Source organism: Zingiber officinale, chromosome 11B (assembly GCF_018446385.1).
Source record: "Zingiber officinale cultivar Zhangliang chromosome 11B, Zo_v1.1, whole genome shotgun sequence".
Classification (NCBI taxonomy): Eukaryota; Viridiplantae; Streptophyta; class Magnoliopsida; order Zingiberales; family Zingiberaceae; genus Zingiber; species Zingiber officinale.
This window is the reverse complement of record NC_056007.1, coordinates 2,181,035-2,252,237: the sequence shown is the minus strand read 5'-3', so window position 1 is coordinate 2,252,237 and position 71,203 is coordinate 2,181,035. Positions and strand designations below refer to the sequence as shown.

The 71,203-nt window shown below is 38.3% G+C and overlaps 6 protein-coding genes and 1 pseudogene across 6 annotated transcripts; 3 read left to right on the top strand and 4 right to left on the bottom strand.

Moving 5' to 3' along the window:
- Positions 1–1,045: 1,045 nt before the first annotated feature.
- Positions 1,046–6,055, bottom strand: LOC122034471 (protein adenylyltransferase SelO-like). The gene is made up of 8 exons (XM_042593735.1): positions 5,648–6,055; positions 4,306–4,415; positions 3,785–3,841; positions 3,404–3,703; positions 2,589–2,839; positions 2,188–2,494; positions 1,764–2,037; positions 1,046–1,494 (listed from the first exon to the last, which is right to left on the bottom strand). The coding sequence occupies exons 1-8, from the start codon at positions 5,993–5,995 to the stop codon at positions 1,240–1,242; spliced, it is 1,902 nt and encodes a 633-aa protein (XP_042449669.1). The 5' UTR covers positions 5,996–6,055; the 3' UTR covers positions 1,046–1,239.
- A 467-nt stretch (positions 6,056–6,522) lies between these two features.
- LOC122035281 (zinc finger CCCH domain-containing protein 14-like) lies at positions 6,523–8,109 on the top strand. Its single transcript, XM_042594697.1, has 2 exons — positions 6,523–6,649; positions 7,358–8,109. The coding sequence occupies exons 1-2, from the start codon at positions 6,523–6,525 to the stop codon at positions 7,924–7,926; spliced, it is 696 nt and encodes a 231-aa protein (XP_042450631.1). The 3' UTR covers positions 7,927–8,109.
- Positions 8,110–18,412: 10,303 nt separating this feature from the next.
- Positions 18,413–21,821, top strand: LOC122034637 (GTP 3',8-cyclase, mitochondrial-like). Its single transcript, XM_042593957.1, has 7 exons — positions 18,413–18,564; positions 18,694–18,765; positions 19,410–19,982; positions 20,080–20,247; positions 20,329–20,520; positions 21,124–21,192; positions 21,553–21,821. The coding sequence occupies exons 2-7, from the start codon at positions 18,700–18,702 to the stop codon at positions 21,634–21,636; spliced, it is 1,152 nt and encodes a 383-aa protein (XP_042449891.1). The 5' UTR covers positions 18,413–18,564; positions 18,694–18,699; the 3' UTR covers positions 21,637–21,821.
- A 2,861-nt stretch (positions 21,822–24,682) lies between these two features.
- On the bottom strand, positions 24,683–25,996 carry LOC122035280 (annotated as a pseudogene).
- Positions 25,997–26,383: 387 nt separating this feature from the next.
- LOC122035279 (glutathione S-transferase T3-like) lies at positions 26,384–27,391 on the bottom strand. Its single transcript, XM_042594696.1, has one exon. The coding sequence runs from the start codon at positions 27,389–27,391 to the stop codon at positions 26,384–26,386; it is 1,008 nt and encodes a 335-aa protein (XP_042450630.1).
- A 2,740-nt stretch (positions 27,392–30,131) lies between these two features.
- Positions 30,132–37,973, top strand: LOC122034324 (citrate synthase, mitochondrial-like). Its single transcript, XM_042593524.1, has 20 exons — positions 30,132–30,271; positions 30,357–30,430; positions 30,535–30,597; positions 31,848–31,889; positions 32,480–32,545; positions 32,657–32,722; positions 32,844–32,957; positions 33,658–33,721; positions 34,349–34,431; positions 35,290–35,339; positions 35,427–35,504; positions 35,984–36,112; positions 36,201–36,243; positions 36,373–36,459; positions 36,680–36,781; positions 36,948–37,055; positions 37,147–37,197; positions 37,269–37,342; positions 37,516–37,567; positions 37,651–37,973. Exons 2-20 carry the CDS (start codon positions 30,380–30,382, stop codon positions 37,741–37,743), a joined length of 1,416 nt encoding a protein of 471 aa, XP_042449458.1. The 5' UTR covers positions 30,132–30,271; positions 30,357–30,379; the 3' UTR covers positions 37,744–37,973.
- A 5,232-nt stretch (positions 37,974–43,205) lies between these two features.
- On the bottom strand, positions 43,206–47,083 carry LOC122033554 (putative wall-associated receptor kinase-like 16). The gene is made up of 3 exons (XM_042592596.1): positions 46,066–47,083; positions 44,620–44,787; positions 43,206–44,443 (listed from the first exon to the last, which is right to left on the bottom strand). Exons 1-3 carry the CDS (start codon positions 47,033–47,035, stop codon positions 43,260–43,262), a joined length of 2,322 nt encoding a protein of 773 aa, XP_042448530.1. The 5' UTR covers positions 47,036–47,083; the 3' UTR covers positions 43,206–43,259.
- Positions 47,084–71,203: the final 24,120 nt, after the last annotated feature.

Here is a 71,203-nt window from a genome sequence, read left to right as displayed (position 1 = left end):
TCCTTCATGTTTTTTACTCTAATCATTTTAGTTATATTTAAGGTAGTTCCAAAATGATTTCAGTTGCAAAAAAATAATAATAATAATAATAATAATTAAGGAGATTTTTTGCTTGACCGATTTCTACTGCATGTTAGTAAAATATTACACACAGCCCGGAAACTCTCCCTAGTCAATTCAATTGTGTTGTGCTGTTTCGCAATTCAAATGATTAAAATCGACCACTCTGAAGCAGCACTTTGCCAAAGATGAGAGATGCCACGATAATCCGAGTTGGCAAGTGATGATTTCTTTACCACATGAGAACATGAGATTGAACTGTGAGATTATTGAGGCGTAAATCTCTGGACTTTATGCATCTCACCCCATCCACTACTTGCCTGTTCGACTATCGTGATTTACCTCCTTCGTGATGACTAAAGATCGGGTGCGACGGGAGCACAGGGGACGAGCAATTTTGTCTTTTGTCATTTTGCCAAACATGAGAGCTCAAGGATCCTTGCAACACAATCCGACAGGGCATGACCCAAATTACAATGGGAAAGCTTGGTTCACTTGAGTGATGCAAATTGTCATGCCCAGCCAAGCACGCTCATCGGTCTGTAGGGTCAAGAACCTCGGGCCCATGCTAGAACAAGCCTAACTCAAGCTGAGCCAAGCACAGTCCGGATGTCTGACACAACTCAAACTAGCCAACCAAACCAGCTTCCTGTTCAGGTGAAGGCTAATGTTTTGAGGTTGGTTCAGAAAAAAAATCAGTAACAATATTAAATAGACAATTTGATGGGTTGAATCAATTGACTCATCCAATCCACCCGTTCTACTCCCTGTTCGCTTGGTCTACCTCATCCCGTCGCTCAAACCACCCACCCTATTCATTCGGCCATATAATCTGATCAGCCGAACCAGCTCATCCAATCTGTTCCAAAATCATCCCACAGTAGTCCTAAGTTTCTATCACTTTATTTAAACTGATTTGACTGTATTCAAAATGAATGAAACGAAACACAATCCCAGGTGAGATAGGGCAACCCAAAGGCAAGAGTAAATTTAAATTAACCCTTTTTCTGATAACTCTTAGTTAAATACAAGTTTAAGGGGTCCCTAGTACAATAGAGAAACTACAAAGCACAAGTGAAAGTAAACAATACTACAAAAGAGAAGCTATACTTTTTTTTTTATCATCAAGAAAAAAAAAATAACCCTTTTAAAACTATATATACAAACTTACCACCACCCTCAAGATGAGCATGACAGCATGCAAACACCAGGCCGGTAAGCCCATGCCGGAGGCAGCCGGGCATACTTCACCATTCCCGGTTGTTCATCATACGGGTGCTCGATCAGTTTCAGCAGTCTCTGAACCTCTCCGTAGTCACCTTGCTCAGCGGCATCAATAGCACTTTGGCATAGGTAGTTGCGGAGGATGTATTTCGGGTTGACGGAGTTCATTGTGACCTTGCGCTCATCGTCAGAGACACCACTTGAAACCAACTTTAGAAAGAAAGCAGCAGTAAGGAAAGAGTTTTACAAGGTAATCAAATAACCAAAGAAACATAGGGACTAGGTAAGCAAGCCACATTCTCGACCCCTTAATCAACATGAGGACTAGTTACCGGTTCAATCAAGGTATCAAACTCAATAATTTACTCTTATAACAATTTCTATTAGACCTAATCTGTTCAAATAGAAATGGAATGGCTGCAGAGTATGGATGTTGGAAATGCCACAAGTAGTGAAAAGGTGTGACACAAAAACAATACCTCCTCAATATAGGTTTGCACCCAAGTGGTCCATGCCTCCTTCCTCTCAGGGCCAATGTCCAGTAAAGCAGCTTTAAGAGGAACAAGGAGCTCATTTTTTGAAATGGTAGTGTCTGCTTTGACATTTGATAGCAACCGGAAGAAGTTTGTGTAATCAACTTTGTCGACGGCCATGTTATTAAGGAGGGTGCTTATGAGTTGCTTGTTATACTTGGATAGACCTAGTTTATTGGTCATTATGGACTGGTATTCATCCATGAATTTATCTCCATACCTGCAAGAAAAGAGCAATTATGTCAACAAGGATCAGATTTATACGGCTACTCGAAATTCAAGTTAGTCAGGCAGGACAAACAAGACTCGATGGTGATGATGGAATAAGCACATCATCACAAATATAATCTTCTAGTAAAAGAAAAACCACCTTTCCATGGCATAGTTGGCCTCCTCTTTGTTGATCAACTTTGCAGATGATAAAGTAGCTGTGAATTGTGCGATGTTCCACAAGCCGATATCAGGCTGATTTGCGAAACAATACCTCCTCCCAGGAAGATCTGTAGTATTCGGAGTATAACTTGGATCAAAAGCATCTAAGAAACCGAAGGGCCCATAATCAATTGTAAGACCCAACACACTCATGTTATCAGTGTTTAAAACACCATGAGTGAAGCCAACTCCCTGCCAACTTGCAACCAAAGAAGCAGTACGCTCAGCAACCTCAACTGACCAAGCTGATATCGAACCATTTAACACAAAGCTAATGAATTTTTAGGTACAAATAAACGAAATAAATAACTACGACAAATTTGGATTGAAGATTAGTACCTGCATACTTGTTGGATGTCAAATCTACCACCGACGACGATCCCTCACCACCGACCTCAAAAGACAAATCATCACTTTTGTTCATTTTATCAATGTGAGGAAAATGGTGGTGGATTGTGTAATCTGCCAAAGTGCGAACAAGTTCAAGGTCTTCTTTTCCCCTGGATGCATGAATCTGATAAGAACCAAAACGCAGGAAGGACTGAGCGACACGACAAACAACCGCACCAGGTTCATCCTTAGTATTGCCACTGCAACATCCACAGCATAAGTGAATATGATATAATAACAAAAGGTCACAATCTGTCAATAAAGTGTTGCTATTCCAATTTCCTTAGCATATACATGCAAAGTAATTTCAGGTCCAGGTCAAGTAGGAACACTAAGTACAGCTGAGGATTTTAAGTATTTTAGTTATCAAGATCCAATCATTTGACGGTATAGCACTCATAGGTATAGAGCTATTGTATGACTAATCAATCATGTGCTATCACTCTTACCTCAATTACAAAGCTGAATGGCAAAAGCACTCGATAAGTGGTATATGTCTAAATATATATATCAATAGATTCCTTTAGAAGTTGAATGTAGCAAATTCAATTAAATGGATGATTCTAATGAGATATATCAATGTTTATGATATTTGCTACCTCGAAGTGCATGATCATAATCATATAATGTAGGTTGCTATCAACACAATCAAATCAACTATGTTAATGTCTACCTACAAAATGTATGATACTACAAATTCTTAATAATGATCAAATGTCAGAGCTAAGAGAAAACAAATGTAAATATTTGCAGCAGTGACATACTCATAAAACATATCTCTACTGACAAGCTTGCCGGTAGTAACAAGGCAGAGTGCACGAGTAGTTGGGATTCCAAGTCCATGCATAGCCTCACTACAAAGAAATTCACGGATGCTACTTCTAAGTACTGCCAGACCATCTGCAAATCTACTGTAAGGAGTCTTCCCTGCACCCTTGAGCTGCAACTCCCATCTTTCACCATGAGAATTTAGGAGCTCTCCGAGAGTAATAGCACGTCCATCCCCTAGCTGACCAGCCCACACCCCAAATTGGTGACCCCCATAGCACTGTGCATAAGGTAGCCTACAAAAGATAAACTTAATATCATCTTCATTAGCTGAAGCATGAGAGGTGCTCAATTAAAGTGTATAGTTCACAACTAACCCTCCCTTCAAAGGTGATGCTCCAGAGAATATTAATGGGACATCAGGCCGCTCGAACCTAGCAACCAGATAGAGGATGGAATCACGATGAAAAGAACAAATCAAATGTCAAGTCATACAATATGCAAACTAGAAGACAAGCCCCATCTAAATCGCTAAAAGAATAAGACTATAGGGTTCCCATGTATCTTTTGAAGACTGAAAGAAAACATAAGCATATGCTAGCCATAATATTCTTAGACAGGCAGTTGATGCAGAAACTACAGTGGAGCACAGGATCCAATGTCCAGGTGGAAGAAAGTCTTGAGACATAGCATCAGTACTGACCAGAAAGAAGGGGGCACATGGTGGGGTTTAATTTTGGAATAGGAATCAGGAAAAGAAATTTGGATCTACAGAACCAGTCAAATGCAAAAGTGAATGCATGAATTTTTTTTTTAAAAAAAATCCAACTTTATGAATCAGAAAGAACAGCATCTTATGCAACTTAAACATCAAAGGTAATTCAATAAAGATGCCTACTCTTTTGGGTCTAAATCAAGCAACTCTGCAGTTCTTTCTGACCAAGCTACAAGTTCCGGATTTTCAACTTCAGCAGATGGAGATACTTTTGTGTAACATGCATGAAGCACCTGAAAACATTTGGAGAAGGGATTAGCTAATAGAATTTGCTATGATGAACAGGTGATATACATTGTAGTGTTTTTTTAATAAGTGTGATTGACAACTAATTTTGCTGAACAATGTCACTATGAAAGTGTTCTTGAATCCTAAATCTAAAAAACATTAAGCCGTTTCTTCATCTAAAAACAACAAATTACTAACTCCACCTTTGTGGCTTGTTTCAAGTCATCTACAATGTCATTCAAAGTCACTGTAAGATAATGGCTACTCAGGCTATGTTTACTTGGAGAGGGAAATTGAAAGGGTGGGGGAAAGATGAACGAGAGTGGAATGGCAAGGGGAGGAGTGAGAGGATAGAGATGAACCACTTGGTTGTTCACTAAAAAAAGGGGAATGGTGGAAGTAAAAAAGGAAAAAGGCATCCATTGTGGAGGAAAGGGAGGGAAGAGGATCCTCTCATCCCATTCATGTCTCACCTTTTCTATTAAAAAGGAGGGAAAGTTTCTTCTTTTTTCCTCACTCCCTACTCCCCAGTCCTCTATCTCCCTCCTCCACTTTCTCCTATTCCCTCCAAGTAATCATACCCTTACAGCTACAACAACCTTAAGTCATTCCCTAAAAGCCTCAAGTTGAAAAATAAAACATAGTTAAACTAACATAAATAACTTTTTAATAATATGCCTCACATATTGAGGCATAAATTTGAGATATTTTATCTTATGGCCTCATAAATAAGACGCTCTTTCAGACTAAGGAATCTGTAACAACCTTAAACTCGATCATTAAACAAACTGCACTACGCAAGTGTTCATGCAGCAAAGACCCAACTTTGCAGAGAATTAATAACGGAAATGGCCATGACAATTACCACCGCATATTTTTGATCCAGAAAACCCCCTCCTTCACTCTCCTGCTCAATGGGGACATCCAAGTGCGAATTTCTTGAAAGAAACTAGGAAATGAACAAACTTCCTACTTTGAACATGAATTGGAAACATACATAATTTAGACACGCGATTCCTTCAAGCAGATGTCAGGAAACTACTAATTCAAGATCATCTCCAGCCATCTATACACCAAATCTACCATGATCAAGTAATATTATAACCTCCCAAAACGATTTTTTTTTCCCCAAGTTGACATCCAAAACAATCTCTCCGAAACCCGGATTCGAGTGGGGGAAGAACATGACAGAGAAACCATGCACAAGTAAATCCGTGGAAGGCGAAGGGGACTTCACCTGGCGGGGGATCGTGTCAGTTCTGGGATCCCCAGGCAGCTCCCTCACGAAGGAGTGGTCCCAATTCAACTCCTCGAGTTTCAACCGCGCGCGGACGCTACCACCATCAGAAACCACGGCGGACGGATCCCTCGCTTCGGTGGCGGACTCCATCGATCCAACAACCACGTAACTTCGCCTCGGCGGTACTGCTCCGAATCCGATCTGGCGATCGGGTCGCCGGCTCCGAGCGAGAGAGGAACCGAGTCCGACCGCTGGCCGAGGGGGGACGCCAACGGACCGGGGGATCTGGGAGGGGAAGAGGGAGGCGAGAGGGGAAGAGAGGTGGAGGCGATAACGCAGCAGCATCTCCTTGCGGTGAAAGGAGAGCTTCCCCTTTTGTAGGAGTTGGTCTCGAACGGTGCGTATGGAGAAGAAGCTCACGCAGTCAAAGAAAGCGGTCCTGCTGAACCAGGGTTCGAAGTTAGAATCGAACGGTTAATTTCCGGTTCAGCTGAAATTGTAGGAAATAGATCGGGCGCTTTTGGGTGATCACTGATCACAACCTGAACCGGACACAGGAGTCTATTGGGTCGGTCAGTTTTACGGTTCTTTTGAAATCATTGCGCTGCACGCGACACCCCCTATTTACCTCACGTGATTGCACGTGCCGCCCAAACCTGAATCCGAATGTTCTTTTGCTTCATTTGAAATCTGTGCTATAAATACCAGTCTCTGCACCGGCCTCTCCTCCGCTCTCACCGACGCGGCCCCGTCGTCGCCTTCCCCTTCTCACGCTGTTGCTCCGCCGTCCAGATCCCCCCAAGCCCTAGCTAGGGTTTCCAACGATTCTTTCGTCGCTTCCTCTCCTTGATCCAGATCCGGTCGTCGCCGCCATGGATGCGACTCGCAAGAAAGAGAGGCCGGATTCCGCCGACGGAAATGCTGATGATTCGAATCAGAGAAAAGGTGAACAGTCTTTTCTTCTCGCCTTCCGTCTATTTGTTTACTCGCAGCGAAATGGTTAATAGACCACATTTGGCGATGCCCTTTCTTTGCTTTGAGTTCCGTCTTCTAGGGTTCTTTTCACTCTCAATCAGTGTTAGTCATATGATTAGGAAATCTGGCTTGCATTATCTGTGCAAAGGCATTTTCCCCCTCTTTCGATCTTGGAGTACAAGAATAGGAAGACTTCAAATTGTTTCATCCCGGCGTCTCTCGTCCTCTGTGATGGTCTATGTTGTCTCTCGCATCTCCGTTTTAACGCCCGTCTTTAGTTTGCTATTTTTCCCGTGATGTTCAATAACGCTTCTTTTTGGTCAGTTGAGAAATCGACAAACATGCAATTGTTACTTCTTGATAATGTTCTTCTTGCCATTTCATCGAATATACATTTTTGAATTCTTCAACTGAAGAAGGAAATGAAGGATCAGTTTCTTCTAGCAATGCCTTGCACGAGATGGGTTTAAATGTAGTTCTTTGCCCTAAATCCTAATTGGTAAATCCTAAATTAACCACAAATTCGATGAGCTTTCTGCTTTACTTGATCACTACTTTCTACATTTTTGAAAATCTAATTGCCTCAACGACTGCCCAGAACGCTATTTTTTTCCTAATATATATTTAATTTGCCATTGCCGAAATTTCAATCTTATATGATATCCATGTTTTCCTTAATTTACAGTCGATGTTATTCCAAATAGTTTCTTACACTGAATTGCTATTTTGCAGCGCCTCTGGGCGGCCTTCAACAGACGGCTGCCGAAAGCCCTGTCCGTAAGTTTCTTGTATGCAATAAATACAACACGGCGGAAGGCTGCATGTTTGGGGAGAGATGTTTCTTCGCCCACGGTCAACAAGAGCTTGGCATGCCAGTCGCATCACCCGACCACCTCCATTGTGTGGATCCAACCCCCACCTTAAAGATAAGTGTCGCTGCATCGCTTGCGGGACTCGTCTTGGGTAAGGGTGTTGTCAATGCCAAGAACATATGTGAACTGACAGGAGCAAGTCTAACAATACTGGACCATGAGTCGGATCTGAAACTCAAAAGCATCGAGTTGGAGGGAACTCATGACCAGATCGACCTGGCTAGTCGGATGGTAAGAGATCTCATCGACAACATCGCTGCCAGCACTGATAAACTGCAAATCGGGAATCCTGCTCCGCATATAAGCAAATTCAAGACCAAAATTTGTGATAATTTTAGGGTCAAGGGTTTCTGCAGCTATGGCAATCGTTGTCATTTCGCTCACGGGGAGAGCGAGCTGCGGAAGGGTCCTTCATGGTATTACCCGTGAGTTTCGACTATTGTCTGCAAATTTCGAGGAGCTGCGGGGAGATTGAAACCATTTTCGAGGCTGAGTGTCCATACAATCAGAAACGTTTTAGGGAAGATTCAATCAGAACTGCGTAAATCTTTGTGTACATTGACACTGATTACTGTGATCGAGTTCGAGAATGGGCAAGGGAAGATTCGTGAACACTACTGGTGGACTGTCAGTTTTGTTTTTTTTTTATTTGTGACATGTAATATTTTTGATTTTCTTTTCATCAACATTTGTGTAGGATTCTTTTAATCTTTATTGAGAAATGAAGCTAGAATATCTGAATCATGTGACAAAAGTCGATTCGCTCGTCCGAGCACCCCCATCAACCCGTCTCTAGGTTAACACAGAGGAGGTAAATCACGGGTAGCTACTAGCCATTAGTGCAAATGGCAAAAACATGGGGGAGATTATGCTTGGTCACGTCGAGTTTCGACCCCAAGACCTCATGTGGCAATACCCCATGCCTTAACCATCGCACTGCCCCGAGGGAACTAGAATATCTAAATCATGGAATCATGATTCATGAATTATCATGGTAGTTGTTTTTTATTAATAGAATAATTATCAAGGTGAAGTAGAGTTGGACGTAAAATTATTACGGTAAGATTTTTGGGCTGATCCTGTCTGAAAATTATAGAGATGGCTAGCAAGGGATGCAGCCTCTAGGTTGATTGGATATAGACTCCCCTCCGCGCTATAACACAGGAAACATCAGTGCCGAGTCAGGGAGAAGGTCCTCGGCGTTAACCCTCCGATGCTCAAGTCAGTCACAGGAAAGATGGAATGAAGTAGAGCAACAGTAACACAGGCATGAATAGTGAATAGCGTGTGCGTACCTCTGTCGGTGTATGGATCCCCCTTTATATAGTGCCCTGGTGGGTGACATGCCTGCTTCCCAAGGCGTAGACATGCTTCCCCAATCATCCTATGACAAGACATGTTAGAAAAGTATCTCTGACATCATACCTTAACAATGTGTGCAAATCTCTGATGAGACAGTGGAAGCTTCGATCGTACGATCCGCCTATTGACCATGTCTTATGTTGAAGATACTATCTGGACAAGCGATCCGGTTTGCTTAACATTCCGCCGATCCACACTGAGCGCCCGACAATCTTGATGTAGTGTTCCTAGCCAGCCAGCGTTATGCTTGAACAGGTCATCTTCCAATCGGGCATCGCAATTTCCGGTCGGCAACTACAGTCGCCTTCCGCTCGGCCACCCGAGGGCGAGTCTGTTGACACCTTGACATTGAACACTTTCACTTTGACCTTCACGTTGATAGTTAACCCCGCTTTTGATCCGAACTGAGTAGGCCCCTTTACCACCGCATCAGCGGAATTTCTGTGTCATTCACTTCTTCTTTTTTACTTTATAGAAGGCATTTTAAATGCTGGTTTATTATGTTCACTATGTAAGGAACTAGGGTACTAAACACGCAAAAGCGCAACGGAAAATATCTAATTCCTTCAGAAGATCCATGCGAAGGAAAACCACATACTAAGTTTTTACATGAGAGAGAGTTATACCTTTGTTGTGTGCCCTTCACAATCCTGACAGCAATGTTTCTTTATATGCGGATCTTAGTGCAATCAAGTGGTCGCACCTCTATGATATTCACATGAACAAGCCTCGTTTGTCTCACAAACTCACAAAGTGGAGAATGAAATAACCAAAGGTTGTGCTAGCAACCCTTCTTGGAAGTTTCGGCTAAGTGAAGAGAGGAGGAGGAGGAAGAAGAGCAAGAACACCAAAAACTCATCATCAAAAATGAATCCAAAAACTCCTTTTATAGATTCATGAAATTGTCTTATGCCTTAATGTCCATTGCCTTAATTGACATTAATATTTGTTTTCATCCAATGAATCCAATGCATCCAATGCATTAGCAATTCAAATGGTTCACTCTTCATCCAATGAATCCAATACATCCAATGCATGAGCAATTCAAATGGTTCACTCTTCATCTAATGAATCCAATGCGTCTAATACATGAGCAATTTAAATTGTTCACTCTTCATCCAATGCATCCAATACATTAGTAATTCAAGCTGTACACTCCTCTTTCTTCATGAATTCAAATTCATGAAATCACTTAATGAGTCCAACTCATTAATCATCAATCAAATTGATTTAATGAGTCTAATTCAAATTGGACTCAATCCAATAGTTGTATTCAATTGAGTCTAACTCAATGAGTCTAATTTAAATTAGATTTAATCCAAATCCAATGATCGATCATATGAATCTATCTCCATTGACTTGTTCTTTGTATGTAACCCAATATGTTCTCATAACGTTGGCAATGTATCCAAATCAACATTTAAATACATAAACAATGAGTGACATCTAGCAAAGAATCATTGCTACCCAAGTGACAAGAATGTTGAGATCCGACTTAACTTTTCCATGGCTATTATCTTGTATGACTCAATCTTTCTATCCTTGATATCTAAATTAATCAATGAGGCATAGACCGTGTCATCCTCTTATCAATCTTTATGTTTCTTGATCTCTAAGTAGACACACTCGATTAAATAAGCTCAATATCGCATATTAACTCATTTAAGCATGACCATGTATTCTTATGTCCTACTAATCAAGGGGCTCGTAGATATCGCTTCCGTCATATGGAAGGGATAGATCTCATCTCCATCACTCACATCCCTCCGCATAACTTATTGCATACCCAGTGATCGACTTTATGGTCCATCCTGTTACGGATGACGTTTGTCGATACCAAAGTATACAACTCCTTATGTAGGGAACTGTAATGACTTCAGGTCTAAGGATTATTCATACTAATAAACACTCATATAACGATCCATGAAACATTCTCATGGCGGGTCATTCAATATATATTCTCTAATATATACTCATGTGTAAACCTAATATCTTATATTCATGATTTGTGAGATTAAGTTATTCGTTGACCTACATGCTAGTCTCAACGCATTAATATTGTCCTTGCATATTAATGTTTGACTAAGAATAGTTAAAAGTAGTGATCTATGTATATCTATAATATCTCACTATCAATTCAACTAATTGATATGTTGTAGATTAGAACCTCCTATTCTAAGATATTATTATACCTATTCATTTGGCATTGAATTGAAGTAAATATAATAACCAATTTTATTTTTATTAATAATAAATATAATATAAAAGAAACCTTTTACAATACTAGGATTAATACTAACATTGTGTAGTAATTTTAAAGATTTAGAGGGTCCTTACATTTTCTTACTAAGTATCATTGATTACGACACTCAGGGTCGTATACAATAGCAAAACTTGCATCGAGAATTTGATCTTAAATCTTAGTTGTAGCTTCTTAATGTAGACACAATAAACTTGTGTTCAAACTTTGTTAATTCAAAAATCTAGTATATATCTACTTATGAATTATCTTGTTTTATTTCTTCATTTTCCCTGCTAGTGTTTTTTCCCTTTCTACTAGTTTTCAATAGTAAAGGCTGTTGGAACCCCAAGGTGTTTTGATGTGATCAAACAAGCTAAGTTAGGTCCTGCGTTTGTTTAACCCTTGTGTCTAAGTGTGCAGGAGCTTAGGAACACAGGAAGTCGAGCGGAAGACGCGGCTAACGAGAAGGACGACACGGGAGAGAGCCGACGGGCTCGGTGCGTCTGAGGGACGAGGTGTCCGCGGAAGAGTACACCGGTGGACGAGAAGAGCGTGCGCGGCGCTCGAGGGACGAGAAACCGGGAAGAAAGGCTGCTCGAGGAGAAGGCCGGAACATGGGTTCGGGTGAGCCCTATTCCGGAAGGCTGAGATCACCCAAGCTAGCGGAGCCGGAGCGAACAGACCCGGACCGAGACTGGGACTTAACGGAGAAGTGATCCCGGACAAAAAGTCAACCGTAGTTGACTTTTTGCTCCGGGGCGCCCAGAACCATTCCGGGCGCCCGGAGCATGATTTTGACCAGGATCGCGATTTTCGCAAACTGACCGTTGGGGGATAAAGTTTATCCCCCCGGGGGCGCCCGAAACTACTTTCAGGCGCTCGGACCAGTACTATAAATAAAGTATTGATCCGTACATTGAAAGTAACTCACTTGTAATCAATTCTTTCCGTGCTTTCAGTTGTGTTCTTTTCATTTGTGCTGTCAACGTTGTAAAGAGGCTTCTCCGCCTAGAGGAGATCATAGTGCGCTTACTTTCCTTGGATTAGCAATCCTCTGATTGCAAACCAAGTAAATCTCTGGTGTATGATTTCTTTACTTAGTCTCTACTTTTTATTACAAGTGTTTATGTTATATAGTTGAAATCCGAGAAAGGTTCGAGTTTTATTTTGTAGGGCAATTCACCCCTCCCCTCTTGCCGGCCTCCAAAGGGACCAACAAGTGGTATCAGAGCAAGGCGCTTCAGGAGGACTAACCGCCGATCGAAGCAACAAAGATGGCCGGACCAAGCATTGTTCCACCAAAATTCGAGGGGAACTTCGCAGATTGGAAGCGTCGTATGGAGGTATTCCTAAAAACAGATTTTGAAATTCGGTTTATCATGAAATATGGTTTTGTAGCTCCAATAGATAAAGATGGAAAAGAAAAAGAAGAGAGCGATTGGACAAAGAAGGAGCAGAATGAGTCGGTAGCAAACAGTCGTGCGGAACATCACCTGTTGAGCGTGTTACCGCCTCAAGAGGTCAATCCGCTAAAGAACTTTGGGAGAAGTTCTTGGAACTCCACGAAGGCACGTCCGAAGCAAAGCTCGCTAGAAGGGACATCCTCCGCAACAAACTGATGAACATCCGTCTGGAGAAAGGTGAGAAAGTAACTGGTTTACACGCAAAGGTAAAAGAACTAGTTACTGGTCTCAAGAACCTCGGTGAAACGGTAACAAACCGGGACACTATACGCTACGCGCTCAACGCGTTTCCAAGAACTCCGGAATGGACATCAATCGTCGACGCCTACTACATCTCAAAAGACCTGGAGGTAAGCACTTTAGAAGAGTTGTTTTCTACTCTTGAATTGCATGAAACCAGGTATGCAGGAACGACAAAGGATACAACCCAGACTATGGCGCTGAACGCAACCCAGAAGGATGAACTCGAGTCAGACTCCGAAGACGATCAAGAAGCATACATGGTAAGAAATTTTAAAAAGTTTTTTAGATCTAATAAATTTAAAATGCAGAATAAAAGGAATCAAAAAGGTGGAAGAAAGGTGCGGTGCTACCAGTGTCAGAAGGAGGGACACCTAAGAGAAGACTGCCCATAACTCAAAAAGGCCAAAAGGAAGTCTCCCAAGAAACACAACCTAAAAGCAACTTGGGACGACACTTCTTCATCCGAATCAGAAGCTCAAGAATATGCCGGAATAACACTAATGGCAAGCTACGATAGACAAAGTATATCAGAACCTAGCATCGATGAAGGGGGAGCAACCTCGGATGAAAGCGGTGAAGCAGGGGGAGATTCAGGCTTCAAGTCCGACATGGTAAGTGAGGTATGCCTCTTACCCCCTGATCAACTTTACTCTGGTATCAAAGCTATGACTAAATCCATGTATAAATTAGAAAATAAAAATGCCAAATTAGAAAATGAAATTTTAGAAACAAAGAGAATTTTGGCAAAATCATGTATTATAGAGGATTTTGAAAAATTGAAAATGAAAAACTAAAAGAAGAAATAGAAAGATTGAAAAAATCTAATGGTTCAAATATTTCTACTTTTAGAAATTTAAATTGGTATTATAGATTTCATCAAAGTCAAATTAGAAATATATCAAAAATCTATATACCTAGGAAATACTTGGTTAATCCTCTAGGTAGGAACCTTTACTGGATTCCAAAAACCTGTTTAACTTAAAATTAAAGTCAGACTTAGCATTTTCAGCAAGGAAATTAAACAACTAATTTCTTTATGAGGCTTTGTCTAAGGAAGTGGTTGTTGCTCCAATAACCAAGAAGACCTAGTGCCTCGCCACGACCTGGAAGCCAACTATCGAAATGAAAAGTTTAATTGACTAACTGAAAAAGTATTAATTTAAATTACTTAATGCTTTAAAAGAGTTATTCAACTTGTGTTAGAAAATATTTAAAAACTTTCTAACTTAACTTAGAAATTTTTTATTATCTTAGAAATTTTCATGAAAATTGAGTTAGAATTTTTTTTAAGTTAACTTAGATTTTTTTAAATTGCCTTATCATTTAAAAAAAAAACAAAATTAACTTAGAATTGTTTCTTATGAATATTCACTTAGAATTTTTTTTAAAAAAAATTAGAAATTTTTTTTTTGGGAATGCTGAGATAAGTTTTAACACTTATGATAATTGTTATCTGAAAAATATTTTTTTTTTTTTCAAACGAAAAATTCTGAAGAGTGTCTTTACTAAATTTTTACACTTAAAAGTTCTTGTTTGAATTTACCTTAGACTTGTTTATAACCCCGATTTTTATGTGATCAAAGGGGGAGAAGTATGTTAAGTCTAGGGGGAGGTAACTATAATTTTTTAATTGAAAAGTATTTGGACTTATTTTAAATATAAATTGTTTCTATTGCATATGATTACCCTAACTTAACTTGGGTTGCTCACATCAAAAAGGGGGAGATTGTTGGAACCCCAAGGTGTTTTGATGTGATCAAACAAGCTAAGTTAGGTCCTGCGTTTGTTTAACCCTTGTGTCTAAGTGTGCAGGAGCTTAGGAACACAGGAAGTCGAGCGGAAGGCGCAGCTAGCGACGGCACGAGAGAGAGCCGACGGGCTCGGTGCGTGAGGGACGAGGTGTCCGGAAGAGTACACCGGTGGGCGAGAAGAGCGTGCGCGACGAGGAGAAACCGGGAAGGAAGGTCGCTCGAGGAGAAGGTCGGAACACGGGAGTGAAGGCCCGGACCAGAAAGTCAACTTGGTTGACTTTAGTGGTCCAGGCGCCCGGACCCATTCCGGGCGCTCGGATTGTTCGGGCGCCCAGAACCATTCGCCCGAGATTGATTTTGACCAAGATCGTGTCAAACGCACCGTTGTGGGGATAAAGTTTATCCCCCAAGGCTTCCAGGCGCCCGGACCAGTACTATAAATAAAGTACTGATCCGTACATTGAAAGGAACTCACTTGTAATCAATTCTTTCTCTGCTTTCAGTTGTATTCTTTTCATTTGTGCTGTCAACGTTGTAAAGAGGCTTCTCCGCCTAGAGGAGATCATAGTGCGCTTACTTTCCTTGGATTAGCAATCCTCTGATTGCAAACCAAGTAAATCTCTGGTGTATGATTTCTTTACTTAGTCTCTACTTTTTATTACAAGTGTTTATGTTATATAGTTGAAATCCGAGAAAGGTTCGAGTTTTATTTTGTAGGGCAATTCACCCCTCCCCTCTTGCCGGCCTCCAAAGGGACCAACAAAGGCATCATGTTTGATGAATAATCAGCAATCAAGAGTAGATGTTCAGAATTTAACCAAGGAGACATAATTAATGTTATACAGAGACGGACTCCTTCCAACCTGTAAGGGTATAATCGAGCCGAACCAAGTTAATTCTTGAATGTTTGAGTTTGGCTCGTTTATAATCGAGTCAAGCTCGAGCTTTATTTAACTAATATATTCATGACTCATGAGCTTATTCGAGCTTTTATCAAGCTTAAACGAGCTTAATAAATATAAATTATAAATTTAAATATTTATTAAAAATAAAATTATATATTTAGAGAAAATTATAATATTCTCATTAAAATTTATAATTTTATTCTAATAAATAAATTTAATATATTTGTCTATATGTTTCATAACTAGAGTGTAAAATCTATAAATTCAATATCAAAATTGTTATTTTTTTATTTAAAAATTTATTCATGAGCTTAACGAACATGTTCACGAGCTAACAAGCTGAATATTGTGAAGTTTGAGCTTAATTTATTTATTTTAAAGAACTTCATTAAATGAGCTCAAATGAACTTTTATCGAATCGAACTTCGAATAGCTCATGAGCGACTTGATTCATTTGCACCCCTACCAATCTGTTATAAGAAGTAAAGCGAAGCGAAGCCATGCATTGGGTTTTTCAGGTTCAAATCTTAACTTTTACAAAATAACATCATGTGGCAACTCTGGTTTTGCAACTTTATATGACAATGGAAGTAAAACTCCCTTATTGTTTTTTGATAGTTTTTAATGCCATTCCATTAGTCACACCTAAGATTGTGATACAGGATTTTGTGCTCTAAGTAGAAGAAATTGGTTTTCATGAGAGTATTTCGGTCATCTAAATTTTGAAGCAATGTAGATCCTCATTGCAACCAATAAGCAAGTCAATTACGTGATTATATTCATAATATTTTCAATTTCTGTAAATATTTTTGACTATTATCTGCAATTTTGAGGAGTTGCGAGGAGATTGAGACCATTTTGGAGGCTGAGTGTCCATACAATCAGAAACGTTTTTGGGAACTCGTAAATCTTAATGTAAATTGACAATGTTATTATTGTGATCAAGTTCAAGAATTAGCAAGGGGTGATTCGTGAACACTGCTAGTTGACTGTCTGTCTTGTTTTTTTATTGTGATCATGTAATATCTTTGATTTTCTTTTCATAAAAATTTGTGTAGGATCCTTCTTAATCTTGACTGAGAAATGAAGCTAGACTATCCAAATATTTTTTTTAACATAAGTATCCACCATGTTGAAATGATTAATTCTGAAAGTGATCAGTCCATCTCAGAAAATTTTTCATCGGCCACTAATAAAATGGAAAGTACTTGTGGAAGACTATTCAAGTGGTTAGCATTATTAGAGTTGTCATTTTACTAGAAAAAAAATTATACATTGTGTCGCAGTTAAGATTTGATCCTTAATTATCTGATTAACTATTTGAAAGACAGAATCATTGTTTGGTTGTCTCAAAGTTAGAATATCAAAATCAATGAATCATGATTCATTAATAATCACGATGGTAGTACTTTTTTTATTATTAATAGAAAATTTATCAAGGTGAAGCAAAGTTGGATGCAAACTTATTATGGTGTGATCTTATGAGATTAGATCTCTTGGTCTATAAAAAAATAGAACAGGGGATAGACCACTTGTAATTGTGGTCACATCGTAGCCGCGATCCGGCTGTAATGGATTGTGATCCCTTCCTGAGTTTACCGTCCCCTTTAGATTATAGTTTTGATTCGGATGGACAATCGAAGGTCGTCTGAAGGCTGTTGGAGGTGGGCAAGTGATCAGGTAATTGGGCGTCGAGTGAGGAGCAATCCTAGACTCAAGCTATAGCCTAGGAGGATGGTGAACCCAAAAAGGAATCACAATCAATTGCGGCTGGATCGCGACTATGAACTGAACGTAATTACGAGTGGTTCATCCCCTAATCCACTTTTTTATAGATCAAGAGATCTGATCCCATGATCTTATTTGAATGGGAAAAATAATTTTTATAATGTAGGATAAAATTGTATATAATAAATTTTTACGGAAGATAAGTTATTATTAATTTTGGCAAATATTAAATGAGCATCTCAAATATTACAAATCATCTAAAGATACTCTTCTTAAAATAAAAAAAATAATTAAAAGGATTCCCCTTAAAAGATATTAAGTAATTATTACAATAGATTTAGGATAAATTTAAATTTAAAATTTATATCATATAGAAACTACCTAGTAATTGTTAGAATGTGTAAAAGATATTCAGTAACTGTTGTAATATATTTATGGTGAGTATGAGTTTAGGATTTACACCGTGTAGAAGTTACACAATAGTTGCTACAACAAAATTAGGGTGAGTTTTGATTTAGAGCTTATATCATGTAAAAGTTACTCGGTAGTTATTATAACATGTAGAAGTTACCCGATAACTATTACAACGTGTTTAGGATAAGTTTACGATTTAAAATTAGAATTTAAGAATTTAAAATATTATTATATCAAAATATTATTTATCAATTTTGTAAAAATATTTAAACTTCATCAAAATCATTTTAAAATTCAGTTATATAAGTTATTATATAACTGTTATAATTCTAAACTTTAAACTCACTAAACATGTTGTAACAAGATAGCTTTTATATAGTATGAATCATAAACTCAGTATAACAGTTAATAAGTAGTTTTTACACATTATACTAACTACCCTTAACTATTGAAATATTATTTAGCCAAAGGAGGATTATTGGGATTAAATCACGGATAAACACCCATTTGTTTGTTTGTTTTTTATTTTTAAGGGACGCCCATTTCATAGAGAATGGTTTTTCTCTTTATTATTATTCTTAATTATAATTTTTATAACTTAAAAAAAAAATCCCAGATTGTAAACAGATTGGACCTAATGCGAGTCAAATCTAAGTGACAACCAACGGACGTACGTCATCACATACGTCTATTTAATCATATTCTTTATAAATCAAATAATCTATTTTGACACGTGGAGAAACTGATAATGACAGTGCTCCATACGATACTTAACAACAACAATCTGTCAATCGCTCCAACAAGAGAGATTATTAAATTAGTCGTCATTTTTGACATCGAATAAAAGGCGATCGATCTTGGACCGTCGATCGATCTTTATTCGCTTCTTCCTCGCTTGCCTCAAATTCCTCTTCCATGCTTTGATTCATCCGGCGAGAGAGTTTTTCCCCAAACAGGAGGTTAGTTTGGTTTTTTCCTCTTCAGATTCCCCCCCCCCCCCCAAATCTCAGGGTTTTCTCCTTCAATTCGCGCGGATGAGCTCCAGGAGATCTGAAATTGCTTTTTTTTTTTGGTTGTTTCCTGTTTAGGTCATCATGAGGGGAGGACGGGTTCTGGATCTCCTCCGCCGGGGTTTGCCGTCGCAAAAATCCAATTTTTGGGTAATTTCACAACCTTCGTTCTTCCTCTGCTGCTGCTGTTATTGTTTTTTTTTAATAAAAAAAGGGAGATGAAAAGAGTAAACATAAGAGTTAGACAGTTAGTTCATGCATTTATTAAAATTTTGAGAGCCCAGCATACACTGAATCTGATGAGCAAACTACAAATTTCTCAAATGAAACTTCATTCTTCTGTTGATACATGGCCAGACTTGCTCGTCTCTCTTAATAGAGAAATGCCTGAATTCATAGGAGAATACTATGCAATTCTGTGTTTATCTAGAGGAGGGGAATCAGGAAATAAATATAGTTGTTAAATGAAGAGAAAATGAAAGAAATGAGTTGTCTTTTCAAATTGCCTTTCTATTATATTCTTCTTGTTTATCTGGCCGGAATTGAAAGGGAAGAAATAATATCCTCAAGTAAACTTATTTTCTTCCATTTCTGTTTTTATTTCCTAATTATAGCAAAAATAAGATAGAGGAGCTGGATGGAAACAACTTTTTCCCTTGCACTTTACATGTTTATGGTTTTAGAATGATTGTTTCTTTTAAAACAACTTCAGTGACTGAAAGTACACTATTGTGTATGTCTCCCACGATATTGGTGAAATATGAGCTGTATTGGTGGCATTTCAATTTTTGTAGTTGACTGTTGATGGACAAAGCTGTTCAAGGTCAATGGCTTCCGCCACTACTTGTGCTGTTTTATCTGAATTGCCGCCGAAAGTTTCAGATAACCTTCCATCTGATATGCTGGTTGATTCATTTGGGAGGTTCCATAACTACTTGAGGATCTCATTAACAGAGCGTTGCAATCTCCGATGCCAATATTGCATGCCAGCGGAAGGTGTCGAGCTTACACCTAAGGCTGAGCTCCTTTCTCATGATGAAATTATTCGACTCGCAAGTCTCTTTGTTACTTCTGGAGTGGATAAAATTAGGTTGACAGGAGGTGAACCTACAATTAGGAAAGATATAGAGGACATATGTTCAAGTCTTTCCAACTTAAAAGGTCTAAGAACGCTTGCAATGACCACCAATGGGATAGTTCTTTCGAAGAAGCTCCCAAGACTGAAGGATTGTGGTCTTAATGCGATAAATATTAGTTTGGACACATTAGTTCCAGCTAAGTTTGAGTTCATGACTAGACGGAAGGGTCATCAGATGGTCATGGAATCAATAAATACTGCAGTTGAACTTGGATACAATCCTGTGAAGGTATCATTAATATGCTTATAAAGAATTTTTCTCGATAGTTTTTCTTGTTAGTGTGCCTCTTTATGCATAATGAAATGCTCTCTGCTTGCTTTATCAGATAAATTGTGTTGTAATGCGTGGACTAAATGACGATGAGATTTACGATTTTGTAGAGATGACAAGAGAGAAACCGATCAATGTTCGCTTTATTGAGTTCATGCCATTTGATGGGAATGTTTGGAATGTCAAAAAGCTTGTTCCTTATGCAGAAATGCTGGATAGAGTGGTAAGGTACATTTCTGCCAGATGTTGGAACCACAAACTTATAAACTTATCTATGATTCTCACGATAAATTCCTCCATGCAGAGACAGCGGTTCAAAAATGTAGAGAGATGTAAGGATCACCCTACTGATACAGCGAAAAATTTCAAGATCAAAGATTATTGTGGAACTATCTCATTTATTACATCAATGACTGAACACTTTTGTGCTGGTTGCAATAGATTAAGACTTTTAGCAGATGGAAACTTCAAAGTGTGTCTCTTTGGTCCATCAGAGGTATGATATTTATAATGGTTCTTCGTCTATGCATTTAGCTTTGACTTTTCATATTGTTCTTTTATTCATTTAGCTTGAATATTGCCTTGAATGTTGTTTGTGAGAATGTCTTCTACATCTGATAATTTTGATCTTTGACAAATTATTTATCAGGCCATATTGTAGAAAAATGTAGTATGATACAGTTTATGATTCATGTTAGAACAAGTTGAAGATCTTCAATTGCAAATTCATAATATGTTAAAAACCTTGTCTATGTGGTCATGCATCTTGGACAGTGTCTAGGTCTTCTAGGGTAAACACAAACAATCAATTTTCTTATTCAACAGTAGTGTTTACAATCCAATACTTTGATGCCCTTTCGTATTACTTGTATCAAATAAGAAGTGTTATTTCGATTTAGGAATGAAAATGTTATTAATGAAAAGACCCTTCTTTACTACAAAAGATTATGGTTAGGTAACATGTAACGGCTTTCTAATGCGGTAAACTAGTTGACCGTCTTCTGTCATAATACACTTTGAACATTCAAATAGTAGGGTTGCCACTGTGTTCTAGCCTTTGCACACTGGATATTGACTAAATATCATCACTTTTTTATAGGTAAGTTTGAGAGATCCATTGCGAGCTGGTGTTGATGACCTTGTGTTGAAGGAAATCATTGGAGCTGCAGTAAGTACAATTCTCGAGCACATAAATTGTCTCAACTGGAAATTTCGCGAGAATAGCTTTTTTATCATGTTCTATTCTGCGTGATATCGTTTGTCATTAGGATGCGTCAAGAACTTTCAATCATTAAAGCATTGTCAAACTGTGCTTATATCAACTATTTGGTTTGACTATATAAATCGTATCCTTCAAATGAGCTATATAAAATCTCGGATAGATTTAATAGACCAAACAAGTCGAATGTGACAAGCCAAATAACTCATACACACCGAATGAGTTGGCTTATGCTCATTTATTGCACTATATGGAGCAAATTCTGCAATTGTTTGTGTTACTGAAACTATGCCACATTTACATTATCAGGTAAAGAGGAAGAAAGCTGCACATGCCGGGATGTTTGATCTCGCAAAAACAGCAAATAGGCCCATGATACATATCGGTGGTTGAAGCGATTACATTCTGACTACTTTTTTGGCCGATGATATATATCTACAGTTGAAGCCCTTACATATTCTGATGTCATAGAAGAATATACATATTTTAAAGTGTATCATGTTAAGAATTAAATTTATGAGCCCTTTGTGCTGTAATATGTTTTTTTTTTATAACAAAAGTGTTTCTTATTGAGATTATGAATGCAGATAAAGAGTATGAAAACACATGCTCCAAAAAAAAAAATGTGATTCATATTTGGCGGAGGTATCCATTCAATTTTAGTCAAATTATTAGACAACTATATTGAAATATATTAATATTTTAATTCAGTTTAATTTGATTTTTTTTTCAAAAAATAAACGGAATAATAGTTAATTTTAAAGTTTATGATAATTCTAAAATTTGAGTGGGATTTTAGAAAAGTCACTTAATTTTAGTAGGTGAACTAAAACTTTTCTCATCTAAATTTAAAACAGGATTAAAAACAAAAATTTTAAAAAACATTGAACTAAAATAAAATTTAACAAATTTAAATTTAGAAAAATATGAAAAATTTAATATATCATATATATCATATCAAAATATATCGATATTATTGGTATATTAAAAATTTTAATATGGTATTATATCATATTAAATTTTTCGGTATTGATATTGGTTTGAGATTTAGTATCGGTATATATATTATTTCTATATCAAAAATTTAATATAAATGATGTAAAATTTATATCATATTAAAAATTTAATATATTAAAATTTAGATAGTATAAATATTTTTATATTGAATTTTTTAATATGATATATGATATATAGAATTCGATCGAACACCCTTAATCTTCCATACTCTTTCGGGTAGAAACAAACTCATTTACGTAGAGAAATAAAAGAATTAATTGATTATTATGACAAAATATGGTGCAAAAACCACTTCCCTAATAAATGTCAATGCTCTTGGATGCTAGGAAGCCTGTTTATTGTAATCCAATAAGAAAGTAGATTTGTTGGATTGATCGCACGCGAAGGGGGCGAATCATTTAATTTTCAAAAATTTGTTTTGTCAGTTTTAAAATTACAAGTACGCAGTGGAAAAAAAAAATAGAAAAACACCAAAGAACACAAATGGATTTACTTGGTTCGAAGCCTTCGAAGACTTCTACTTCAAGACCCAGGTCACGCGGACCTATCGGTGGGTAATCCACTAAAAAATCTCTTCCGGTATCTCCGGAAGTGGAAATCGATTACAAGAAGATTAGAACAAGCGCAACACACTGCACTTGTCCTTTTGCTAAATACACAAATAGAACTTGTTACCGACACGTAGGATCAAGCGTGGGAACCTTCGTGTGTCGTAGTCGATCTATCGGCCGCGATCGGAAGCCCTTGGAATAGTTGTCGAGCGCAGTAACTTTGCAGCAGAGTCATATCAAAAGCCTAGAGTAGTCGGAAGCTCAAAAGGATGCGCAGAAGCTCGTATATCAGTTGTATCCTAATGCTTTCTCGAGACAGCCTTATAAAATACATGGAAGGCACCTAAGTCTTTGCCCAAAGCTCCCAAAAGCATACTCTCTTCTGCCTAAGCTTATTCTCAATCTTGTAAAGAGGAAGAGAGCATTGTGAGAGGTTGTACTCCACCAAATAGGAGTAAGTTTTAGCCGGAGATTGCCGGGGACTAATCCACCGAAGGATTAAGGGTTCCTCCACCTCAAGGACAAGTTGTGGAGTAGGAGCTAGCAATATCCGAACCACGTAAAAGGAATTCTGTTAGCGTTTGATATTTCTTTCTTTACATTGCTTTCATTGTTATAGTTGTATGTCTGCTTGCACACTAACCTTGTAGGAAGAACAAATCGACTTGGGGGTACACGACTATTTAACCCCCCTTCTAGCCAGCCATAAGATCCCCAACAATCTGGACTTTGTATCAGCTATCCGGTCGTTCCGTTGACCTAACTAAATTTCTTGTCAGATACGTAGTCAGCCCGTCGACCTATCTGAACTTCGTACTAGTTATTTGATCGGCTCGTTGACTTAGCTAGATTTTCTACCAAATATCTAGTCAGCTCGTCGATCTATCTGGACTTCTTCTGCTCACTTAATCAAGTAGTTAAATCACACTAACACCTAACTTAACCTACTTATCATTCATCAAAACTTAAATTAGACTGTTAGTATAAACTGTACTAATAAGATTTACCTTAGAATTGTTGTTACAAAAATTATTGTTTATAATTCATGTTAGAACAAGTTGGAGATCTTCAAAGTAAATTTATAATATGTTAAAAACTTTTCATGCATCTTGGATAGTGTTTAGGTCTTATGGGGGTAAACACAAACCATCAATTTTCTTACTAAATAGTATTGTTTCATTCAATACTTTAATTAAGCATAAAGTGACAACGCTCATTTCAAGCGATCCGATATTATCGGACCCTCGGTTAAATACAGATAGATAAATTATAAAAAATATTTTATACTAGCACAATAACTCTACGTAGCGATCCAATACTTAGATCCCCATTCGTATTACTTGTATCGAAAGTATCATTTTTATTTAGGAATGAAAAGGTTATCAATGAAAAGACCCTTCTTTACTACAAAAGATTCCTGACTGGATACTATGAAAAGACTTTCTAATGCAGTAAACTAGTTGACCATCTTATGTCTTAGAGCATCCACATTGGTGGGTGTTATAACACCCACCATCTCATCAAAAAGTGTGGGACCCACATGCCACATATACATCATATTAACACATCCATTCTCTCACATTCGTTTTAACAACCACCTTTATTATTTGTGGGATCCGCTGTCCATTCATCTTTATTTTTATTATAATTTCAATTATATTTACACAATTTAAATAATTATTATTTAAAATAATTAATAATATTATTTTAAAATATATTATTTATGTAAAATTAAAATATATTTATTTAAAATTAAAATAAATAATAATATTAATAATTTTATTTAAAATTAAAATATTAATATAAAATTGAAATGAAGGAGTACAACATAAAAAAAAATTACACTTGTATAAACTTAAAATACAATACTTTCAAGGATTATTGTTGTATTGTGACCAAATATGTTCAACTAAATCTGCACGAAGTTGGTGATGCACATGACTGTCACGTAGTTCGGAATTTGTCCGCAGATAATCATGAAATCCTCGATTTGAACCTTGGATATGTTGTGCGGGTTCATCACCTTCATCACTGTTGTACCAATTTGTCACCTGCTCCCCCTCATCTTCAACAATCATATTGTGCAAAATAATGCATGTTAACATAATATGTTTTAACTTTTTTCTGTACCAATAACGAGCTGGACCTCTGACAATTGCCCATCGAGCTTGGAGCACCCCAAATGCTCGTTCAACATCTTTTCTTGCAGCCTCTTGTCTTTCCTTAAACAACCTCCTCTTGGGATCTTCTGGACAAGGAAAAGCCTTCACGAAAGTAGTCCATTCCGGATATATTCCATCTGTTAGATAATACCCCTTTGTATATTGAGTCCCGTTGACCGTGAAATTAATCTCCAGAGCATTTCCTTGCAAGACGTTATTGAATATGGGATATTCGTACAACACATTAATATCATTACGTGAACCTGCGACACCAAAGAATGCATGCCATATCCACAAGTCTTGAGATGCAACCGCTTCAAGCACGATTGATGGTGATCCATGACCTCTTGTAAACTGACCTTTTCAAGCAACTGGACAATTTTTCCATTCCCAATGCATGCAATCAAGGCTGCCCAACATTCCAGGGAAGCCGTGTCTCTCATTATGCATTTGAAGAAGACGTTGAACATCATCAGCATTCGGTCTTCTCAAGTATCGATCACCAAATAGTTCAACCACATAACCACAGAACTTGAACAGACACTTGATGGCGGTTGATTCACCCATGCGTAGGTACTCATCAAGATGGTCGGCTGGAACTCCATAAGACAATTGGCGAATCGCAGCTGTACATTTTTGTAGTGGTGACAAACCTTTTCTTCTCGCAGCATCATCCCTTTGTTGAAAATAGGAAGAATGACTTTCAAGTGCATTAACTATGCGACAAAATAAATCTCTTCGCATGCGAAATCGTCTTCGAAATATTTGATCTGGATACACCGGGTTTATGGAGAAATAATCATTGAAGAGCCTCACATGTCCGGCTTCACGATTTCTTTGGATGAACCTTCTTCTTCGCCGCATCTCGTTATTACTTTGATATGCTTCAACTATTTGTTGACTTTGTTGAAGTATCAATAACATTAGCTCATTCCCCGGATCATAACCTTCGTCGCCAACTTCAACTTGGACTTCATTTTCACTTGTCGAGTCAGAGCTGGTGCTACTTGAAGATTGAGACATTTTGGAGGAAACTAATGCAAGTCTATGTTTAGAATAAGAATTGTAGAGCACAAGGTGTCTATTTATTTTTTTCTTGTCAACGGATATATTCCAACGGCTATTTTCTATTAATCTAATTGTACACATATTCCAACGGCTATCTTACTAAAATAATTTTCATTAATTAATTAATTAAAAAAAATTCAACGGATACTTGTTTGGGTGGGTCACCCAATTTATTTATTTATTCATGGATGACTAAAATATTTGGTTCATTGAAAATTGCAATAATAAAAAATTAGACTTAGTGATCAGTACAATAATTGAAGTTACATTAATTGAAAAGTACAATAATCGAAAATTACCTTAATTGAAAATACAATAATTGAACATTACAATAAATGAAAATTACATATTCCATCTCCCCTTAATCTCTTGGCATAGATGTTCATGGATGATTAATTGCTCCTCTGTCATTTGCGAAGTGTCCTTTGAAAGGATTGCATATTCTTTTAATTGAACTTTGGCTAAGGCAGCTTTTGCTTTCATCTCGACAGCGTTTGCTTTCATCTCCTCAACTTTGAGTTGTTGTTTTTTCATTTCAACTTCAGCCATTTTTATGCTTGTATACTTAGTAAACTTTGCAAACATATTGTCCAAATTTGTTGTCATACCTTCAATGTCTGATTTCATTTTGCCTTTCTCCTTTCTTTTTGCTGCCTTTTGACCCATTGGACGAGTTTCTTCTTCATTTAGGTCTACATGCTGACCCATTGGACGAGTTTCTTCTTCATCTAGGTCTACATGTAAACTCGCATCTTGGTTAGATGAGGTATTGCTTGCCCCCGACTCCGAGGTCCTTGCCTTCTTCGTGCCAACAAGGTGATCAACGGACTGTGGAGTAAAGCTTGGACGATCTTTTATGATTCTCCATACATGCTCGAGATTAAATGCAATGCCATTATTTTCCTCGTGATACTTTTCATATGCAAGCCGTAATATGTCCTCATCACTGTGGCCGCTACGATACACACTATAAATACTATTGTAATTTGCGTTGAAGCGATATACCTTTTTTTGTATGGTATTGTGCCAGTGCGATCGTATGACACTAGCAATTCTATTGGGTGTACCTGGAGGACAATTCTCATTGTAGTAGCTTGCAATATGTCCCCAAAAGGCATCCACCTTCTGATCATTGTCGATGATTGGATCATCACTGATAGTAACAAACGATCTCACTAAAACCTCATCTTCAACCTTACTCCATGTTGACCGCTTTCTTCTACCTGCAGTGTCGGAATCCACCTTCTCCAAATTTACGAGCTCAATTGGGGATTCACGGTCAGACAGTTGAGTCTCTGGAATAAAAGTCGGACTAAACGGCTCATTTTCCGTCGGAGATGTAAAAGGCATACCGGTTGCATGTGGAATAGATGGATAATTTTGTGGATATGGATTGTACGGATAATTTGGTCGATATGAACCGTATGGATTTGGTGGATATGGATTCTGTGGATAATTTGGTGGATATGGAAAAAATGGATAATTTGGTGGAATTTGTGAATTTTGAGGAGAAGGATTTTTTTCTGGCAAATTTTGGTAATTCACAAAATTTCTAAAAAATTCTCGATTATTTTCATCTATTTCGGAGGAAAATAAGAGAAGAATTTTAGAGGAATTTAGGTGTTGAAAGATTGAAATAAGGTGATGAGTATTTATAGATGAAATTTTATATTTTTTTTTAAAAAATTATCCGTTGAAATTTGAAATAGCCGTTGAAAATAAAAAACTATCCGTTGCGTTGCCGTTGTTTCCCAACGTCTAATTGATTTTTTAAATTTTTTTAATAGATTATATATATTGTAGAATAACTTTATGGTGGGCCATAGAGATAATAAGTTTGTCGTGGTTCATAGAGATTTTTTTTATTTTCCTCAACGTTATTTCCTCTCTCTAAAATGTTTGTGGTGGGCCATAGGTATTAAAAAAAATAAAAATAAAAAGACATTGAACGCGTTCAATGAATTGAACGCGTTCATGCCTTTGTGTGGGTCCAACCCAATTAATTCTTGCGCTACACTGATTTTAACGTTCATTGAACATTATAACAGTCCATAAACGCACCAATGCAGGTGCTCTTAACACACTTCAAACATTCAGATAGTAGGGTTGTCATTGTATTCTAATATCTGCACACTAGATATTGACTAAATATCGTCACTTTTTTTAAGGTAAGTTTGAGAGATTCATTGAGTGCTGATGTTGATGACCTCATGTTGAAGGAAATTTTGGAGCTATAATAAGTACAATTCTCGAGCACATAAATTGTCTCAAGAGAAAATTTCTTGAGAACAACTTTTTATCATTTCCTATTATGCATGATGTTCTTGTGATTAAGATGCATTATGAACTTTCTATCATTAAATTATTATCAAATTAGGGGTGGAAAAATATTAAAAATTTTAATATACCGTACATATCATATAGATATATACCGAACATTCCGATATTAATGGTATATTAAAATTTTTGATACGGTATTATATCATACTAAGTTTTTCGATATCGATATAGATTTAAAATTTTAGTAAAATATATATCGTACCAATACTAAAATTTAAGTAGGAATAATATGAAATTTATATGGTAACCAAAAATTTAATATATCAAAACTTTAGTATTATATATATATATTTTTCTTATATCGAAATTTTTAGTGCAATATAATATCAAATTTTGATACAATACAGTATACCACCCTTGCATGAAATTTTACTTTTATCAACTATTTGATTTGACTACGTAAATCTTATCCCTCAAATGAGCTACATAAAATCTTGGATAGACTAAATAGACCAAACTATGTAACATTTACATTATCAAATAAAATGGGATAAAGCTACACATACCGCGATGTTTGATCTCACAAAAATAACAAATAGACTCAGGATACATATAAGCAGTTGAAGTGATTACATTCTGACCAGGGGCGGATCCAGAGGGGGAGCGACATCGACGGTTGCCCCTCTTGTTGGTAATGGAACTCCTAGTATTATGGGGTTCCACCGGTGAAGATAGAGGATACCACCCCTTGTTCCAAGTAAAAATCATCCCTCCATATTTTTATTCTTGGATCCGTCACTGATTCTGACTACTTGTATATATGCCGGTGATGCATATCAACCATTGAAGCCCTTACATCCTAACATCTTAGAAGAATATACATATTTTAAATTGTATAGAATCAAATTTCTGAGTCCTTGTATTGTAATCTGTTTTTTTTTATAACAAAAGTGTTTATTGTTGAGATTGTGAATGCAGAGAAAGAGAATCTAAACACATGTTCTAAAAATATGATTCTTATTTGACTTTGGGTCAACAGATTTGTTGCAAGGACATTTTTTCTTTCCTCTTTTCATTTGGCAGCGAAGGTAGGGGTGGGCATAATTCGGTTCAAACCGGAAAAACCGACCGAACCGAAAAATTTTGGTTTTTTTTGTTCGATTTTTTCGGTGTTTCGGCCGGTTTCGGTTTAAGTTTTTTAAAATTCGGTTATTCGGTTCGGTTTCCGGTTTTGACTCCCAAAAAACCGAAAAAACCGAACCGACAGTATTATACTTAAAACATTATTTTTATAGATATTTGATCATACAAGTGGATTAATTTCTAATTATTTATAATATAATAGCATAATCAAATTATATATTTATATTTACTTATTGTTACCGGATAACAAAATTTTAATATTACTTTAAATTCATAATTATTTTAATAAATTGATACTTTTTCTTTGTCTCTAAACTAATATTTGTAGTAGCACAAAATCAATTTAATTCATTGTATAAACCGTATATAACCGACCATATAAACCGGACCGTATTACATAAAAATCGAACCGAATCGTAATAAAATGGTTTGATTTTGGATAAAAAATCTTTAAAACCGAAACTGAAAAAATAAAACCGTAGTAGGGTAAAACCGGACCAAACCGGCCGATGCCCACCCCTAAGCGAAGGTAGTAAATATTTATTTTCGATGCCAAATTTATTAGACAGTTGACTATATTAAAATATATTAATATTTTAACTCAGTTTAATTTGATTTTTTTTATTTAAACTGAATAATAGTTAATTTGTATATCACTTTCTTTTTTTTGGGTGTAGGGTTTACTTTAGAATTATTCTTCTTGTTGTTATTCTTAAAACTTTGTGAGAGAGGGCGAATAGGAGTTGTCCTCCCCTTCCGCTTCTTCCTCCTCCTCGAATCGCTCTTCTTCTCCAGGCGTTGCTTCAGGTAATCATCCTCATCGATCGCTTGGATCTCTTCTTCCCCCTTCTTCTGTTTCTCTGACCTTAAATCGCTCGCATCCGTTTTGCAGGGGATCCTTCGGAAGTCGAATCGATGGTGTTATTCCGGAGTGTGGCGGCGCTCTCGAAGCTCCGGTCTCGTCTGGTGGGTTGCTTGTTGGAGACTTCGTCGATGCTATGTTGCAATTGGTCGTTTTGTGATTTGGCCGTCGTAGTTGAATTTGTGTCCTTTTTGATCTTTGCTTCTAGGCACAGCAGTCGAGCTCATTGGGTTCCATACGATGGTTGCAAGTACAGAGCGCGCCCGATCTTGTGAGTTTTTTTTTTTCCTTTGGATTAATTTGATGATTTGGCCTTACTACTAGATTGTTAAGTGTTGTTAAGTGATTGTATGGGAATTTGATATGAGAGTTTTTTGCTCTTTCAAATTTTCTTTTGATGCACGTCATATGTGCTACGCATGTAAAAACCTTTTTTTTTGGGTTTCCAATTCCATAATTTTGAGAAAGTCTTTTTTTTTGTCGTAGAGATACAAGAATTAGATTTGTAATCGCTAAAATATCTGGAAATACTAATCCCTTGTCTGCATTACTTGTTCACTTAATAAACAAATGTTCATGCTAGAAAGTACATAGCCAATTTAGTAAAATTTCATATCCTTGTTCCTTTAAAGATAAGAATTGAGTTTTAAATTATTGGGAATTTATTTCTATCATGATTTTTGTTGTTTAGGAATTATTCCACTACAGTTAGGGTTTCTGCTGACAAGGTGAAGTAAGCTAATTTCTAGAATAACACTCACCATTTTTATGAAACGTGATCCTGACCGACCTCCATGTCAAACCCTTTTTGGTGAATTTCAGCTACTCCTGTCATGAATTGCATACAGTGAGAGAAATAACTCAATAGCTTCGCTAGCCTAACCACTTGTCTAAAATGTTGAAGTCAACTTATTAGTAGCTCAACCATATAAGCTTATGAATCCCTTATGTTATCCCATGATTCACCTTATGGGATAAAACTAGAGTTCCAAATCTCCCTCACTCAAAGGGTGATGTCCCTGTTAAGGATCCAAGTCCAACTCATAGCCAGAACCATCCAAAATTGGTAGCATGTGAGGCCCAATGGTAGCTTTGCCATCCTTTCCAACATCTTACCAAACCTAGGATTAAATATACTCTTTAATCAATTGTTATAACCTACGTGTATGAGAGAACTCAATGATTTGTTGGAATCCACCATTAACCTAAAATGCATAAGCACAAGTTAATAACAACACTTATCTAAGCTTATAAACTTCTTTTATTAACCCACCGTTCACCATGTGGGACAGTGTGACCAAATTAGAGTGAAACTTTCCTTGTTATTGACCTTGTTGAATATTCCTGTCACTCCATGCATTTTCCATGTTCATTTTCATTTTGAGTACCATTGCAGTTTCACTTTTTTTTTGTTTAGATTGGTTGTTAACAAAGCACTTGTTTCGTGAATTTTGCTTGTAACATTTTCTTCATTTCTTTTCTTGTAAAGTAATTTTTCATTCTTCAATAATCTCTTTGCAGGATCTTCATTCTCAGCTGAAAGAATTGATACCAGAACAGCAGGTTTCTTATTTTCCATTTAGTAGGAATTTCCTTGTATATATTTGATATGGTCAACATATTCTTACATTGTTCAACTTACAAATATAGTTTTTTTGACTCATTATATCTCTTATAAATTGGTTGTTAGATATTTCTGCATGTTTTTTTGTAGTTCGACTATGTCTACACTATGTCCTAGTAAAGATTGGCTTCTAGAATAGTTACTAAATATTGTAGAAAAATTTAGGGAAATAGTCTATTAGATTGTAGAAACATGATAACCATTTAATTTAAATCTCTTCAAATCATCAGCATCTTCATATCACTATTTCTGCTTCTTATGGTTTAAGTTCATAAATAATACTGGACTTCCTGGTACATATAAATGTTCCAATCAGATAATAAATTAACTATACAGTTTTGGACTTATGGAAACATGAATTGAAGCGCTACTGTTATTAGACATGGTTAGCATGCATGCGGAGCTTAAAGGTAAAAGGTTTACATGAAATAAATAACACAGATGGTATGAAAAGTCTTGTTTGGAGAGCATGGCCTCGAATGTTGTTGTAGAAACTCTATTCTCTATCTGTTCTCTTTCTCTCTTCCAGGAACGATTGAAGAAGTTGAAATCAGATCATGGGAAAGTTCAACTTGGAAATATAACAGCTGATATGGTATATATGTCCTCTAGTAAACTATATAAATATTGCACTCCAACAATTCAACAACGATGTCCTGTTTCCATGTTTATTTATTAATTACTAGATTAACTTCTATTTGGATAGGTTATTGGTGGAATGAGAGGAATGACAGGACTGCTATGGGAAACCTCATTACTTGATCCAGATGAGGTCCATTCTTTTTCTATAGAGTTATTTTAGAATTTTATTTTTAAACTCATAAGTTTCTTACTGACTATTTATTCCATGAGTATTTGTCTGAAGAATTACAATGGCCACTGAAATTTTTCAGGGAATAAGATTTAGAGGTCTTTCAATCCCTGAATGTCAAAAGTTACTGCCTGGTGCAAAAGCTGGTGGGGAACCATTGCCTGAGGGTCTTCTATGGCTTCTTTTGACAGGAAAGGTGATATGTTGAATTGTTTATCTCAGACATAATTTTATGATTTGGTTTCTTTGGTCACAGGTATGTAAGGGTGGGCATGGGATTATTAAAGGCAGACAAAAAAGCAATTCATTTTACCTTTTTTTTTTCAAAATTTCTAAATACTGCTAATGTTTATGAAGCCATTGACGGTTTCTATGCCTATTTTGGGTATAAGATACTATATCACACCCAATGGTTGTTGGAATTAGATCCTGTATGCTTGCTACAGTCACGTTGATATAGTTCTAGTAGTTGCGAAACTGAAGGAGCTTCTATATGATTTTCAAACTGTTTCATCTGCACAGGAAAAAGTCACCTAGTTACCCTTGTATTGACTTTTCCACCTCTACCTGACACTTTAGTAGTTCCTATATCATATTGCTAATCTTAGAATGCCATGTTTTTTTGTCAACTTCAATTGCATAGCTGGAAGGACATCAGAAGGACACATTGAGTTTACACATGGCTTTTTAAAGTGGTTTGATGTTTCCTGAGGGTGTTTTTTTTTTTTTTTTTTTTTTTCTGTTTTCTTTTGTTCTTTACTTTTATGCTTATGCCTCACTTTATGGTCATTAACAATTCATTATTTAGATGTGGTTGGCTTGTCTATATCTGTTTTGGTAAGAAGTGACTGGTGTCACCTCATTCTTTATGCTGAAAGCTTTTTCTTTAATTCTAGGTGCCTAACAAAGAACAAGCTGATGGACTATCTGCAGAATTATGTAATCGTGCAAAAATTCCAGGTTTCTTTACTTATTTTTTTCTTGTTTCTTGCAGCCATAGTTTAGCTCACAGTAAGTCTTCAGAAAAGATTCACTTAATCTATAACCTGTTACATTGCAAGGCACAGTCTACCTCAGGAGATGTCTATGTTTGAACTGGGAGAAACTACATTGCATATACCTACTCTAGCAAAATGCTTTGAAAGTTTTAAGATGATCAAAATGTTTGAATTTGGAGGTGAAATGAAAATTTCCCTTCAGATTGTTATATGGTTGTGAACTCAAATCCTCTTAGCAAAGCACAATTTTGGTAGCTTATGTGAGGGTTGGCATGATTACACGTGAATTAGATATTTATTTAGGATCTTCTGTCAAACTTAGCTTCCACCATGATACTTGGTGAATCTTATATGCTCATTGCTGTTGTTTTCCTGTGAATGAAGGCTTCTGAGTATTTGTCTCATGATACTTATCAAAGTTATTTAAACTCTCGATGAAAATATTGAACTTCTCATGACACTTTGCGTGTATATCTCCCTTCTTGATTTTGGCAATTTGGTGATGCAGGAGTCAACATTTTGTATGCATAATATTTACTGAAGCTTGTATTAGAAAATTGGTACTAAATCTTGTTTAATATCATTGTAGATCATGTATTTAAGGCAATTGATGCTCTTCCTGTAGCTGCTCATCCGATGACACAGTTTGCAACTGGAGTTATGGCACTTCAGGTAATCAATCAACTGTTATCTTCATGTTTTTGCAAACAGGTCAAAGTTGTGATTTTGTAACTTCAAGTTTGACATTCAATTAGGTAATAAGAATCCACTATGATAAATACTATGATATATTTAATATAAAATCTATATCCTCTCATTACAACAGTCCAAATACTTCATCTTTCAGGAGTTAAAAATGTATTTCTTGTTGGAATAGGTGGTTGACTAAGACTACAGGTCAATTTAACTTGCTAATATTGAGAAAGAGAGAGGACCAAATGATATGGCTGATGTATGCTAATTTTATTCTAGCATTGATGTGATATGCTTTATATAATTCCATATGGTCTTACATAAATAAGACAATATTTGTTGAGCTTGAGAAACTAGGAAACATGGTGGATAGGTTAGTATTGGTTGAGGCCACTGATTGGGGTTTCAAGACATTAATCTAGTTAGTTGATTGGGTTGCAATAGTCTGTATGATGGAGGGTGTGCCAAAGTCGTTTGGCAAGGTGTTTAAATGTGAAGTTCATTGGTAAGCTGTTCCACAGGGAGGTGTTCCATGCCATCTACATCCAGTATAGCAAGCTGGATATAATTCCTGGTTATAGTGGGAAGATTATTATCTTCCCTTTTTTTTTTCCTTTCATTTACTCCCAATTTTTGGGATGACCGGATTGAGAAAAAAAATGGTACAAATGGAAAAAAAATCCCATGTTTCTATCACCCTTTCACTTTCTCTCCATGTAAACAGAATATTTGTGCAATGTTAGCTACTTTTCCCCCACTTTTCCATCCTCCCACCAATACGAATTGTCCTGGTATTTTTGGCAAAGTTTCTTAAGATAATTAACTACAACATTTCAGGTTGATAGTGAATTTCAAAAGGCATATGAGAAAGGGATGCCCAAAGCCAAGTAAGTTTTTGTTTTTTTTTTCAAAAAAAAAAAAGTTTATTCAAGTGCATAAAATGGCAAAAAGAGAAACAATTATTTTTGTGTTAGGTTTTGGGAGCCAACATATGAAGATTCAATGAACTTGATTGCTCGCCTTCCAACAGTTGCTTCATATGTTTATAGAAGGCAAATATCTTTCTTTTTCCTCTTTCTTTCCTTATATATGCTTACTTTATTAATATTTGGTGATCTAGTAGCCTTCTACTTCATTAGAAAAAAGAATATCTGTGGATTGCCATATGTGATTAGTGCTGAATAATCATTTAGTAATCAAAAGCCCTGAACTTGATTTTCTACAAATAATTAGACATCTCATTGCTTTTAAGAAGCTATAACTAATAAAGTTTTCATATTGTGTAGTGCAATTGTTATATGTAAGATTGTAATTGTTGTATGTAAGATTGCGAAGTTTGTTGAGTATATAAGGATTTGATTTCACATGCTATTTTTATAACAAGCTGCCTTAACTTTGATATTTGAGCCAGAAATTAATTTCTCTCTTTTAGATGTTAGACATATTATTGTTTTTTCACGACTGCTTTTTAGTTGCCTTCCTATAGATCTATGTTTACATACTAATAGGTTTGTTGTGGTATATTATTCAGAATTTACAAGGATGGCGGAATCATACCTCCAGACAATTCTCTGGATTATGCTGCTAATTTTTCTCACATGCTTGGTTTTGATGATCCCAAAATGCTTGAGTTGATGAGACTTTATGTAACAATCCACAGGTGACTAATCTGTTTAATTGCTTAAATTTATGTTGGTGTTTTTTGTGATTACTCTTTATATTAACGTTTTGATTTATATAATTCTCAGTGATCACGAGGGTGGGAATGTTAGTGCTCACACTGCTCATCTGGTAAATGAGAACATTATTTATTACTTTTCACTGATATCCAACATGAAATATAAATGCTAACTTTGACATCTTGTCCGAGTGTTATATCTACAAGATCCTTTCCTTTACAAATCATTCTTAAACATTCAGGTGGGCAGTGCTCTTTCGGATCCCTACCTATCATTTGCAGCTGCATTGAATGGTTTAGCCGGACCTCTTCATGGCTTAGCCAATCAAGTACTTATATTGTCTTCTTTATTATATACTATTTTTTTCACTACCATATTTGAAGCACCATAGTTTTTTTTTTTGGTACAAACGAATGTTGAAAAATACCATAGTGAATTGCTTTATGTTAGTGTTACTAATCTGTCCAAATAGTTGTTATCGGTTATGATTCTTTTCATCTTGAAAAAGAAGTCCGTGGCTTCACTTTTTCTTTTTGGTTGCTGTGCAGGAAGTTCTTCTATGGATTGAATCTCTTGTAAAAGAGGTTGGAGAGGATATTACAACAGATCAATTGAAGGACTATGTTTGGAAAACCTTGAAAAGTGGCAAGGTACTATAACATTTGAGCGTGATGGATTGGAAAAGGCTCAAGTTTAGTTATCTCATTGTGAAAGGAAAATAATGCATTGACCTTTTTCTTATAATTTGTTTGTTGTTGTCTGGGTTTGACGATTTAAATAATGTTTCTGCTCTGAATTTCAACTCCTATGCTACAGGTTGTTCCGGGATATGGCCATGGAGTGTTACGAAAGACAGATCCAAGATATACGTGCCAAAGAGAATTTGCTCTGAAGCATTTGCCAGATGATCCACTTTTTAAGCTGGTAAATCTGTGAAACTTTTCTGTCATTGATTTTGCTAGAAAAAAGGATTGAAACTAAATTGAGCGATCTTCCTGTGAAATTTCATTTGTAGGTTTCGAAATTGTATGAAGTTGTTCCTCCTATACTCACTGAGCTAGGCAAGGTAATGTAAATAAGCATCTCATCATTCATACTTGATTAGCAATATTTTTTTTTAATGATTTATGCTTGCAGGTCAAGAATCCATGGCCCAATGTTGATGCTCATAGCGGAGTCCTACTGAAGTATTTTGGTTTATCAGAAGCACGGTAAGCTTTTGTCATACGATTCATTATGCGCCCTATTGAAATTAATTCTATTTTTGAGTTTATTAGTGAACAGTTACAGGTGAAATCACAAAAGTTTGAAATTTTTTTGGTCATTTTGAAGATTTTGAATTTTGGAGCCTATTGTTAAGCTTTTCGATATTTGATATTTTCAGGTATTTCACTGTTTTATTTGGTGTATCACGAAGCATCGGCATAGGGTCTCAGGTGAGTCCATCTCTCTACCTCTTTAAATCGATTATAAGACTTGTGCACCATCTAAACCCCCTAAATATTTGGTGTTTATGCAGCTTATATGGGATCGAGCCCTCGGATTACCACTCGAGAGGCCAAAGAGTGTGACCATGGACTGGCTCGAAAGCTACTGCAAGAAAGCGGCCTGAGTTCCTTCTCACATCGCGTCAGGTCGAAAATGGCTTCTTTTTAAAATAAATGCTCAGAGCATAGTTTTGTTTAGTTGCATTGTTTCGATAAGCATCGACGGGATTGTCGGAACAATGAGTCCCTGAGCTACTTTTATCATTTGGGTTTTACTTCTAACACTATTTATGCATCATTTCTTGTAATAAGCATCACACTTGTGATCCAATGCCAAAATGTGCTCATTTTTGCATCTCAAAGTTTTTATGGAGTATTTATTTAACCATGTTCTAATTTTTTAAAGTTCAACTAGATCGAATTTGTTATGGTAATTAAAATTAAATAGAAAAGTATTAAAGACTTGTCAGAATAGTTTGAAGAAGGTAGGTATTTGTTATTCTAGGTTTCGATGAGATAAATTTTAACTCTAATGGAACAAGATAATATATTTATTATATTAAATATAATTTAGTCGTTGAGAATATAATGATTGAGCTCTCAAATTCGTTTTAGGAAGACGTTTTGAGAAACAAAGGAAAAACATAAATGAAGGAAGTAATTCGTTCGTTGTTAATTGTAGGATCGAAAAGTGCTAGAGGAGGGGGTCGTGGTTAATTCGTTCGTTTCGTAAAATTTTAAGTAAATACGCAGTGGAAAAGTAAAGACACGGAAACAATGTTAACCCGCCCGTGATCGTTGATCGCTTTCAGTGAGTAATCACTATAAGCTCTGGAAATTACAACTTTGAATTACAATATTAATGCACTAATTAAATTTATATCGACAAATAAGGAAGACGAAATGAAGGCTTTCCGTTGTCGGAGTTGAGTTACGACTTTGTCGAATCGTCCTTTGAGCAGCACACGGAAGAAGGATTGCATTCGTTGTGCCTTGGCTGCTGCTCGAACTGGGCTTAAATAGCCCATGGAGGGCGCCTCCAACCTCCAAAGGAGGCGCTTCCAACCTCCAAAGGAGGCGCTTCCAACCAAGGGTTATCTCTTCCGCGTCGGTGCTGATAAGCTCCGCTTCCTGCGCTGCTTATCCGCCCGAAGGCGCCTTCAAGCTCCATGGAAGGCACCTTCTATCTAGCGCCCAAGGGGCCTTCAAGCCCCTTTGAGGGCACCTTCAGCCTTGTTTCCTGCACAGCCACAGCCAAGGCGCCCGAGGCGCCTCCAACAACCCAGAGGCACCTCAGACATTGTTCATTCGAGAGTTCTCTTGTGTAACTTCATTCCTGCAAAGCATATTAGTTTACAAACAAAGTATATCCTGCAAAATCAAGTTAACACAATAATATAAGATAAATATAAGTACTCGACAGTCATCGGACTGTCCGGTTCTGATTTTGAATTTCCTGGAAACCCTAGGTTGAATCGACGTCTATCGTTCCCTCGCAGGGGAACGCGCCCTCACCTACTCCTCTCAGGAGAGTTTACCTGTTGCCATATCGATCCTCCAGACCGACTGAACTTTCTGCCTAGGGTTACCATCTCCTAGAACCTAGGGTTACCACCCCTTAGGGTTTTCCTCAGTCTAGGGTTACCACCCCATAGGACCTAGGGTTACCACCCCCTAGGACCTAGGGTTACCACCCCCTAGGACCTAGGGTTATCACCCCCTAGGATTTTCCTCAGCTTAGGGTTGTCACCCCCTAGGACCTACGGTTACCATCCTCTAGGGTTTTTCACCTGCCTAATCGCAGCTAGGACTTTCCATCACCTAGGGTTAATGCCCCTAAGACCTAGGGTTACTGCCCCCTAGGGGTTTCCACCTGCCTTGAATCCACTAGGACTTTTGCCTAAGATAATTTAGGACTTTCCTGCAAGCTCAATGAACCTTGTTAGATAACAAGACAACTTAAGTTTGGACCTTTTGACATAATCAAAATACATGTTCGATCGTCGGAGGCTTCCCGCATCAACAAGGAGTTTTTACAAAAACCTCTTTTTCTCTCTCTTTGCATGTCGTCTCCTCCTTTGGCTAGCACCAATAGAAAACAAAACTTGTGGAGAGATCCTACTCTTGGAAAGATCCCGACGTGGATACGGGTAGAGGTAAGGCTCACGATGAGACTTGCTAGTTGACTTCCAGTTGATTTCGTCGTCCACGGAAGGTATAAACCATCTAAATTCTCTATCTATGGTTATGTCACACACTTGTATGGTCTTGGTAGTATGGGATGTGAAAAGAAAAGTTTGTTTCCTTCCGCAGTGTGTTTGTGGAAAATCACAATATACATCATGCTTTATTTGAGAAATTTGATAACAATAGGCTTGTTAATAGATATGAGTGAACCCAAAATATTATGTTTGGCTTGATTTTTTTTTGTATTTTTTTAATAACCAAATTTTAAAATATTAAGCTCAACTTGACTATACTTATTTACAATCCCACCCACGTCACATTACAATATTGCTTAGTTGCATCTTTTATCATAAAACACCTAAAATGATACAAAAAAGGCGGAATCCGCCGCCCCGACGGCCCCCTACGCCTGCCCCACGGTGATGTAGGAGGAGGGTTAATCAGGGTGAATGTTGGGTTGACAAGTGGCTGGGGTTCGAGGCTTTAAGCAGGCAGACGGGGATATTATCCCACATTGCAACCGTCGACACTCGAACCGTTGCGTCATGATACAACATCCCAGCCACTTACCAACTGATCCAGCCCCTGGGGGCCATAAAACACCTAAAATGATATTATTTGAACTGGATAACTCTTATTGCAAGTAAATTCAATGGTATTCAAGTGCCTCTAGCAAACAGGACAATTTTAATTTCATGGTTGAAACTTAGAAAGGGAGCCATCATTAGGAAGATCCTATCAAAGGTCCTCCATTAGATTTGCACTAATAGAGAGTCCCTTCCCAGCCACAGATAGAGTGGATGTTCTCATCCAACCATCTCCAGTCACAACAGAAAATGCCCCAAATAGCGACAGATATATTCGGTCACTATTCCGTTGCTAGAGGTTTATTAAATCCATCATTGTTAGCGATGGATATTTGAAATATCCGTCATCATTTACGATGGAAATATAAATTTCCATCTCTAAACTATGATATAGTGGCTCATGACCTTTTTGGTTTTCCTATTTTTTCTATTTACATATAAATCTAATTCACTCTAACCATCACAAGCGATAGTTTTCACAATAAACTCACAATACATAACAACAAAACTCACAACAAACTCACTACACATCAACAATTACAACATAACAAACTTATAATACATAACAAACGCACAACACATCACAAACAACATAACAATTCAGTTAAGTTGTATTGTTATCTAACAAGGTTCATTGAGCTTGCAGGAAAGTCCTAAGTTGTCTTAGGCAAAAATCCTAGTGGATTCTAAGCAGGTGGAAAACCCTAGGGGGTGGTAACCCTAGGTCCTAGGGGGCGGTAACCGTAGGTGATGGAAAGTCCTAGCTGCGGTTAGACAGGTAGAAAACCCTAGGGGGTGGTAACCGTAGGCTGAGAAAACCCTAGGGGTGGTAACCCTAGATCGTAGGGAGTGGTAACTCTAGGCTGAGGAAAATCCTAGGGGTGGTAACTCTAGGTTCTAGGGGGTGGTAACCCTAGGCAGAAAGTCCAGTCGGTCTGGAGGATCGATCTGCCAACAGGTAAACTCTCCTGAGAGGAGTAGGTGAGGACGCGTTCCCCGGCGAGGCAACAATAGGCGTCGGTTCGACCTAGGGTTTCCAGGAAATTCGAAGTCAGAACCGGACAGTCCGATGACTGCCGAGTACTTATATTTATCTTATATTATTGTGCTAACTTGGTCTTGTAAGGTAACTTTGTTTGTAGACTAATATGCTTTGCAGGAATGAAGTTACACAAGAGAACTCTCGGATGAACAATGTCCGAGACGCCTCTGGACTGTTGGAGGCGCCTCGGGCACCTTGGCTGTGGCTGCGCAAGAAGCAAGGTTGAAGGCGCCTTCGAAGGGGCTTGAAGGCGCCTTGGACGCTGGATGGAAGGCGCCTTCCATGGAGCTTGAAGGTGCCTTCGGGCGGATAAGTAGCGCAAGAAGCGGAGCTTATCAGCACTGACGCGGAGGAGATAACTCTTGGTTGGAGGCACCTCCTATGGAGGTTGGAGGCGCCCTCCACGTGCTATTTAAGCTCGGTTCGAGCAGCAACCAAGGCACAATGAAAACTTGCAATCCTTTTTCGGTGTGTTGCTCAAAGGACGATCCGATAAAGCCATAACTCGACTTCGACAACTATTAGTGCATTAATATTGTAATTCAAAGTTGTAATTTTCCGGAGCTTATAATGATTGCCCATCGAAAACGATCAACGATTGAAGGCCCTGGAGTAGAAGTCGACATAGGCTCCGAACTAAGTAACCAAAAGTGTTAGCATTTCTTCCGTGTTTTTACTTTTTTGCTGAGTATTTACTTAAAGTTTTACGAAACGAACGAATTAGCCACGAGCGCTATTGACCCCTCTCTAGCGCTTTTCGATCCTACAGTCCTTTTTCTCACAAGAGGTCGATTTATACCTCTTAATGAGGGGCAGGTCTGGGCCCATACTACATGAGCAGGCTCTTGCTTTGGTCCAACTAGATTTAATCTCTCCCTCTTTCTTTAAGAATCTCATTCTCATACTTGTTTTGCTTCTCTTGAAATAATCATAGTGTGTGTGATCCAATAGATTCCCAATTATGTTGGTCATTCATAATTAACCATTAATTATGAATAGATCATGAGTGACACCTACCAGTACATCACTACACCCTATTGGCCGAAAATTCAATGTTGACTTTAGAACTACTTCTAAACCCTTCAGTAGCTATAGTTATTAATGCTTATATTCCTTTTATTTCTCTTATACTCACTTAATTCAGGATATGGTCTTTGTGTCAGTCCCCACTAGGTTGACTACATTATACCTAAACCAAGTATATATTTTTTTATTCTATGGATTCAAATTACTCAAAAACACATGTTTAAGAAGATCATCCTCTTGACATGTTTGCTATAGTTAAAGACTTCTGAGTACTAATCTTAACAAGATACCATAGAGTATATGTCTCCTATGAAAATAGTGGTGAATTTTTTTTGGGCTATTCAAATATCTTCAGGCACATTATTTATACCTAATCATCATAGATATATATCTCCTATGAGATACTAGTTAAGATGTCAAAGTATAAGTATTCCTGACAAAGATAATTTGAATACCTCAAGTTTTAGGAAATGTACACTCGAGCTACAATGAAATATTCGTTTATATAAATTTATGACAAAGCTAGCAAAGAAGAATCAAAGAGATCCAACAATAATGTTGTTTTTACAATGACCACAAATAACTTTAAATATAATTTTATATTCATGAGTGACTCCAAGTGAAGATAATTCTACATAATAACTCACATATGAAACTAATTTATTAAGAAAACTAGACAATAAACATACAAATGCAAAGGATTTGAAACTAGAAAACATATAAGAGGATTACATAAGTAGGCAAACAAACACACAAGTAAAGTGGCAACATAACTTGAGCTCATGTCTCTTTCTTGATGTTACAACCAATCTTGGATATTGCTCCGTCCTATGAATCTGCTCTCTATATCGAATGTAGTATTGGAATTAACATTATTATCATTTGGCAACCCACTGAGCAAGCTCTCCATTTCTTCAGCATTGTGTTGTACTACGAACGGGTGTTGATTAAGAGTCCTTAATTCATTTAGCTCCTCGGCCACTTCCTTCATAGTTGGTCTATCCTCTCCCTTGAACTTTAAACATTGTTTGATAAGTTTAGTAAGTTCATGGATAAATTCTATATTAGCTTCCAATTTCACTTGTTTGTCTAAGATCTCTGAAACCCTATTCTGATTCTCCAACATAGTAAAAGTCGACACCAAACTCCTTTGTTCTTCAGATTCTTCAAAATTAATAGCTTGCTTACCGGTAAAGAGCTCCAAGAGAACCACACCAAAGCTATAAACATCACTTTTATAGGTCAACTCATATGTCACTAGGCTCTCTGGATCAATATAACCATAAGTGAATTGCAACAGTGTGGCAAATTGTTCCTTTCCCTTGGGAATCAACTTTGAAGCTCCAAAGTCTGAAATTTTTGCAGTGTTATCCACATCTAATAGTATGTTAGATGATTTCACATCTCCATGAATGATTTGAGGTGAAGCTTTTGAGTGCAAGTAGTCCAAAGCATCAGCAGATTCATAAGCAATCCGCAGTCGAGTATCTAAGAAAGTTGTAGTTCTGTTCTCATTTTCATGAAGTAAATGAAATAATGTTCCATTCTGGACAAACTCATAGACCAACAATGGCATCTCCATCTCCAAACAACAACCCAAGAGTTTAACTATGTTGACATGGTTAATATTTGATAAAATAAGTGCCTCTGTTCCAAATTGTTTCTTCAAGTCCTCATTAATAAACTTAGGTTTCTTTATGGCAACAACATCTTGGTTTTCCAAAACTCCTTTATACACAACTCCATTTCCTCCTCTCCCAACAATATTTTTGTCATCAAAATGATTGGTTGCCTTCTCTAATTCTTTGCTTCCAAATATTTTAAATTTGTTGAGGCTTTTTTCTAACTTCATCCTTTCCTCCAATTCATGACCTCCATATTGTTTGAAATATTTTCTTTTCATCTCTTCTAGTTTTCTCCTTTGATAGACTATATAGAGACACATAAGGCAAAGTAACAAAATGATTACACCACTGCAACCACCTGCAAGGTCATTGCATTCAACTTACAAAGAGATGACAAAAAACTAATCCAACAGAAAATAATGACAATCATTTAATATTACTGTGGATATATATATATATACATACCTTAATTAATTTATTATATTAAGAGTTGAATAAAGACAAACAAGTAATGTGTGAGGAGAAGCTTCTTACCTATAGCCACCTTCACCGCCAAGGGAAGTTTCTGATCAGGGTTGCATGTTCCATTGTAAGCGTCACCGTGAGTGCCTTCTGGGCAGTCACAACTGTAATTACCGGGCAGGTTCTGGCAGTGGGCGCCATGCGAGCATGGATTTGATTGCTGATTGCACTCATTGATGTCTAAAATATATTAAGTGCACGCAGAAATTACAGTATTAACTAGGCATCATCGTGTGCATTTAGAAAGGTAAAATATAAGGGAGGGCGGATTTTTTAATCTGTAAATTATGAATGAGAGAATCATGCTGCAAAGGTTGGAACCGTCAACCCAGCGGCCCCCTCAATCCGGCCCCACAAGTATGAGAGGGAGTAAATCACGGTGAATACGGGGCCGGCTATGACATGATGGTCTTAGGCATTTTAGCACGGACAGATGAATGAGAGAATCATGCACTCATTTGATGATGTTCATCTATTTAATAAATGAGGATCATCAAAATTCATCAATCATGGTGGTAAAAGGTGAATACGCTCATCCCCCTCATCCCCGCTAATTCGTCCTAGGATCAACATGGAGAAAGTAAATTACGGATGACTACTAGCCTTTGAAATAGTGACACTAGCATATAAGGGAGGCATTTATCTCGGCTTTGCCGATATTCAAACCCCAGACATCATGGTGACAACACCTCATGTGCTAGTCACTAGACCATCCTGAGAGACTCAAAATTCATCAATCATAGTGGCAAAAGGTGAATACGCTCGCCCCTAACGCCCCTGCCAACTTGTCCCAGGGCCAACACGGAGGAGGTAAATCACGGGCGGCTACTAGCATTTGAAATGATGACTAGCATATAAGAGAGACAATTACCTCGACTTTGTCAAAATTCATCAATCATTCTGGCAAAAAGCGATTCGTAAAATTGTGGCAAAATTCATCAATCATTATGGCAAAAGGTGAATACGCTTACCCCTAACGCCCCCAACCCATCACAAGGCCAACACGGAGAAGATAAATCATGAACAACTACTAATCTTTAGAATAATAACTAATACCTAAAAAAAATATTTACTTTAATTTTATCAAAATTTGAATATCAAATCTCATTATGATAACACTTCATATGTTAATCATAAAATTCATCAATCAGATCCATATGAAGATAAGGGTATCCATACTTAAAGTTTATTATAACATGGCAACATGGAGCGGTTTACGGAACCGCCCCTTCTTTCTTTTGTTTTTTTATATTATTATTTTAAAATTTTTGTTTTAAAAAATAAAAATAGTAACATATTGTCTTTAAATTAGTGTGATTTTTTTTAGAAAGATATATGGAATTTTGTACTTTTTTTTTTTTTGACATGGTACGGATATGACAAAGGAGCTCACACGTTACTTCAACCATCGACGTCAGGTAGAATAATTAATTAAATTGATTGGCATAGACGACGGACCTTGGCATCCGTCGGAGTTGGAGACGTAAGGGTTGCCTTGGTATCCCGGCGAACATTTGCAAAGATAGCCAGGGCCATTGGTGGAGTCCACGCACACGCTGTTATCGCTGATGCAGGCATAAGATGTTGGGTTGCGCTTACCTACCTCACACGTCTCGTTGCCGATGGCCCAGTCCATGACCACCGGCATCCTGCCGTCGTCGTTAATATGCCTCAATTGGTCCGTGGTGATGTAAGACGTCTGAAACCGGAACCGATCGGCCTCCAACAAGACGGCGTAGCTGCATCTTTCCGAGCGGTTGAAACTCCTAGAAAACACGACATCGTAGTATTGGAGATTCTCGGGTATGGAAGTCTGGCAGCAACCCATGCCGGAGCAGGAGTCGTTGACGATGCTCCCTTCATCCTCGCATATGGACACACACCCACTCTGGTAGCTAATGTTGCTCCCGTGGTAGTCGAGGATGTAGGCGAGGGTATCGCAGCCGATGGCGGTGAACTTGTTGTGGACATTAGAGAACCGATACGGGGTGCCTTCCATATCCAACCTCCATTCTGAGTAAGTGACGTTGTTGTAATTTGGATCGTAGCACGCTGAGGATATGTAGTTGAGCATGCGCACTTGGCCCATCGCCAGCGAAATATTGAGGACCTCGAGATTGTAATAAAATGGCTTCGTGAGGCCACTTTCGATGGCGTTGCAGGTTAGATTGAAACCTCCTCCCAAGGAACAGTTTGCTCCGATGCCAGTTTCGGTAGTGTTGAAGATACAGTGGTCCCTTTCCCCGGAACAGTTGGAGCCGAAGGCGCCGATGCCGAATGGGTAAGGGATCTCCACGTCGCCGCATTTCGTTGGGCATCTTCCATCAGGCACGGTGGATGCAGCTGCAGGTAGCTGCAGCAGCAACGCTAGCATTTGGGAGAAGAGCAGAGACATGAGAGTGCTAGCTGTTGTCGTCGCTGAACGCATAGCTTCTAATTAGCTGATGGATGAGCCAATACCCTCTTCATTATCCCTTCATAGACAGATACTTAGGGTGCCCAGTTAAAACAGTTCTGGACCTTTGTGCCGGTACAATCAAGTTTGACAAATAGCTAGTACCGCAGATTCGTCATTACTTACGCATACTCTGTCTCATTCTAAACACACGACAGCAAGATTATAATAATTCAACGGCATGTCCTTGACTTATTGACGGCTTTAATTAGAGAGGCCAATAAAATGACTCATTGATATGATACACAAATACTTTCAAGTTATCTTCTCTAGATGATCTGGTGGTTAATATATAAGGTGTTGTCATCATGAGGTATAGGGTTCGAATCTCGATAAAGTCAAGATAAATCTCTCCCTTATACGCTAATTACTATTCCAAAGGTTAGTAGTCGTCCGTGATTTACTTCCTCCGTGTTGGCCCTAAGACGGGTTGGCGGGGGCGCTGAAGACGAGCGTATTTGCCTTTTTGCCACCATAAATAATTCCAAGTTACTCTCTTGGGACAGTGTGTTGATTAAAATATAGAATGTTATCATATAAGATTTTGGGATTAAAATTAGATGAGTTTGAGGATGTCTTTTGTCTTTTTCATGTCTTGATTATCTGTACTAATGAGTAGTATTCACTCATGATTTATTAGAGACGAATTGACGGGAGCGAACGAATCGCCTTTTGCCACATAAACAAGTTCAAGTCAAAAGGCGAAAAAATAATTCGCTTTGTGTTCATCACTCACCTAGGCACTTACGATTATTTGATCTCTAGTTATGGTAAATTTATAAGAATTTTTTCTCCAAATATGACGCGCAATCAAAGAATGTTGAACTTCTTTAATCATGTGGCATGAGTATTTTCCGATTTATCTTGATAGTCAATAAAAAAATTTTATAGCGTGAGATTGATCACCTCAAGACTAGTCAATACAACTAACTAAATTTATCTGTTTTTGATAAACAAGTTCAAGTCAAAATCACTTAAACAAATATATATATAAACATAAAAGAAAAACAATCAAAGTCAAATAAAGTAATCCTTTTAATAAATTGTTTCAAAAATTACTAATTAAAGAAATTTAGCTTAAACATTAATCATCTTTCAGAATAGTTGATCAAGGAAATAATTATATTAATCTAATTAATTTGGGATGATAATAACTAGTGCTAGATAATTAAGCATTTGTGTATATCTACTTGCAAGTACTCGTGAATATTTAGATAAAAGAGAGTAATGAACATTTAATAAGTATATTCATGTTTGAATAATATTTAGAAATATTAGTACACATATATCCTTCCTAATTTCTTTCATAAATTAATGCTCATTCAATTCTTATGATTAAAACTTATATATATATACATGTATATTTACTGATACGCTGGATGAGGGCACCAAAGAAGGGTAAGGGGGAAAATGACCGCTAACGAAGAGGTCGGGGTCAAAAATGGTCAAAGATTTTGGTCGACCGATCAAATCTTATGATCGGGAGCTCTCAGTCGGTTGGGCGAGGATGCCGAACGACCATCCTCATCTAGTGGTGACTGGAGTTAAGAGGCAAGCGGCAATCCATGAGAGGCTGGGTCTCGTCGATCGAGCGACACAGGCAGTTAGACAAATATAATCATTGATAGTCGGGAAGCAGAGAAGGGGACAAGCCAGTAGCTCCGAACTGCACAACCAGTTTGAGCAGGATCCGGTCAACCTATAGTGGGACCCAACTGCATGTCTCACCATAACCTTTTGGAGGTTAGTACTACTGACAATAGAGTATGTCCAGCAAACAAATCATATTTTAGAAGCCTCTTGCCTGTACTCGTATCAAAAATTTTTATGCTTATTTAAGAAAATGTATCAGAAACACATTTTGACTTATTTTTTTCTAGGATGTTTTGAAAAACGTGCATACGTTTTGGGATGTGTACTCAGACACTATAGTAATACTATAAAAGAAGGGTTCCCATATACAAACGGAGGTATGCACAATTTTATTATTCAACACACTATGTGCTACAACATTCTTATTGTTCTCCACTATACTGGAAACTAACTTGAGTGTTGGAGGGCCAATACCGGGAATCCCTTCTCAGCTCGGTACTAAAGCCTTTTGCGTTACAAGACCATGCGGAGTCACCGTTTTGTCAACCCTACAACCACGTCCCCAGCTGTCACCTTCTTCGCTTTCGAACAAGATGATTTACTAATTTAAAATTTTAATATCTATACGTTAGACTCAATCAACTTTGTCAAATATCTCGTAGTTGTTATCTTTTGAATTGGTCTAGCTAATCTTTTCCCATTGCTTACGGCTTAATTACATGCATGATTACAACCTCCCATCTTGTTTTTCTCACTCTATACAACATCCCATAGCTGACTTAGCTACTAGTGCATCTGCATAATCTCTCATTCCGAACACACAACAACAAAATAATAATAATTAAATTAATTGGAACAGATAAATTTACACGATTCACATAAGAATTTATATAAAAGTCCATTCTAGTTAAATCATCCTTTTAATTAATACTAGCACAATATAGTACAATGAGGACGTACGACATTCGAGGACTCTTTACTATAATAAATTATCCCTTTTACAAATTAATTTAATTTTTATATCAAATATTAACTGATACTATACTTAATATTAAAGGTCCAGATTTTTCATTAATTAGTAAAATATTATTTCAGTAATTAAACTAGAAATCTGCGTTAAATATTAACAGTTATATAGTTGATGTACTTGGTAATAATCATATATATTATTACCATGTAAAATAATTGGAACCCTCGAAAACAATACAATGTATATATATATATATATATCAGACAAATTTACACAACTCACGGATGTGACATTTATGTAAGTCAACGTAGATTCACGTAAGAATTTATATAAAAGTCCGTTCGAGTTAAGTCATCTTTTAGTTAATACATGGTTTCAGTAATTAAATAAAAAATCTGTGTTAAATATTAATAGTCATCCAGAATAGTTGATGTACCAAGTAAATTAATTGGAACCCTCAAAAGCAATGTATTTAGATATATCAGACAATTTATACGACTCACCGATGTGAAATTTATGAAAGTCAACTTAGATTTACATAAGAATTTACATAAAAGTCAAATCGAGTTAAGTCATCTTTTAATTAATATATTATTATTTCAGTAATTGAAGTAGAAATCTGTGTTGAATATTAATAATCATCCAGAATACTAGTTGATGTGGATAACTGATAGTGTGAGTACGGTGGGATCTATAAAAAGTTAGATTTGAGGTCAAGAAAATTAATTAATATAACAATTAAAATTAATAAGGTCTTAATTCTTGGATTATATTGATGTTATTTCAAAATAAGTTCAGTATCATTACCCAGTGTTATGACTGATTGGACCAAATGGTTGATCAGACATGCCAAATATATCGCTCGGTTGGACTAAATTATATATTCAAATATAATGGCCAAGTATAAGATGATTGTTTAACATAAAGTTCGGACGGATATCTTGTTCGAGAGAATGCGGAATCTCCAACATAAACCCAGGTAGACTTAAAGCCAGTTGGACTCACAAGACTTAGCTTCTCATTATGCAGAGACAGGACCCTCAGTCTACAACCAATTGGATTTACGGGACCCAGCTCTCCACTTCTCCAAATGTAAGACTTTCAACTAACATCCGCCCCAGCCCCATCACTGGTCAAATTTACAGGGTTCAACTCCTCATTTCTCATGAGTAGGGTTGCACTAATAATTCAGATTTCCCCCATGATCAACGGATATCTGGGGCACAGTTCCCCCATGATCATAACTCCCAGCATACAGTTGATCGACCCCAGTGCCAGTTTGCCCCAGCGTCGGTCGAACATCCGGGGCATAGTTCCCCATATGAGCATAGCTCATAATCTATAGCTAGTTGGCCCAGAGCTGGTTGTAGGTGCAGGTTGCACTAATAATTCAGATTTAATGTATGACAAATAGATTAAAGTTAGATTTGTTGTTTGTCTAACGCTTCTATCAAGTGTGCAAGAGTTAATTGGTTTGAAGGACCTGCCACCAGGTTGAAATCCATCTATAGGTCCGTGGGGCTCAATAGTTGGTGGAAAATCCAGCTAGGTCTGCGGGGCCTAATAGCTGGTGAAAAATCCAACTAGGTCCGCAGGGCCCGATAGCTGGTGCAAAGTCCAGATAGGTCTGCGGGAAGTCAGGTTGGGTTTGCAAGACCTGATAACCGGTCAAAATCCAGTTGAGTTTGCGGACCTGACAACTGACGGGAAGACCTGGTGGATCAGAGGCAAGTCAAGTGACTGCAAGTGGTAAGTGAATGTAAGCAACTAGAGGAGAGATTCAGTGAGGACGCATACCCTGTTGAGGGAACTATAGGCGTCGGTCCAACTTAGGTCTATTTTGAAAGTCTAAGCTTAGACCTTGACTAGATCTTGGTATCGGGGAGACAAGATCTAATTACTACTCATATGTTATTATGTTGTGCTAACTCTGTTTTGCAGGATGAATCTATTTTTTGTTGCCCAGGACTAACCTTTTCTGCAAAGGAAAGCTGCTGAAGAAAAGGGGTCCAGACGCCCGGATCAGGCTTGCCCGGGCGAGCTGTAGGCGCCCAGGAGGTCCAAGCACTCGAAGTCAGTCCAAGCGCCCGGACTCGAAACTTCATCCACAAAGATGATGTTGAACACATTGATTGGTGAGCCACGTGATCCAGGTGACCGGAGGGATTCCAAGTGCTCGGAATGGACCTATATAAAGGCCTTCAACCCCGAGCTTCAAAAATACAACGGCTATGACTTTCTCTTCTGCTCGGTACTCCGAAAAGCTCCTACGACGCTGTGAAACTCTTTCGACAACCTGCGATCAAGATTCTTTTCTTTTATTGTCATAACACCATTTTATAGTTATTGTACTTGAAATTTGTAATTTTTTTGAGCTATTAGTGAATTGCCCAACGAAAGCACTGGACGAGTACAAGCCTTGGAGTAGGAGTCGTCGAAGGCTTCGAACCAAGTAAAAACAACCTGTGTTAGCATTAATTTTTTTTTGCTTCTACTTTCCGCTACATAACTTAGTTTTTAAAATCAAATTTTTTGACGATCGCTATTCACCCCCCTCTAGCGAATTTCCGATCCTACAAGTCAGACTTTCTCTAGGAGACAACATTGCCAGAGAATTATAACAACTTGTCAGGGAATATACCATTATTCTAACATATACAGACAATGGAACCTTCTTCCAACCATGGGGAAGCTACTGTACATACTTTGCCATTCGACATACTTTGATACTAGATATTCTCTACCACTTTATTAATGTGGAGGTTATGAGAGGTCGTATGAAAAGGGGGGGGGGTCCTCTTCGTTGGCTAGATGCACGCATGAATGCATACGCATCTGCATACTTGTGCATTGACACTATTGTTACTAGTGTTCATCTTCTTTTCCATTTCACTTGGCCACTGTTCTGACTTGAGCGTTGGAGTGTTTGCACTAGAGACCTCTTCCCTTGCCCGGTGACTAACACTTCCTTCTCCCAGTCTTTGTCTGTGGTGTGCACAGGTCCGCAAATCCTAGCTCCAAGATCACTTAACACCACCTTCTTCCAGCTCAGGGTCTTTGCACGGTCAACACACAAGCCACCTAGATGGCAACCCAGCCAGCATGCCATCTCCCCTATTTTTAGACAGGATCAAATTTAGCGCCGTCTATGAGAAGTTTACATGAATCTAAAATGAGGAGATGGAAGAGGCTAAATGACTCACCACCGTCACCTTATCGCAAGAAGACTTAGAACTGCTAATAATAGCTTGAGCATAAAAGTTAGTGCAACAACAATAAACAGCGGTTGGGGGTCTTGTGCCGCATGACTCGGTTATGCTAATGACAGACCCTCACAGTGAGCAAAGGACTCGAGTGGAAGGTCTGACTGGGTTCCAACCAACTCCTCCTCTACCAAGCTTCATGAAAATGCACGTGTAGCCGATCAACATGTCGCCCGTGCCATCCACCCTCGTCGCGTATCATGGGGCATTGCTCCGCACACCGTTTGATGATATGGGATGGGTGGCAAGGCTTTAGGTATCATATTCTGGAAACACGCCTGCTTGCGATCTTTGAAAGAAGAAAGCTCCAATGGCTAGCATTTCCCTTGAGCGAATAAGTGTGCCATTCTCCCAATAAATTTTGGAGGATAGATTGCCGAGCCGCTTCCACCCTTTGACAATTGGAGAATACGGAGGAGCGACCGACCCAAAAGATTATTTACTTAAATTTGAAAACGCAGTCAACCTTCATCAATACATGGATGACATTAAGTGCTTAGTGTTTCTTACCACTCTTTTTGGATCGACACAAAGATGGTTTAGCCAGCTCTTGGTTGAGTCCATTTTTTGCTTCAAAGATTTTCACAAAGCATTCTTACACCACTTTGCCATCAATAGGAAGTATCAAAAGAATAGCCTGAGTTTGTCACTTTTGAAATATTAATAAATGCTTTCTCCCAAGGCCTTTTATAAGGAGATTTTTTCCGAATCCTGTCAGAAAGCCCCCAGAGGACTTTAACGACCTACTAGGGAAAGTAGTCAAATATATTAATGTAGAGAAAGCCTAGGCCGCCCGGAAGGAGGTGACTATCTCAGCTCTGATTGGCCACACCGGTTGACAACCACTATCACCCCCAGAATGCCCAGAGACTCTTGCTCGAATCTTCCACCAATCCGAGAAGAAAGGGCAGTGCGAAAAGTAAATTAGTCATTGTTTGAAAGGTATAGACATTTTTGTGACTACCATCAATCTACTCACCATGCTATCAGTTGTTGGTTGCTACTCGGAAAACCTAGAGGCTCCACTGTACAAAAATTTTGTACAAAGGTCTGAACCTTTTCCTAGCTACCATGTGTTCTTTTAAATTAAATTTTGGATCACCTGCGGAACTTAACACGTTTGATCCAAAACTTAATCTATTCGTTCTTTTAGGTTTTGACTTGGGTCTCCTGCGGAACTTAACACGTTCGACCCAAATCACCTTAAGTTATTAATTCCATTAAATATTAATTTCCATAATTAGTTCCCAGTACTGACGTGGCGAGGCACATGACCTTCTTGGATATGGGAGCAACCACCACCGACTAGACAAAACCTTTTATGGAAAGCTAATATTTAATTTCCTAAAATAACTTTAGGTTAACCAAAAAGAACAATCAAATCACAAGGAAAAATAAAACAAAAGAACACAACTTCGAAAAACATATTCGAAATACTAGAATCGTAAGCCTCTTGTATTTGGTATTATTTCCAAAAATAACTAGTATGATGCGGAAAGAAAAATTACTAGTTATACCTTTTAGAAAGACTTCTTGATCTTCTACCGTATTCCTCTTCTAACCTCGGACGTTGTGTGGGCAACGATCTTCCGAGATGAGAAACCACCAAAGCACCTTCTTTTCCTTTCTTCAAATTTCGGCCAAGCACAAAGCTTCCAAAAGATGAAGATCTTTTCCACCAACCAAGCTCCAAGGGATGTAAGCTTTCTCTCCTTCTTCCTCAAGCTAGATCCGGCCACCAATTAAAACTCCATGAGCATGAAGAGGTTCGGCCACAAAGAGAAGAAGAAGAGAAGAAGAAAGGGCCGACCACACCACCAAGGAAAAGAGGGAGAAAAATAGAATAGAAGTTCTTAGCCTTGAAGCCTCCTCTACCCCCTCTTTTATAATTCTTGGTCTTGGCAAATAAGGAAAATTTAATAAAAACTTCCTTAATTCTTTTGCCATTGAAAAGGAAAATTTATTTAATTAAAATAATTTTCTCTTTTCAAATTATAATGGCCGGCCACTCTTCTCCCCAAATCAAGGAGAGTTTTAATTAAAACAAAAATTAAAACTTCCTAATTTGTTTCTAGAAATTTATAAAAATTTCTCAAATAATTTTAATCCCTTCATGATTGGTTAATAAAAAGAAATTTTATAAATTAAAATCTTTCTTTTAAACATGTGGATAATTTCTAAAAAGGAAAGTTATCTCTAAAAATTAAAATCTCCTTTCAATCTACAAATAAGGAAAGATATTAAATCTTTTCTTAATCTTTTGTAAAAACTAATAAAAGAGAATTTTTAATTTTTAAACTTTCTTTTAAACCATGAATATAATTAAAAGGAAAGTTTTTACCAAAATTAAAATCAACCTTTTAATCTACAAATAAGGAAAGAGATTTTAACTCTTCTCTTAATCTTTTGTAGAATCTTATAAAAGGAAGGATTTAAATTTTTAAACTTTCTTTTAAATTATATTATCCACATAAGAAAAATTTTAAAATTCCTTTTTATCTTAATAGGGACGGCCACATGAATTCACCCATGAACATACCCATGGCCGGCCCTAGCTTGGTCTCCAAGCTAGCTTGGCCGGCCCCTATAGGATGGGTAAGAAGGTGGGTATAGGTGGGTATAGTACTCTATAATTAAGAGGCTACGATAGGGACCCAGAGGAGGAATTGGTTTTGGTCTCCCGATAAAATTAAGCATCCCGTGCTCGCCCCGAACACACAACATAATTTTATCAATAATAATTCATTCCACTAGAGAACTATTATTGAACTACCGCACCAATCCCAAATTACATTTTGGGCTCCTTCTTATTATGAGTGTGTTAGTCTCTCTGTATTTAAGATAACAAATGTCCACTAATTAAGTAAGTTACTGACAACTCACTTAATTAATATCTAGCTTCAAGAGTAGTACCACTCAACTTCATCGTCATGTCGGACTAAGTCCACCTGCAGGGTTTAACATGACAATCCTTATGAGCTCCTCTTGGGGACATTCTCAACCTAGATTACTAGGACACAGTTTCCTTCTATAATCAACAACACACACTATAAGTGATATCATTTCCCAACTTATCGAGCTTATTGATTCATCGAACTAAATCTCACCCATTGATAAATTAAAGAAATAAATATCAAATATATGTGCTTGTTATTATATTAGGATTAAGAGCACACACTTCCATAATAACCAAGGTCTTTGTTTCTTTATAAAGTCAGTATAAAAGAAACGACCTCAAATGGTCCTACTCAATACACTCTAAGTGTACTAGTGTAATTATATAGTTAAGATAAACTAACATCTAATTACACTACGACCTTCCAATGGTTTGTTCCTTTCCATCATGGTCGTGAGCCACTGTTTATAATTTACAAGGAACCGATAACATGATCTTCTGTGTGTGACACCACACACCATGTTATCTACAATATAAATTAATTGAGCAACTACATTTATCATAAATGTAGACATTTGACCAATGCGATTCTTATTTCTAGATAAGTGTTCATACCAAAAGCTAGGCTTTTAGTATACACTCTAACATCAGTGAGGGCCATTAGTATGCTAAAAGGCTTCATCGAGTGGCTGAGTCAAGAGAAGCGAATAAAGGATCATCCTCACTTTCCTCTTAATTATCTCCTTCCAAAACATCATCCTCGCAGATAGAATTTTATCCGCGTCACAACGGATTGTGACACCTATCGTGTTAATAACTTTTTCGATCTAAGCGCCTAAACTAGTTTCGGGTGCCCGGACCGGGTTAAACCCGCTCCGTGAAGCCACTGAAACAAGGTGCCCCTGGGCTGCCCCAGGGGGTCAGGGCACCCGAACCAGGTTCGCGCACCTAGAACAGAAAGTCAACCTAGTGTTGACTTTTTAGTCAAGGTCTTCTGCTCCGATTCCTCTCACATTGTTCTGGATCTTCCGCTCCGGTTCCACTCGCTTGGTTGATTTTGGCCATCCGGAATAGAATTCACTCGAATCCAACTTTCGGACTTCTCGAACAACCTTCCGCTCAGGCTTCTCGTCCCTCGAAAACACCTCACGTCTCCTTCTCGTTCACCTGCGTACTCTTCTGCAGCACCTCGTACCTCAGACACACCGAGCCCGTCAGCTCTCTCCCGTACCGTTCTTCTTGCTAGCTACGTCTTTTGCTCAACTTCCTGTGTTCCTAAGTGTTGGTGCAATATTCCCTAGGTCAAGGTTGACCTGGTTGACTGAGCTTTAGTTGATTCAAACTCGAGTCTTGATGTTTGAGTTTCGATGTTTGACAATACATGTAGACAACACATGGAGATTGCAGGTGCGATTGTTCATGTGGGAAGATTGTGAAGGAGAGTCAAGTAAGTCAAGGTTGACTGGATACTTGACTGGAAAGACCTAGTGAGTGAAGCTAGGCAGAAGGAAAGTCCTGGTGAGTGAAGCCAGGCAGATGGGAAATCCTAGTGAGTGAAGCTAGGTGGAAGACCTAGTGAGTGACGCTAGGCAGCTGGAAAATCCTGGTGAGTGAAGCCAGGTGAAAGACCTAGTGAGTGAAGCTAGGCAGTATGGAAAGTCCTGGTGAGTGAAGCCAGACAAATGGAAAGTCCTAGTGAGTGAAGCTAGGGAGTATGGGAAGTCCTGGTGAGTGAAGCCAGGTAGATGGGAAGTCCTAGTGAGTGAAGCTAGGCAGTTGAAAGTCCTGGTGAGTGAAGCCAGGCAATTGGGAAAGTCCTGGCGAGTGAAGCCAGGCACGAGGAAATCCAGATGGATCAAGGTTGATCAGACATCTGGTGTTGGAAAGACCAAGTAGGTCAAAGGGATTGACCGGATACTTGGCACGAGAAATCTAGGTGGATCAAGGTTGATCAAACACCTGGTGGAGATAAGTCCAAATGGGTCAAGGATGATCGGACACTTGGCACGAGGAGAAAAGTCCAAGTGGGTCAAAGGGATTGACCGAACACTTGGTGAGAGAGTTCTAGCAGGTCAAGGGTGACCAGATGCTAGGCATGATGTACCAACAGGTTATGGTTGACCGGATGTTGGTCTAGGGGACTTTGGACTTGTTTTTGGGCAAAAACAAGAGCTAGCTCGATCAACCGATCGATTGGCTCATGCCCAATCGATCGGCTGATCGATTGGGTGAGTCCCCACGACAAACCTCCTCCCAATCGATCATTGGATCGATTGGGGAGAAGTGTCGCGCGAACAGAAAGCCTCCCAATTGATCGGTCGATCGATTGGGAGCCTCCAATAGATCGGGCGATCGATTGGGAGCTGCGACTTCACGCGATAAGCCCTGGATCGATCGTCCGATCGATCCAGGCTATTCCCAGGAGCACAGAGGCGCTCTGGATCGATCGACCGATCGATCCAAAGCCTCCCCGATCGATTGGGAGCAATCCAATCGATCGGGAGCAATCCAATCGATCGGGATTCGACCGTTGGCGCAGGTTTTAGTCGTTGGCGTGCGATTCCTTCGGCACTTTTTCCTCTCTTCGACACACACGACCAGAGCTTGAGTTTGGGCGATTTCTCCACAAAGTTCACTGCTAGATCTTATAGGTCCTTGGAGGTACGTCCAAGTCAAGAGGCGAGAATACAACAAGAAGAAGAAGCTAGGGTTTTTTATTGTAATCTTGTAAGATTCATTTTTATTTTGCTTCTTTCTTTCTTGTTGTTGTATTGTGAGGTTGTAGGGCTTCTCCGCCTTCAGTAGTTATCGTAAAGGAGTGTTTTATTAGTGGAGGGTACGTGAGTGTGTGGATCCTTGGACTAGTCATCTTTTGTGAGGTGAATATCAAGTAAATCCTTTGTGTTAGCGTTGTATGTGTTGTTTCTTGTATTTCCGCCGCATATCTTTGAAGAAACAAGCAACGAAGAGCACGAGGAGCGCGCCAAGCTATTCAGCCCCTCTAGCTACATATTTGGTCCCAACAAGTGGTATCAGAGCGAGGTCGCTCTTCACCGGAATCATCGCCGGAAGGGGCAAAAAGCTAGAGGGTGAAGAAGTTGGAGCAAAATTCTACAAGTCGAAGACTTTATCAAAAGGCTCAATTTCAAGATAAAATTCCAAGATGGACTTGGATTCGATACAAGGGTGCCTCCACCATATGTATCAACGAGTTTCGATTCTTGGAAATCAAGGATTGAAAATTTTCTTATGATGGAGATAGAGCAATGGTTTACTCTAATGGAAGGCTTTGAAGCTCCAACAAACTCCAAGGGTAAGGTTCTCAAGAAGAATAAATGGAGACAAGAGAAAATTCAAAGGAGCGAGGCAAACGATAAAGTGATCAAGCTATTGGTCAATTTATTGCCAAGCAACATTTTAGCTCAAGTTGGAGAAGTTCAAGATGCTAAGGATCTATGGAGTAAATTGTCAAAGCTTCATGAAGAACCCTCCACTGTACCAATTCAAGAAAAATCCAAAGAGGGCGACTCATTGGAGAAAATACAAGAAGAAGAGAACTCCGAAGTTGAGAGATGCTCAACTTCTAAAGAAGAAGTCCAAGAAGTCTCATCTTCAAAGGAATGCAATGAGAAGAGCAAAGAGGGAGCATACTCTTTGTTCCATATACAAGATGAAATGACAAAGCCTCCACCTCTAGGATTGAGGGAGAGCAATTTTCGTTGACACCGGATCAAGAAGAAGGAGAAGTCTCCACATCCGGGTCAAGAGGAGAAGAGGATGAAGAAGTTTCCACCTCCACAAGTCAAGTCAAATCAATGGGAGGGAAACCATTTTCGGATCAAGAGGAAGCCTCTACATCGCAATCAAATGGAGAGGATGCCATCCCTACACATGAAGGTATAAATAGTTCAATTAAAATTTAAAATTATATTATATGTTTTGAATGTAGGGAACATGGGCACTACAAAAGCAAGTGCCCTAAATTGGCCAAGAAGAAGAGTCAAGTGACACATACGGGCAAGGAGAAGCCCAAAGAGACCGCTCTCGGAACAAAGAAGAGCAAGGAGCACATTGTGTGCTTTTCTTGCAATCAAAGGGGACACTATCAGAGTCAATGTCCAAAGGGGAAGAAAGCGGTCAAGGCTCAAGGAGGAAGCACAACTCAAGGGGGAGCTTCCAAGGTAAAACGAAAGGTATCATTTATTGAGCCTACCCTTTTAAATAATGGTAAAAAGCATGATAATTCCAATTTTTATCATTTTAATGCTATTTACCATAAAAATAGGAAGCATGATAGCATTAAAGAAAAATATATGACTCTTCATGTTAAAACCACTCAATCAACATGAACCACTCAATCTAGGGCTAAGAAGGTAGATAACCAACTAGGAAGTAATTCTAAGGATTTTAGGTATTTACCTAAGAAAAAGAAAAATCAAGGTTTTAGTGAAAAATCCAAGGTTGAGGGATTATGGAGAGAAAATCAAGTCTTAAGGTCAAGACTTGATAAATTGGAGAGGACTCTTAGAAAAATCACAAATGATACACAAGGATTCAAGAGTCAAAACCTAAGTCTAGGACAACAAGGGTCATCCAATGGTCATAGAGGTTTGGGGTACAAACGTAAGGCTAAGAAGGATGCACCTTCTTATCATAGGGTTCCATATAGTTATGGAACCAACCCTAGGTCAAATGGTCAAGTCAAAAATACTAGGAAGGCTATTCCTAAGAGTATTTTTACAACAAACGTGACTAAGACTTCTAAGAAGTCCAAGAAAGTCACAAAGAAGGTCACAAGGGAAGAAATCCCTAAGGTTGACCTAGAAAGTGTGACCAAGGCCTCTAAGAAGCCTAACAAGGTCACTAGGAGGTATTTAGGGAAGTTATCCCTAGTGAATACTTAGAGCATCCAAGGAGCACCAATAGGTTTTGGGTTCCTAGGAGCATTTTCTCTACCCCTTAGATGAGTTAGACAGTGTCAACTCAAATTGAAAGGGTAGTTAACCCAATCATGATGAAGTTGACACTCTAAGAGCATTTTCAAGGTTATTATCAACCTTTGAAAATGAAGTGGAGTTTCATTTACTCTTTGGTAGAGTAAAATGTGCCATAATTTGAAAGTTCAATTTTAAATTAAATCGGTACAAATTGGGAAAATCATAAAGAACTACCAAGTTGGGATTTTGGTATGTTCTTAAGGAGTAAGGGCAAAAATTTAGAACTTGATCTCGATGATTACTCCTTGAAGGAGAAAATTGTGCCAAAATTTGAGGATTATGCTTAATTTGTATTGACACAATGTAGGAAAAGCAAAGGAAATGCCAAAATTGGGTGTTGACATTTTCTTGGGAAATAGTGGGCAATCTAGATTTTAAATCTAAGTTAGCTAATGTTTAAGGACGCTTAGATAGTTATTCTAGGTATTTTATTTATGTTAATTTGTCATGCTTTGTTTGCCCATCATATGTCATGACATCATGCTTATGCATTCATGCTTTATTGTAAAAAATATAAAAATACCATGTCATGTCATACATACATCATGTAGTCATAGGAAATTTCCTTTTGAAAATTATTTATCTTTGATGTATGCCATAACATATCATGCATTGTTTTTAACTCCTTGCAATTTAAGGATAAATGACATTCATTAACAAGTAACATCCTTGGTGGATGTTTATATTTAAAAATGCCTAGATAGACATGCATGATCCCTAGATTAGGGCAAAACCAAAGTTTACATCTCACTAAGAACTATAAGGTGACTTGTATGTGGTTTCATACACATAAAATACAAGTGAGATGTTAGGATGATGAACAAAACTCAAGATATTGATTTAGTGTATTCTTTTGAGTTTTAGGTTCATCAAAACACATAGTTATGTGTTTTCCAATCATTGGGAAAGCTAATGTACAAGTCATATGCATTGAGCCCAAAGAACATGGTTGGATATTGGTTTTGAAAATCATTTTAAAATGCTTTTAGAAAACCTTGATGAAGACTATCTTTTGATAGTAATCATCATTGAAATGTTAGACACAAACTAGAAGAAAATACTAAAATTTTTACAAGTTTCGAAGTTTATGTCAATCTTGGAAAATATAAAGTATTTTCATAGAAAACTATTTTTCCTTGATAGTATATCTCCTAAGTAGTGTCTACATGAATTTTCACGATTTTTAGAATTTTGTAGAATTTTTGGGGAGTTTCTGAAGTTGACTGAAATGGAATTTTAGCAATTTCAGAGCTTCAATCGATCACCCGATCGATTGGAGTGCCTCAATCGATCGAGCGATCGATTGAGAAGGCATTTCCCGCGAGCAGAATCTTGCTAGATCGATCAGCCAATCGATCCACGCAGTCTGAATCGATCAGTGGATCGATTCAGCAGGGTTCAATCGATTGGGACCCAACTCCAATCGATTGGGAATGCTGATTTTGGCTGAGAAAGCTTGATTTCAGTATTTTGAACCACCTTTAGTCTAGGTAAACTTTTCTAACCCCTCAAAACACATTTGTATACATATAGGGGGAGTTTTCATGATGAAAACAAGGATGGATTGGTCAAGGAAGACTAAGTAGAGGTTTAGGTTGAGGTTTGGTTTCAATATTAAATTTTTGAACCTCAAAACTTCAAAATTTGGATTCCCTAAAGGTTTAGAGATTCCAAGTCATTGTTGGTGTAATGAAAGAAGTTTCGTGCATGTCTTTAGGGGGAGTTACTCTTTAAGGACATGAAAATCTATTTTTCATACACCTTTGAAGGTGGTTAACCTTCTTTAGTGAATATGCTCAAGGTTGAGCATTTGAATTTAATGGAGAGTGGATATCTTCATCATTCAAGTGGTGTATGCTCATGGATGAGCATTTGATGATAATGAAGGGTATGAGACCTTCATTTGAATCGTGTATGAATATACCAAGTGGTATATGCTCAAGGATGAACGTTAAGAATAATGAAGGATATGAGACCTTCGCTATTAGGTTGTGAACAATGAGTGAAGTTGTAAACAATGTTGGGTAACTCTTCAAGGGGAGAGTTTTGTTTCTTGATGTGTGGCAATAGAGAGAGAATGTAGGGTTTAAGTTAGACCTTCATTTCCTAAATAGGGGGAGAATGTACATTGCCCTCTAGAAAAGGAGGAGAATGAAGGGAATCCTCATTCATATTGGCATGAAGGAGTTTGAGGCTATGAGATTAGCCTAACTTAAAGGAGGTATTGTCAAACATCAAAAAGGGGGAGATTGTTGGTGCAATATTTCCTAGGTTAAGGTTGACCTGGTTGACTGAGCTTGAGTTGATTCAAGCTCGAGTCTTGATGTTTGGGTTTCGATGTTTGACAATACATGTAGACAACACATGGAGATTGCAAGTGCGATTGTTCATGTGGGAAGATTGTGAAGGAGAGTCAAGTAGGTCAAGGTTGACTAGATACTTGACTGGAAAGACCTAGTGAGTGAAGCTAGGCAGAAGGAAAGTCCTGGTGAGTGAAGCCAAGCAGATGGGAAATCCTAGTGAGTGAAGTTAGGTGAAAGACCTAATGAGTGAAGCTAGGCAGTTGGAAAATCCTGGTGAGTGAAACCAGGTGAAAGACCTAGTGAGTGAAGCTAGGCAGTATGGAAAGTCCTGGTTAGTGAAGCCAAGCAAATGGAAAGTCCTAGTGAGTGAAGCTAGGCAGTATGGGAAGTCCTGGTGAGTGAAGCCAGGCAGATGGGAAGTCCTAGTGAGTGAAACTAGGCACTTGAAAGTCCTGGTGAGTGAAGCCAGGCAATTGGGAAAGTCCTGGTGAGTGAAGCCAGGCACGAGGAAATCCAGATGGATCAAGGCTGATCGGACATCTGGTGTTGGAAAGACCAAGTATGTCAAAGGGATTGACCGGATACTTGGCACGGAAAATCCAGGTGGATCAAGGTTGATCAAATACCTGGTGGAGATAAGCCCAAGTGGGTCAAGGATGATCGGATACTTGGCACGAGGAGAAAAGTCCAAGTGGATTAAAGGGATTGACCGGACACTTGGTGAGAGAGTTCTAGCAGGTCAAGGATGACCAGATGCTAGGCATAATGTACCAATAGGTCGTGGTTGACCAGATGTTGGTCTAGGGACTTTGGACTTGCTTTTGGGCAAAAACAAGAGCTAGATCGATCAGCCGATCGATTAGCTCATGCCCAATTGATCGGCTGATCGATTGGGTGAGTCCCTGCGACAAACCTCCTCCCAATCGATCAGTGGATCGATTGGGGAGAAGTGTCGCGCGAACAGAAAGCCTCCCAATCGATCGATTGGGAGCCTCCAATCGATCGGGCGATCGATTGGGAGCTACGACTTCTTGCGATAAGCCTTGGATCGATCGACCGATCGATCCAGGCTATTCCCAGGAGCACAGAGGCCTCTGGATCGATCGAGATCCAAAGTCTCCCCGATCGATTGGGAGCAATCCAATCGATCGGGATTCGACCGTTGGCGCAGGTTTTAGTCGTTGGCGTGCGATTCCTTCGACACTTCTTCCTCTCTTCGACACACACGACTAGAGCTTGAGTTTGGGCGATTTCTCCACAAAGTTCACCGCCAGATCTTGAAGGTCCTTGGAGGTACGCCCAAGTCAAGAGGCGAGAATACAACAAGAAGAAGAAGCTAGGGTTTTTATTGTAATCTTGTAAGATTCATTTTTATTTTGCTTATTTCTTTCTTATTGTTGTATTGTGAGCTTGTAGGGCTTCTCCGCCTTCGGTAGTTACCGTAAAGGAGTGTTTTATTAGTGGAGGGTGCGTGAGTGTGTGGATCCTTGGACTAGTCACCTTTTGTGAGGTGGATACCAAGTAAATCCTTTGTGTTAGCGTTGTATGTGTTGTTTCTTGTATTTCTGCTGCATATCTTTAAAGAAACAAGCAACGAAGAGCACGAGGAGTGCGCCGAGCTATTCACCCCCCCTCTAGCTACATATTTGGTCCCAACACTAAGTTCCTACACACTTAGACACAGGAGTTAAACACCAACAGTACCTAACCTGACTTGGTTGATCACATCAAAACTATCTTGGGGTACTAACATAATTTTCGTGAGCTATTTGATGAGCAAGCTAGATCCGAATGGTTCGAGGTCTCCAAGCTTCTCTTTTTTCTCAAAGATGTAGGAGGGTTCGTCTGCAATACAATGTGTACTAAAGATGAATGGCTACATATCACATTTAGCATCACTCGATTTTACGATGGATCATGAATTAAGTATTGACTTAATTCTCCATAGTTTATCAAAAAGTCATTCACAATTTGTAATGAACTATCGAATGAATAATTTGGAATTGACCATCCCCGAGATGATAAACATGCTCAAGACTATGGAGTCTTCTGTTAAGGGTGAACAAAAAACGGTGATGTTAGTAGACTCCTCTAAGAAAAGTTCTAAAAGGAAGCTAAAATATCAGGCTACAGGGAAGAGCAAAAAGGCCAAGATAGTAGAACCAACACAAAAGGGTCCATGCCATCATTGTGGCAAGACGGGACACTGATGAAGAAACTACAAGATTTATCTTGAGTTCATGAAGAAGAATAAGGCATCCGATGCCCCATCCTCTTCAGATATTTTCGTTATTGATTGTGATGCTATTTCCTCTGACATTTGGATATTAGATACTGGGTGTGACTCATATATATGTAATAACATACAAGGGCTAAGGAATAGCATAAGACTAGTCAAGGAAAAATCAAGTTTGTGAGTTGGGAATGGAGCAAAGGTTGCTACAGTCGCCATCAGAACATATTTGTTAAAGCTTCCTAGTGGACTTGTCTTATAAATAAATAATTGTTATTTTATTCCAACATTAATAAAAAATATTGTTTCTATTTCTTTCTTAAATAGAAAAGGTTTCCATTTAACTTTTAGTAATAATTGTTGTTATATAGTCTTAAATGATGTTCTTTATGACACTGGAACTTTATGCAATGGAATCTATATGTTAGATATATCTAGCGACGTACTCAATATCAAAATGAGCAATAAATATGCCTGAATAGATAACCAATTAACCTCTTACTCGTGGCATTGTCACCTTGACCATATAAGCAAGAAGCGCATGCCCGAATTGAAAAAGCTTGCAGTTCTCGAATCATTTGAATTAGATACATTTGATATATATGATTCATGTTTAAAAGACAAGATGACAAAGTTACCTTTTTCTAAAAAGGGTGAATAAGTTGATGAGTTACTTGGGCTCATACATACCGATATATATGGACCAATGTCAACTCATGGTGGCAAAAGGCGAATACGCTCACCCCCAGCGCCCCCGCCAACCCGTCCCAAGGCCAACACGGAGGAGGTAAATCATGAGTAGCTACTAGCCTTTGGAATAGTGATTAGCACATAAGGGAGACATTTACCTCGGCTTTGTCGATATTCGAACCCTAGACCTCATGGTGTCAACACTTCATACGCTAGCCACTAGATCGTCCCGAGGGGACGGACCAATGTCAACTCATGCACTTAGAGGCTATAGCTACTTCATTACTTTCATTGATGATCACTCTCGTTATGGGTATGTGTATTTAATGAAACATAAATATGAAGCCTTTGAAAAGTTTAGAGAATTCAAAAATGAAGTAGAGAAATAATTTGGTAAAAATATTAAAATACTTCGATCTAATCGAGGTGGTGAATATTTAAGCCAAAAGTTTCTAGATTATCTAAGGGACAAAGGTATATTGTCTCAATGGACTCCACCTTATGCGCCACAATATAATGCTGTATCTGAAAGGTGAAATCGAACCTTGTTAGACATAGTTAGATTAATGATGGATCATCCAAATCTTCCTAAAACCTTTTGGGGTTATGCACTCATGACAGCTATTTACTTGCTAAACAGAGTCTCGACGAAGACAATCTCAACTACTCCATATGAGGTATGGACTAGTAAGAAACCCCTTGTAGGACCGTTGCGGCCGGCTGGAAGGGAGGTTGTTGGATAGCCCTGTAAACACAAAAGCGAACGAACAACCCTTCCTCGAACTATTTAAGCTAACACTTGTAAAATAAACAAAGCAGATAAATAAAACATTAAAAAGATGAGGCACAAGATTTACTTGGTTACAACCGATCTGGTTGTTAATCCAAGGAAGGTTAAGCACACTAGAATACTCCTTCAAGCGGAGAAGCCTCTTACAACGTTGAAGCACAGAAACAGAAGTTTAACTCTAAAGCACACAAGTATAGGAATTACAAGTAATGAGTTCGTTGAAAAGCATCTGGACCAAGGCTATATTTATAGCCTTGGTCCGGGCGCCCCGAAGGGTTCCGGGCGCCCTAGGGGGATAATACTTTATCTCCCAACGTTCAGAACGCGTTAGACGCATTCTGGTCAAACATCCTGGTCCAGGCGCTCGGAGGGGTTCCGGGTGCCCCGGGTTGGTCCGGGCGCCCCGGACTGTTCCGGGCGCCCCGGACCCCCCAAGTCAACAGATGTTGACTTTTCTCCATCGGGACCTTTGCTTCGGTTCGGTCCGCCTCGGTCCGGGTCTTCTACTCCAGATCCACTCACTTGGATGATCTCTGCCATCAGGAAAAGGGCTCACCCGAACCCAACTTCCGGTCTTCTCGAGCAGGCTTCCCTCCGACTTCTCGTCCCTCAGAATCGCCGCGTGTTTCCTTCTAATCCACCAACGTACTCATCCGCAATCTTCATCCCTCGGTCGCACTTCATGCCGACCTTCTCTCTAGCTGCGCCTCTTGCTCCCCGAGCAATCTTCCGCTCTGACTTTAGTCCCTCGGAACCACCGCACACTTCCTTCTCGTCCGCCGGTGTACTCTTCCCCAGCACCTCGTCCCTCGGACGCACCGCGTGCTGTCCTTCTCGCTAGTTGCGTCTTCCGCTCGAGTACCTGTGCTTCTAAGCTCCTGCACACTTAGACATAAGGTTAAAACAACACAGGACCTAACTTAACTTGTTGATCACACCAAAACAACCTTGGGGTTCCAACACCCCTCATATCGTATTTGAATATATGGGTATTGGATCATGAAAGTCGCTAGAGGGGGGGGGGGGTGAATAGCGATCAAGAAATTATCATATCGAATTAGAGTGAGCATAGCGGAAGAATAAAAGCAAAACAATGCTAACACAAACCAATTTACTTGGTTCGGAGCCTTGGTCGACCCATACTCCAAGGTCCGCACTAATCGAGTGCTTTTGTTGGGCAATCACTAATAGTTTGCAAAATCAGATTACAATATTGAGTACAAGAACTATTAAGAAAAATACCGACAAAAATGAAATAAAGAAAACTTTAGCAGGTTGTCGGAGAAGCAGCGTCACAGGAGCACAGCGCAGTGCAGCAGTCGTTGGAAGACGTTGTTGTACATTACTCCAGGGCTCAACCTCCTTATATAGGAAGCTCTGGGCGCCCGGATCCCTTTTGGGCTCTTGGACTGTGACGTAGCCCACCCAACCAGTGACCTCCACGTGCGACGACTACGACGGGATAAGATTTGCACTCCGGGCGCCCAGACCCCTTCCGGGCGCTCGGACCCCCTTCGAGCGCCTAGATCTCTTTCGGGCGCCCGAACCCCCATTTTCCAGCAATCAACTTCCTGCAATAAAACGTTAGTGTGAGGCAAATGCAAATTATACTATCCTGCAAAACAAAGTGTTAACACAATTATAGTAAAAGAATAGTAATTAGATTTCGTCTCACCGAGACCAGAATCTAGTCAAGATCTCAATTTAGATTTCTGAAATGGTTCTAAGTTGGATTGGCACCTAAGTTCCCTAATCGAGAACGCATCCTCACCAAGTCACTCCCCTCCAATGACTTACCTTAACTTACCTGCCAGACGTCCGGTCAGCCCGTTAACCAGTTTGGACTTCGTATCAGCTATCAGGTCAACCCGTCGACCTAGTTGGACTTCATGCCAGACATTCGATCAGCCCGTCGACTAGTCTGGACTTTGTGTCGGCTATCAGATCAGCCCGTCGACCTAGCTAGGCTTCGTGCCAGCTATTCGATCGGCCCGTCGACCTAGCTGGGTTTCGTGCCAGCTATCCGATCGGTCCGCCGACCTAGCTAGGCTTCTCTTGCACACTTCGTCAGAGTGTTAGATTACTATGAAACTAATTTAACCTACTTTATTATTCATCAAAACCTGAGTTAGACCGTCAGTGCTAACCACACTAACAATTTTCTCCTTTTTGATGCAATGACAACTTGAGTTTAGTTAGTGAAAAATATGCAAAACATGACATGGTTTTTTATGTTAGCCTTGTTTTTTTATGTTTGGTATTTTGTTGCTAACTAACTTAAACCACCTAACCCTCCCCTTTGGCATTCATCAAAAAATGCAAGCATGGAAAGTTTTCAAGTTGACAACAGAAAATAAAAAATTTAACACCCGAGAATGATAATACAAAATATTCATGTTGACCTAAGGGAGTTAACTTAGAAGAAATAAGTCAAGGAAAATCTTGAAAAAATTGTTAAAAGGATCAGAAATAGTTTCTAACATCCTTTATCTTTTCCAAAATTGAGGTAATTTTTAGAGTATCTTTTAAAAATAAGTTTTGTAAAGTTAAACGAATTTTCAAACACAAACTAAAAAATTAAGTCAATTTTCAAACATAAGTCCAATTCTTAGAAATAAGTTTATAAAATTTCTTTTCAAAAATAAGTTTTTGAAAACCATTTTCAAAAGTGAGTTTTTGAAATTCTTTTCAAAAATAAGTTTTTGAAAGTTATTAAAAAGTTTTGAAAGTTATTTTCAAAATAAGATTTTGAAAACCATTTTTCTAAAATTAAATTTGTAAAATGAAAGCAATTTTCAAAACATTTTGCTAGAGTATTTTTAAGGAAATGAAAAATACTTTTCAAAAGTAATTTTGCAAAGATATAAAAAATAGTAAGTATGAAAATAATTAATCCTTCCCCTGAACCTGACATTAATAAAACTTCAACTGTCTAACCCATAAGTTACTTACTGACTATCAGAAGATAGCATCTTTCACTTGGTTAGTCAGGTTAAGTTGATTGTATTTAGTTAGTGTTTGACTAAGCTGAAATACTTAACCTGATTAATATTTGTTTGGTTTTTAACGCCCAGACTTATGATGATGCACTGATATAAGTATCTTTAAGTCTAGGTAATCTGCCTATACATCTCATCCATTTCTAAGTTCAGAAATACACAAACAAGTTAGTCCTAATGTGTTGGTGAGATGCTCAAACCTTAGATCTATAGGAGCATGCTTTCTAAGGGATTGATCTATTCTAAGGCTAAAGCTTATTTTGAAATTCTAGAAATGGGAAATTTTGAAAACATAAAAATTTTATCCTAGAATTTAAGAACAACATTTTTGAAAACAATTTCTGCAATTTAAGAATCCTAGTTTATTAATCAGAACAAGACAAGTCAATATCTGAGATGAAATATAAATAAGTCAATATATAAATACAATAGTGAAGTGAAAGTAAACGTATATGTTGGATCGAGACGCGCTAGAGGGGGGGGGGGGGTGAATAGCGCTTGCGGTTATTTCGTTCGATTATCGGAATCGTAAAACGTTTGTTGAGATTAAGGCAGCGGAAATGAAATAAAGAAAACACAAACACGAAGGATTTACTTCGTTCGGAGCCTAAGGCGACTCCTACTCGAAGGCCCGCGATCCTTGATCGCTTACTGTGGGCAACAACTATAGGCTCGAATAGATTTACAAGTTTAAGTACAAGAAGCAAAATAAACAACGTAAATAAACTTTTATACCGACAACTAAAATGCTAAATTGAAGCTCCAGGTCGTCGGTGTCGTGTTGCAGCACTTCGGAATGAGTTCGTTAGCCGTTGAATGCAGAAGAATCGCTTGGAAGTTGTTATTCCTCAATGTTGCTCGAAGTCCCCTTATAAAGGGCATCCAAGGCGCCTTGGAAGCCTCCAAAGGCGCCTCCACAGCTCCGAGTCCACCGTGCAGATGAGCGCTGACCATTCTGCGCTTATCGCCTTGAAGGCGCCTTCATCCATCCTTAAGGCGCCTCCAATGGAGCATCCAAGGCGCCTTCGTGCAGCATGAAGGCGCCTCCAGTGTGTCTGCGCAGCCATGTCACCTTAGCACCCGAGGTGCCTCCAAGGTCCATGGAGGCGCCTCGGACACTGTTCATCCGAGGCTATTCTTCGCACTTTGGTCCCTGCAAGATACATTAATCCAAAATATACCCTGCAGCACAAAGTTAGCACATAAAATAGATATGATAATGAGTAATGACAGTCTTCGGACTGTCTGGGTCTGACTTCGGATTTCCGTCCGGAAACCCTAGGTCGACCCAACGCCTACTGTTCCCTCTACGGGGAAAGCACCATCATCTACTCCACTCAGGAGATTTACCTGTTGCTAGTGCGATCCTCCAGATTGACTGGACTTTTGCTCAACACTCGACACTTC

Coding starts and splice junctions, on each gene's coding strand:
- LOC122034471 (XM_042593735.1), bottom strand. CDS start 5,995: ATGCTGCTGCGTTATCGCCTCCACCTCTCTTCCCCTCTCGCCTCCCTC. Junction 3,842..4,305: donor CTTGATTTAGACCCAAAAGA/GTAGGCATCTTT, acceptor TCTGGTTGCTAG/GTTCGAGCGGCCTGATGTCC. Junction 2,038..2,187: donor GCCAACTATGCCATGGAAAG/GTGGTTTTTCTT, acceptor CTTTTCTTGCAG/GTATGGAGATAAATTCATGG.
- LOC122035281 (XM_042594697.1), top strand. CDS start 6,523: ATGGATGCGACTCGCAAGAAAGAGAGGCCGGATTCCGCCGACGGAAAT. Junction 6,650..7,357: donor TGTTTACTCGCAGCGAAATG/GTTAATAGACCA, acceptor GCTATTTTGCAG/CGCCTCTGGGCGGCCTTCAA.
- LOC122034637 (XM_042593957.1), top strand. CDS start 18,700: ATGAGGGGAGGACGGGTTCTGGATCTCCTCCGCCGGGGTTTGCCGTCG. Junction 20,248..20,328: donor CAGAAATGCTGGATAGAGTG/GTAAGGTACATT, acceptor TCCTCCATGCAG/AGACAGCGGTTCAAAAATGT. Junction 21,193..21,552: donor AGGAAATCATTGGAGCTGCA/GTAAGTACAATT, acceptor TTACATTATCAG/GTAAAGAGGAAGAAAGCTGC.
- LOC122035279 (XM_042594696.1), bottom strand. CDS start 27,391: ATGCCTTTTACATCTCCGACGGAAAATGAGCCGTTTAGTCCGACTTTT.
- LOC122034324 (XM_042593524.1), top strand. CDS start 30,380: ATGGTGTTATTCCGGAGTGTGGCGGCGCTCTCGAAGCTCCGGTCTCGT. Junction 33,722..34,348: donor TAATCGTGCAAAAATTCCAG/GTTTCTTTACTT, acceptor ATATCATTGTAG/ATCATGTATTTAAGGCAATT. Junction 37,343..37,515: donor TTTGGTTTATCAGAAGCACG/GTAAGCTTTTGT, acceptor TGATATTTTCAG/GTATTTCACTGTTTTATTTG.
- LOC122033554 (XM_042592596.1), bottom strand. CDS start 47,035: ATGCGTTCAGCGACGACAACAGCTAGCACTCTCATGTCTCTGCTCTTC. Junction 44,788..46,065: donor CAACTCCGACGGATGCCAAG/GTCCGTCGTCTA, acceptor AATATATTTTAG/ACATCAATGAGTGCAATCAG. Junction 44,444..44,619: donor GGCGGTGAAGGTGGCTATAG/GTAAGAAGCTTC, acceptor ATGACCTTGCAG/GTGGTTGCAGTGGTGTAATC.